The sequence below is a fragment of the Ailuropoda melanoleuca genome, chromosome 6 (genome assembly GCF_002007445.2).
Source record: "Ailuropoda melanoleuca isolate Jingjing chromosome 6, ASM200744v2, whole genome shotgun sequence".
In the NCBI taxonomy this organism is placed as follows: Eukaryota; Metazoa; Chordata; class Mammalia; order Carnivora; family Ursidae; genus Ailuropoda; species Ailuropoda melanoleuca.
Window position 1 is genome coordinate 53344869 of NC_048223.1, and position 71701 is coordinate 53416569.

Here is a 71701-nt window from a genome sequence, read left to right on the forward strand (position 1 = left end):
GCCTTATATCAACCAGACAACCTGAAATACCCCTTTGGCCCAGAGCTATAATGCTCCATGAGGAAGGGTCCCAAGCCACGTCTGGACTTTACAGATAAAGCAAGATCTGGTCACCTGTTGAATCTCTTAGATAGAATCTTTATTGTAAAAAAATGTCTGGACAATATCCCTGTCATAGTGGTTTAATCTTTTTAATTTTCGGCGTACAGCTGTCGTTGGGGTAGCAGCACGAGACATGTAGTTGAGCTAGGATTGCTTCTCTTTCATGGGGGTAGATTGTTGTATATGGGTAAATGCTTTTTAGACATCAGATGAAACAGTGGTCATTGTGTGTTCTTAATGTGGTAAAACTTCTAAAGGCTTCATATGCTGCATATAACTTTGAGAAAGAAGAGACTCAGCAATTCCTAAAACAAGCTTGACTTATGGCTCACTTTCTGTTTCAGTTATCTATTACTGTGTAACAAAAACACCCAAAACAGTGGCTGAAAATGACTATTTCTTGTAGGTGGAGTGGGTAGTTTCTCTGTGCACCTGGCACTAGCTGAAGTCTTGTTTGGCTGGCTAAATTCAGCCAGTGATGGCACTGGGGCTGGTCTAAAGAAACTTTGCTCCCATGTCTGGAATGATACAAGGCTTTCTCCTCATAGCTTGGGCTTCTTCACAGCTTGGTAATTTCAGACTAGTTAAACTTTCTGCATGATGATTAGCTTCAAGAAGGAACGTGGAAACTGCCAAACTTCCTAAAGGGTTGGCCCGGAACTTCTGCCATATTCTCTCAAATCAAAGCAAGTCACAAGGCCAGTGCAGATTGCAGAGGATGAGAAAAAAAAGAATAGCTTTTTAGAATGGAATAAGAGAAGGAATTGGTATTGTCTTCCTTTGACCATCATACCACCATACCAAAGAAGGGCTAGACTTCTAAATCAGTCCAGGAAAGTAAGAAATGATACAAGGTTTGGGAAATAGATTCAGGGATTGGTGGGCTTTCAAAAAAAGTAATGTTGAGGGACTGGCTGCCTGGCTTTCAGTTGTAAAAGTGTGATCACCGGAGTGAGGCTGTAGCTGACTTTCTGACTTTCCAGAACATGGTCATCATCATGCTGTTGCTGATTGGCCTTCAGAAATGTGGAGCTGTTGGGTTGGCTGGCCTTCATAAGCATGTGTTCTGATGAAACACCCATCATTTGATCTGGTGATCAGTTGTCTCTGATCCATCGATTCTTATGGTTACTAATTCATGGATTAAAACTGGCCAAGAGGCAGGCAGTCTCCCTCCATCCTTCTTGAGTTTGAAGACCAGGAATATTTTATTCTCATCAGAGTATTTTTTTTGTAAGATTTTATTTATTTATTTGACAGACAGGGAGAGAGGGAACACAAGCAGGGGGAGTGGGAGAGGAAGAAGCAGGCTTCCAGCGGAGGAGCCTGATGTGGGGCTCGATCCCAGACCACTGGGATCACGCCCTGAGCCGAAGGCAGACACTTAACAACTGAGCTACCTGGCACCCCATCATCAGAGTATTTTTAAAGTCTTTTCATTAGTACAGACTTTATTCTTAATGACAGGGTTAGCAGAGTTATTGGATTTTCCTCAAAAAGCAATAATTTTTATTTAATTTTTTATTGAGAAGCCAGGGGAAATGAGGAAACATTTGCTTTCACAGCAGGTTGAAATAAAGAACTACTCTAAAGGCATAGCTATGATCAAGATGGCATGCTCATGTCAGTGTTGGGTAGATATTGGTAACAATATTTATTGTATTTGAGCATTCAGAAGTTATATAGATAACAAAGAGATTACTAAATGTCACAGTAGGTGCTCATTAGTGGTAAACAGCAGACGAATCAAGGCATGTTTAAGAAGTTGAGCATCACGAAAGTCATCGTTTGGAAGGGACGGAAAGGTGGCAGGATTTAGATCAGAACAGCATTTGACAATCATGAAGTTTAGGGAATAAAATAATTTTACTAGTACTGTAGTAATACTACTAATGTAGATTACTAGTAAGGTAGCTGGTGGAGTTGGGTATTGTAAGGTTTTTGTTGTTATTAGGTTATGCTAGTTAAGTATGACAAAGATGGTCATGAGATAGTGAGAAAATTATAAAATGATATAGGGAAAATTGGCCATTGACTTGGAAGAAAATAAGGGAATATTTTTAAAGTAGGGACCAGTTAACAATTTGATTTAATTTAGACAATGTTTATTTCATACATGTACTGCTACATTCCATCAGAAAATGTTTTGATTTTATTACAGTTCAACAAATAAGACACATTTGAAAAAATTCTAATGCTTAGGGTTTTAACATATAAATACAATGTACAAAATAAATACACGGCACAAAAACCACCCACCCACAAATTGCTGTATGCATCATTTCTGAAACACAGAACATATATAAAAGTACATCATATACACTGATTGTAGTGTTTTCAGCTCTAAGTAACAGAAAAACTTAACTTTGTAAAGTGCCAGATAGTAACTGTCATAGGCTGTCTGAGCCACATGGTCTGTCAGAACTACTCAACTCTGTTCTTGTAGTGCTGAAGGCAGCCTCAGGCAAAACAGAGACAAATGGTTTTTATTAGTGTTCTAATAAAACTTTATTTATGGACACTGAAACCTGAATATAATTTTCACATATCACAAAATATTTTTTTCCCCACTCATTTAGAAATGCAAAACTATTCTTGGCTTGTAGGCTACAAAAACAGGCTTTGGGTCACATCTGAATATCTGAATCTTATTTGTGGAAAACTGCACAACCAAGCCAAACCAAGGCACTACAGCAATAAAGTGAGTGGTGAATGTTGGTAGCCAACTTTTTTTTTCCCAGCATAATTCAAGAAATACAAATTATAATAGTATCTAACTTATGCTTTTCTTGTGTCTGAGACACTATTCTAAGTGCTCTAAAAATAACTCATTTGTACCTCAGAGCAGTCCTATCATTATCACTTCTCTTATAGAAAAGGAAACAGAGGCACAGAGAGGTTAAGTGGCATGCCACGTGCTGGAATTTGAGCCGTGGCAGTAAGAGTCCAGAGTCCACACTCAACCACTACCCATGTTGCTTCTACTATGAAGAAAAAGGTAGTGAAGAACATTCTTAAAACACTCATACAAAATTCTAATGCAGATAAGCTCTGCACCCTGCTAAAACATCTAGATAGATACTACTTCCTTACATAGCATTATTTATTTTTATTATAGAGTGTTTTCAGCTGTTTTTAAAAATAATTTCAGTCTTGTTTTATGAATAAATGTGTCCCTAATGTAAAATTCGCTGACCTTTCTGAAGGATTGGTTCAGTAATATCTATATTCATTTAAAAATGCTGGGAAATAGGAGAAAAAGATGCACTACAATTTTAAAAGAATATTACACTTAAAATACACATTAGAGTAACAGGAGTCGATGCTGAGATGCAATGTGAAATATCTTCACATACGTGAAAACTGCTGAACGAAGGCTACATATATCCCTAAGTACAGTTATGGACGGGATCCACGTGCCCATAAACATCCACAACCTGTCCTGTGGCGTGCTGACACACACTAGTTTTACGTACTAAAGGATTCCTTGTGTGTAAGGATGTCACCTGTTTATTTTTTTAAATGTATTTGTGCTTTTTAAAAAGCTTCAAATATCTAGACATTGGTAGGTTTCTTTAAAAACAACAACAAAACCAAAAAACAAAGAAAACCGCTCAGAATCCAACTGCTGCAACATGACTTCTGGTGTAACTGTTACCCTCACTCAGTACAGATTCTCTCTGAATGTTTGTCAAGAAACTTTCACGTATTTGAAATGTCTGCAGAGGTTCTATCCCGGCATCACGGATCTGAGGTTCACTGACACATCACTTCTCCGTAAAGGCTTCTGATCTCTGTTGCAGTCTGTGCACTTACACCTTTGAGTGCTCCAAGTCCACGTGGTGTCAGAGGTTTCTGAGTGCTCGGGAAGGATGCTGATAGGAGCTTCTCACTCATGTGAGCTTTTGGATACCTAGTGTTGGCTGCCCTGACAGAAAATTTCCTGACATTCATTTGTTTTTATAGGATTTCTCTTCCTGTGATTTCTGTGTTGTGTGGTCTAGTATGACTTCTAAAAGAATGGTCTCCCTCATGTTTTACAGTTTGTAGGTCATCTGATACTTAGTTAAGTCTGACATATGGTAAAAATGTCTCTCTTATAGATTTAAAGAATTTCTGTGTATTCCCTTTTCTGTCAAGAAAGACTGTGACTGAAATTTTCTGAGATCGATGATACTCTCTTGTGTGAATTATCCAGTTATTCTGAAGGATAAATTCCAAAAGAACTTTCCAATTCATAGTATTTATCAGCTTTTTCCCTCTATGTGCGTCTTCTGATGTGCAGTAAGTTTTGATTTCTGAATAAAAGTTTTCCTACACTCCTGACATTCATAGGGTTTCTCCCCTGTGTGTTTTCTCTGATGTATGATAAAATGTGACTTCTGAGAGAAGGATTTCCCACATTCCTTACATTCATAAGGTTTCTCTCCTGTGTGCGTCCTCTGATGTAATCTGAGGACTGAATTCACGGAGAAAGATTTACCACATTCATGACATTCATAGGGCTTCTCCCCTGTGTGTTTTCTCTGATGTTTAGTGAGGTCTGATTTATAGTAAAAATTTTTTCCACATTTATTACATTCAAAGGGTTTCTCCCCTGTGTGAGTTCGCTGATGTACTGTGAGGGCTGACTTCTGGTAGAAGCATTTCCCACATTCCTTACATTCATAGGGTTTCTCTCCTGTGTGAGTTCTCTGATGAGTTTTGAGGTGTGAATTTCTAGAAAAGAATTTCCCACATTCCTTACATTTATAAGGTTTCTCCCCTGTATGTGTTCTCTGATGTACTGTGAGGTGTGATTTCTGGGAAAAGGATTTCCTACATTCCTTACATTCATAGGGCTTCTCCCCTGTGTGTGTTTTCTGATGTACCATGAGGTATGCCTTAACATAGAAGAACTTCCCACATTCGTTACACTCGAAGGGTTTCTCTCCTGTGTGTGTTTTCTGATGTTCTACGAGGTGTGGCTTCTGGTAGAAGGATTTCTCACACTGATTACATTCATAGGGTTTCTCCCCTGCGTGAGTCCTCAAATGTCTACTAAGAGATGACAAGTGATAGAAAGTTTTCTTACATTCTTTACATTCATAGGTTTTCTCTCTGGTGTGAGTTTTCTGTTGTACTGTGAGGTCTCCATTTCTAGAGCCAGATTCCCCACATTCCCTGGGTTTGTCCTTTGAGTGAATATGCTGGTGTATTACGAGGATAGACTTCTGGCAGAAGGACTTTCCACATTCATTGCATTTATGGATTTTCTCTCTGGGTTGAGGTTGCTGATGTTTTGTGAGTTCTCCATTCCTAGAGAGAAATTTCCAAATTCAATGTCTAAGGCACGCTAGCTGAGAACCAATTTCTAGAGATTTTCCCATATTGATTAGATTCAAAGTTTCTCCACTGTTAATGTTCTCTGATACACGCTGTGGTTTAACATTTGGTAGAAGGAACCTTCCCTTGCATTGTATGCAGAGTCTGTCAAATGCCTGAGATCTACTTTGTGTAACCATGCCTCCCTTACTGTGTAACTCAGAAGAATTAAAAGACTACTTCAAAGTCTGAATTTCCTGGTCCTAAATAAGATCTCTGGAATTCACTCAAGTGTTAGTTTTCTCACATTTAGTATTAACTAGTGCTTTCCCACTTACAGTACTCTCGTCAAGACTTTCTTATTACAAGGCTTCTAATCTTAAAATCAAAATCTTGGACTTGCCTTGAGTTTTCGGCTCGGCTTTCCTGGTATTTCGCTCCTAGGTCATGAATTTTCCAGAGGTCTTCTACAAAGGAATCCAAAATTTAATACCGTATAAATCTTAATGTATTATTATGGTTGTAGGGTTGATTCTTAGGCTTCAGGCCAAGCTCCCCCAAAAAAGGAACTCTCAAATGCAAATTTCATCTATCCCATTGGCTTAGAAAAAGCATAAACATTAAAAACTGCTGTAGCAGACCAGGGAAGAAACGTAGGTATAAACCCAAGTACTTCTGACACTTTAAAATATGGCCTTAGGGGCGCCTGGGCGGCACAGCGGTTAAGCATCTGCCTTCGGCTCAGGGCGTGATCCCGGCGTTGTGGGATCGAACCCCACATCAGGCTCCTCTGCTATGAGCCGCTTCTTCCCCTCCCACTCCCCCTGCTTGTATTCCCTCTCTCGCTGGCTGTCTCTGTCTCTGTCAAATAAATAAATAAAATCTTTAAAAAAGTAAAATAAAATAAAATAAAATATGGCCTTAAAACACTTAGAGGGAAAAGTTAAGGGAGAAAAAAAAAAAAGAACAGGGAGCAGAGAACAAAAGATACACAGAGTGCTGTAAGCCCACAACAGACAAGGAACAGTAAGTAGGGTGACCAGAAAAATTAGTATACAGCTGTGTTCACTGGAAATATCAGGGGAAAGATGAAATTGGACGAAGAGCTAACAGGTCTTCGTCAGCTCAAATCTAATTTGCTGTGTTATCTTAGCAGACTGTAAACTTCTGCTTGATTTCCTCTGTGTACACACATGACAGTCTGGATGCCAACACTGAAGTGACTTTCCAAGAACTTCCGTTTCCCCGTGTGTGGAGGAATAGTGCTGCACTTTGGGCTCTCACTCTCCATCTAGCTGGCTTAATTTTCCCTGGGACAGAAGACCCAGGAACACATACATTCAGAATGAAAGAGTGCAAGCCATCATAAAACAGGATGAACTCCCATTTGTAGCAGCAGAGATGTTCAAGCCTGACCGCCAAAGACTATGTCCCCAAAGCATTGTCAGCCATGACTCAGCCCCAGGCTTATTCTGCTTTCATAGTTGAGTTCCCACCTCTCTGCTTCAGTTTACCACATCATCTTTAAAGATTAATTACTCAGCATCATTCTGGAACCTTTACTGACCTTCATATTTATTCATCTTTAAATGCTTGACAGAAAGTGAAAGATTATGAGCAGAGGCTTGGGTTTGGAACTTCATAGCACTTGTGGGGAAGACATAGGACATTACCTGCTGGGGGCCTGGGCCAGGTTAACTGGGACACACAGAAACAAGATCTTGTGTGTCTTTGGTCTTAGGAAAGGAGGAGCCCTTGAAGCAGTTAACTATGAAAGTCACAGAGGAGAAGACAGTTCTTTTGTTAATTCACATTCAACCTTTCAACAAATATCTAGTGAAGCACCACTAAATACCAGGCGTTATTCCTGGTCCTGGCAACACATAAGTGCACAAGTCAGGAATGTAAGAAAAGCATTTCCAGAAGCAGAGGGAGATGATCTTTGGTTTTTTGGTTTTTAGTTTTTTAAATCTTAGAGTTACAACACTCCAAGTAAGGTGCGGTAGATTTTAGAAGGCAGCATAATTAGTACTTTGTGTGAAAGACAGACCACATCTAAAAGGAAGTATCAACTCTGAAATAATACAATTGATGAAAGGCATAAAGATCTGTAATCTGATTTCAGAGTTTAAAGAGAGAAAAGGAAGTTAATAAAAACCAGTGCTAAAAATAACTGAGGCATCTCATTGTTAATAAAAGGAGGGAAATGGCATTTGGAGAAAAATTTACCATCAGATTTAAGATTTAACACTTTAAGATTACAGTCTTTAAGAAGACAAAAATCTATGACAAGGTTAGGCAGCGATTAGATTTTGTATATAGGAAGAAAAATAAATCTGTATTAAAAGTCTGGCAAAGGAGGAATTTATGTGGAAAAATGGAAACCAGAGGTGTGATTTATGTTGCCTGCATATGCAGATCAAATGTCCTTGGTTTTTTCCAAAAGTATAGGACATTTAAAAAAAGAGATTCCTAAAAATATTTCAGAAGGCAAAAGGCACCAACCACCTGACTAGCAACAGGGGCCACAGGTCCTCACTCACCCGGGTAATTCCGATGTGGAAATTCTACTTCCAATATCCATGGTTCTTTTCCTTGTTTCAGCTTGAAGACTGCATTCGGCTTATTCACACGGTAACCTATTAATGGAAAAGTATATAATAGAGATTATTTGGGATTTAGGGACTCTGAAGGATGACAAGTGCAGTTTTAGGAGAACAATGAAGGTCCCAGTTAGGCTTGGCAGATTTAGATTCTTTCAATGGGGAGGGTAGGGACACAAATATTTTTTCTGGTACCCAAAATGATTTGTCACCTTTGATCCCTGAAACAAAGCTAATATTATGCAGTCCAGCAACTGGGAAAGGAAATGCAAACTACTGGGAGTTACATATGGGGAAGTTTTTCTCACCCACTGAGATTAGGAGACCACAGTTCTCTTGCATCACTTCCCTGTATAGGGTCCTCTGAGCAGCGTTCAGTAGCTGCCACTCTTCCCGGCTGAATTCCACAATAACATCCTTGAATGTTACTGGTCCCTGGAACAATATATTTCAGTTCAAATTGAAGTAATCAGAGTAGAGTACCACAAAAAGACACGTGTAAAGGAGCTGTTAACCTGCCAACTATAAAGTTTACTCTAGAAAGTTATGATACTTTGCTGCTTTGTACATAGATGAAATGTTCAATCTGTATTTACTGAGATACCACCCATGCCTGGAACTGCTGGAGATACAAAGAGGAATGAAAGCAACGATTCCTGTTGTCAAGGAGCTTACACTCTGACAAGGAGAAAGAGATGTAAATACTTGAATGCAATATGCATAGCAGGTGTTCTGACAAACATGTACAGGATCTAAGGTGGTCACAAATGGGGATAGATATTTGCATTGTGTGTTACCAAGTCAGATTTTACTAGGTAGTCAAGCCAACATAAACTTGGGGAATAAAGAAAACAGAATTGCCAAAGGCCTTGATGCATGAAAAATGGCAAGTTCAGGAAAATTACAAATAAGGCAGCATGATATGAGAACAGGAAAGATTAGTTAGAAGGTGACACAGTTCAGTCAGGTGTCAGAACATGGAAGAATTCTGAGTGTGTCTCTGGGCCATTAAAATATATTTTGCATACCCACTTAATTGGTGCCTGCTTATAAATATATATTTATACTAGTCTCTATTAAAAATTGACAAGTTTGGGGGCCCCTGGGTGGCACAGTGGTTAAGCGTCTGTCTTCAGCTCAGGGCATGATCCCGGCGTTATGGGATCGAGCCCCACATCAGGCTCCTCCGCTATAAGCCTGCTTCTTCCTCTCCCACTCCCCCTGCTTGTGTTCCCTCTCTCGCTGGCTGTCTCTGTCTCATAAATAAATAAAATATTTAAAAAAAATTGACAAGTTTTGTTTTTGTATTTGTAAGAAAGAAAAATGTGTTTAGATATTCAGCTATTTCACACTATTTTTACACTTTGTAGGCTGTCCTACACATCTCTGGGATGTTCACCCATTCACTATCAGGTAACGGAGCCACCGAACAGATGGGAAGTGCTAGAGTTACAGGAGTAGCCTGGTAGTTTCGAAGAAAACACAAAGTAGAAGAGGCAAACAGCACACCAGAAATATGGAGTGTCAGAAGAGTAACAGGCATATGTGAACGATAAACATTTAAAATAGCAGCAGTGGGGGGAAGAAACATAACTTCGTTGGAAATGAGTAACTACTGAGAGAAGGGAAGGATAACTCCCACAGTATCTATATAGTCTGATGGTAGCTAGACCCATAATAATTATTTTCATTCTCTCATTTTTATTGGTAGGACACTGAAGTCTATAGAATTTCCTCCAGTCATTACTTCGCTTATATTCCACAGGATCTGAAATGTAATGTGAAAACTTGAAGAACTTCTTCACTGAATATAAATTCTTACTTCATACTTTTTTTTCTTAGAAACGCTGTTCTGCTTTTGTTTTACATATATATGTTGCTAAAAAGAACTATGTCATTTTATTTTCTTTCCTTGGCAAGTGATGTAGACTTTTTCCTTGTGTCCTACAGGACTCTTTTCTCTACTTTTAAGTAAGTCTAGTAGTTTTACTAGAATCTCTCTTGGGGTTTACCACTGTGGGTCACTTATCTCTGGCACATACAGCCTTTTCAATATGTAATTCAGTTTTTCTTTTCTTAATGGAAGGTTTCCTTGGATTAAATGTTAGCTCTCTTCCACTATTTAGGTTTTGTTATTCAGGGATTCTACTTTATCTCCTATTTCTGTTACTCTCTCTTCCTCTTCCTTGTCAATTCTTATCAGCAGCCCCGCCCCCCACTCCATGGTCTCTTCCAATTCCTCTGCCTCATGTCAGTTATCAGACTTGAATTTCTCTTCTCCCCAAGCTGCACTGTCATTTAATCTTCTAACCTGACAGGATTTTCTGTTCTACTATTTTTTTCCTGAGTTAATTTGCTTTTATATTATATCTACTTGTTTTTCAGTTTCTGAGTCTTTAATCTCCGGGTTTTAAAGTTATTTCCTATCTGAAACTCCTTAATATCGGAAAGCTGTACTCTCCTCTACTTTGCGTTTGTTTGGGGGAGGAGTATTGACATCAACGGACAAAGCGTTAATTCACACATTCTACTTTTTCTTATTTTACTCTTGTCTGCATGTTGAGTAACATTTTTTGTTCATGATCAAATGAAGATAAAGCCTCATTTTTTGGTGGGGAGGGATGAAAGTGTTACCCTAGTCCTTAGTTCAAAAGACTCTCTGTGGCCAGAGTATATTCACATTCTTAAAGGAAGCAGCAGTACTGGGGGTGGTGTCTTTAGATTCTGTGATAATGTACACTCTTTTCTTTAGGACACCTGATTTCAGCGGCTTGTTTTCTGATTTGCCTTCACTACAAAGCACACAAGGGATTCCACTTCTATTCCTCTGTGTTGCTGAAAGCTTGAAGCTGCCATCCGTGTTCCTGCACACATTCTAAGTCCCTTTTATTTAATTTACCCCCAGTGCCAGGCCTTGGGTCCCACTGTCTCAGACCACTCCTGCATCTCCCCAGTCAGGGTGAGCACCTCTGCTTGTGGCAGCACCCACTTGATCTTATGTTGCTCTACAACTATGACCTCACCATCTTTCCTCTTCCATCAGTGCCCTTCTGACTTCCTGCTCTGGGGGGAGCTCCAAGCTGCTTTTGCTCATGACAATGATCTCCCAACTTGTACACATCAACAGTCCTGTCTCCTAGCTATACAGTAGGAGCGGGTTGTGGCGTGTGGAAACATTTGTATCTTGCCAACTAACATTATTCTATGGCAACTAGGAAATTCATAAAAGAAAACTGGAAAACAAAAAGAATCCGTTGTGCAGGAGGAGACAATGAGCTTGAATTTTGTTCATGCTGAAGTGACTGTGGAACATATAGCTGGAACTGTTCATTCTAGTGGATATACATGTAAGTAAATTTCCACAAATAATATTGTCATATATTTAAAAAATGGGGTTCCAGAAGAGTCAAAAAAGAAATCTGAAAGCAACAACATTCAAGATAATAGGAGAAACTAGGCCAGGGGTGCCTGGGTGGCGCAGTCGTTAGGCGTCTGCCTTCGGCTCAGGGCGTGATCCCGGCGTTATGGGATCGAGCCCCACATCAGGCTCTTCTGCTATGAGCCTGCTTCTTCCTCTCCCACTCCCCCTGCTTGTGTTCCCTCTCTCGCTGGCTGTCTCTCTCTGTCAAATAAATAGATAAATCTTTAAAAAAAGAAAAAAGAAACTAGGCCAAGACCAAAGCCTGACAGAACTCTAAACATACGGGCAGGTGAGGAGGAGAGTGGTTAGGAAGCCAAAGAAAGAGAGACTCACAACTAATGGTCACTTCTAGTTTAAAACCCAAATGTGAAAGTCTAAGGTAAAGTAACTTGGGAAGTGCAATCCAAAAGAAGATATATGGGTAACAAATAAGCACATCAAAACATTTTGAACATCTTAGTCATTAGGATAAATGCAAATTAAAACCATACTGAGATATCACTACACACCTATCAGCATGATTTGAAAAAAAAACAACTGCCAATACCAAATGCTGACAAGAATGCAAAACAAATAGAACTCTGTCCATTGTTGTAGGAACACAAAATAAATAATATGGCTACTCTGCTAACGGTTTGGCAGTTTCTTGTAAAGTTAATCACAACACTTAACATGACCCGGGCAAGCACATGCCTAGGTAGTTACCCAAGATAAATGAAAATCTGGGTACACACAGAAATCTAAACGCAATTGTTTGTAATAGCTCCTTTTGTAATTGCCACAAAACAGAAACCCAAATGCTTTTCAGCTGGTGAATGGGTTAATAAATTGGGTACATATATACAGCTCAATACTATTTAGCAATAAAAAAGAATGAACTGTGGGTACAGTCAACATGATTAAATCTCAAGTGCATTATGCTGAATGAAAATTAGTAGTCTCAGAAAACTACATACTATTTTTTTAATGTTTTTTTATTATATTATGTTAGTCACCATACAGTACATCCAGAAAACTACATACTTTTTGATTTAATTTATATGATACTCCGGAAAAGGCAAAATTATAGGGATAAAGAATAAATTGGTGATTGCCAGGAATTAGTGGTGGGGGGAACCAAAAGAATTTTGAGGCAATGAAACTGTTCTATATCTTAACTGTGGTGATGATTGTATGCCTTTATGGATGTGTCAAAACTCAGTGAAATCTATATCCAAACAGTGAATTCTGCTCTAAGTTAGAGAATAAAGAAGATAAGACATAACACAAAACAAAAATGACTTCACTCAACATAACAACAACAACATACAAACCCAGGAAGATATCAAGTATTGGCAAGGATACAGAGAAACTGGAACCCCTGTGCATTGCTGGTGGGAATGTAAACTGGTGCAGCCCCTATAGTACGTTGGTTCCTCAACAACTTAAAGAATTACCGTGTGATTCAGTAATTCCACTCCTAGTTACATATCCAAAAGAACTCAAAGCAGGGACTCAAACAGATATCTGTACATCCATGTTCATTGCAGCACTATTCACAATAGCTACAAGGTGCAAAAAACCCAAGCGTCCAACAAGAGATGGATGCATAAAGGAGAGTTTGGGAAGATGGTGGAGTAGGAGGACCCTCAGCTCCCCCCCTCCCATGGATACAACTAGATAACACATCAGCATAAATCATTCAAGAGAACAGCCCCACGACTGGCTGAACAAACACCACAACTAAAAGTAGAGAAGAGGCTGTATCAAAGAAGGTAGATGTGAATATTAAGAGAAGTTAACTGGGTGCAAAAGGAATGAGGGAAATCATTAAAAAGTATAAAATCTTGATTTTTAATAAAACATGTCAAATACCAAAAGAAAAAAGATGAATGCATAAACAAAATGTGGTTTATAGAAACAATGGAATATCATTTAACCTTTAACAGGAAGGAAATCCTGTCAAATGCTACATTGATGAATCTTAAGGACATTATATTGAGTGAAATATGCCAGGTAAAAGTGGCAAATACTGTGTGATTCTACTTATATGAGAGACCTAGAATAGTCAGGTTATAGATAGTAGATTGGTGGTTCCCACGGGAAGGGGGAATAGGGAGTTACTGTTTAATGGTTAGAATTTTAGTTGTACAAGATGAAAAAAGTTCCAGAGATGGAAGGTGATAATGATTGTACCACGATGTGAATGTACTTAAATGCCACTGAACTGTATAGTTAAAAATTGTTAAAATGGTAAATTTTATATATATTTTTCACAATTAAAAAAATAAAATAACCAAACCCTGGAGAACACTAAAAATGGCTGTACGAAAGCATCAAATATTACCATACACACCAGATTTGTGGAGGGATCAAGATCCTAGAAAAAAAGAAACTGATTGGGATGAGTCCTGTACCTTGAATTTGAATTTTCAGGGCATTTTCAAATTTCATAGCCAGAGCAGAAAGTCACTTAGAGCTAGCATCTTGACCATAAGGATAAAAAGCTAGTTCTGAATAGAATGTAGAAAGGCAAAAGAGAAGTGGATCTCACCCTAACAATAAGAACAAGCCACTAATCTAGAAAATTACAAGTTTCCCATAACCTATCAGAAAATGGAGACTCCAAAGATGAACAAAGGAAAAAATTCACAAGAGATGAATACTCCAGAAGAGAAAAGAAAACCATGATGACTAAAAAGGGGCAAGTAGGAGAGAGAGGGAACCAGTCCAACTCAACAAAATTGTAATGTCTGCTTATGGATTTCTGTGATGTATTAGATCCCGAAGAACTCCAGTCACAAAGCAAATGAACCCCAATCTGCCATTTGATACTAGCTGGTGACTGGAGGTTTCACATTCAAAAGGTCCCTAAATGGAAGCCTAGTATCTCTAGGACTTTTTTTTTTTTTTTACTTCCCTTTAAATGTCTCAAAGTGATCATTTCATTATAAGTTGGGGAAGAGTTTCTGGAACCAAACAGGAAGCTTCATAACCAATATGAATGGTCTGAAATACAAACAGCCACCAGTTTTCCCCACAGGCCTCTACCGAGTACATGGCAACAAGCCTCCCCAGGCTGGGAGCAGAGCACCAGGGCAGGAAGAGCTGACTCAGATGGTGAAAGCTCTGCGGCGTAGGAACTCCGTGGTCACCCAAATGAAGGCTGGTGGCCAGACTGTAAAGCACATCCGTGGAGCCTTGGTGGTGCTCAGATCCCAAGCTCTGCTGAAGGGAAAGCCTTGATCTTGCCCTTAAAGCATTTGAAATCCGTGGTGAACTGAATCTAACTAAAGCCCAGGGTCAGCTCAACTACGTATCAGGCTGACTCAGGAACCAGGCAGAAGAAGGGATATGCCATTTTCTGGAGCTATTACTTACTTCGATCTCTACTGTACTTTTATAAAATGTCTAGCACATAATAAAGAATTATGAGATGCAAAAAAAGTAGAAAATGTTCATACATACCAAAGAAAGAAGACTTTTGAAGCAGATAACCTAGATGTTGGGATTAGCAGATAAGGACTTTAAGTACAATGAAAGTGTTAAATGACTGAATGAAAAAACAGACAATACAAATGAAAGAATGATAGCAGAAAAAGAACAAAACAAAACCCAGGAATTTTTAGAATTAAAAGATACAGTATCAAGTGGATTTTGTGGGCTTATGAATAAAGAGAATTGACAAAAAAGGAGGAGGAAACCAGGAACTTGAAAAATTGGTTCAACAGAAATATTCAGACAAAAAGCCCTCCAAACTAAATAGAATTTGGGGCAATATGTATTTGGTGTAATGATAATCTTAGAAAGGAAAAAAGGGAAAGGGGCAAAGAAAATATTTGAAGAGTAAGTGGCTAAGAATTTTCTGAAATGATAAAAGGCAACAACCTATAAATCTTTATTGTCCACAAGGGATAAATTCAAAACAAACCGTAACTATGCACATCACAGTCTAAGTGTTGAAAACTAAGGATAAAATCTTAAGCACAACTCTTTTTCAGACACATTGTGTTCAGCTGAATAAGGATAAGATGAAGACTGACATCTCATCAGAAAGAACAGAAGACAAAGGCATCCTATAAATGCAGAAACAAAGGAAACCTGCAGCATAGAGTTCTATATTCAACAAAAATTATTCTTCCCAAACCAAGGTGAAATAAAGACATTTCCAGAAAGACAAGCAAAGTGAATTTGTCACCGTAACTCCTGTGCTGTGTGAAATGATAAAATAAGTTGCTTAGGCTGAAGGAAAAGGACATCAGAGAGAATCCCAGGTCTGTAGGAAGGAATACAGAGCACCCAAAGCACAGATATTTGTATAAAAATAACACTATTTTATGCACGCGTGTGCACACACACACACTTAAGTTCCTTCAAAAGATTAATACTGATTAAAGAAAAAAAGTATTGGGGATTAAAAATATATGTAGTAGTGAGATATAAAACAAGGACCACATTGGTGGGAGGGTTGAAATAGAATTATGCTGCTGAAAATTATGTTGTTCATGAATAAATATTTGCAGACAGGTGTAAATTAATGTGCAAAATGTAATCTTCAGACTAAGCAATAAACAATAACAAAAAGTAGAGCTTGAAAGTCAGTAAAGGAGATACAGTGTAAATACTCAAAATACTCAACCCAAAGGAAGTACAACAAATCTCATTAGGGTAAAGAAAAATCCACACATACACACAGTAGAGTTAGGGTATCTTAAAAGTAGCCAGCCCAGAATACAAATTTACTTTAGAGGTCTGACAAAAGGTGAATTTTGAGTAGTATCAGTAGAAGACAATGAATGCTTTTCCATGTTTTAAGATAAAACAACTGTCAACTGAGAGTTCTTTACACAGTGAAAAACTTATATTTCAGATAAACCAAACTCAGAGTTTTCCACCAGCAGACCTTCACTAAAACAAGCAAGTGAGCAGGATAAAAACAACATAAAGGATGATTTCAAACAAGAAATTTATGCCAATACAACTTGAGAGATGCAAGAAGAAATAAAAAAAGATCATCTGATTTGGCCAAAATGTCTATGAATAAACAAAAAATTACAATATCTACATAAAATAAACTTTTCCAAAGTTAGTAGTAATGACTGCACTCAAAATTACTTCAAAAAACAAAAAGGCTCACTAGTCATTTCTGCTGTCCAAACTGCACCAGTCAGAAATTAGTTACGGAACACAACATGGGGGAAACATTGTGGAACCCCTGAATGAATTCTGGATAAGGAGAATGTCAGGTAAAAGACACATCTTCAAGACTAAAGCAGAAGTGTTGAATAGGCTAAGTTTTTTTGAGCTTCCTCCTACATTATTTCTCACTCTTTCTAGAGTCTCTCCCCTCCATCATGCCCAAAGACTATGATTTTTAGTTAATAACATAATGTCCACACTGAAAATTTATGATATGGTAGTAAACCATTTCAAAAGCTGGACTGTAAGAATGACGTAAGACTGTTGTCAAGTGCTTATCAAAGGGCTGGGAAATTAATGGCCAAATACACTGTTTTGTTTTAAACATTGAATTATAAAAGCAAAGAAATGGTTAACTCAGAAGTCAGGATTCCTTTTTCTCTGGATAATGAATGGTGAGATGAGATTAAGGAGGGGCATACAGGGGCTTCAAAGATAACTAGTAATTTTCATCTCTTAAGCCAAATAGGGCGTACACCTGTGTTTCATCAATATTCCCTAAATTTTACATACACATTACATACATTTGTTTGATTGCATAAGTATGATTTTTAAAATAAAATTGAAATTCAATGTTTTCTTCAGCCTACAAGGTCCTACATACTCCAGCCCCTTCTACCTCTTTGATCTGCCCTCTTAGCTCATTCCCCCCAGGTTGCTCTGTAGCTTCAATGTTCTGAATACTGTTTCTGGAACATGCCTCGGGGTTTGTATTTGCTGTTCTTCCTATCTAGAATGCTCTTCCCCCAGAATTCTACTTGGTTCCCTCTCTCATTTAACCAGGTTTTTCCTCAAATATTACCTTTTAGAGTGGCATTCCCTAACCACCTTATTCTGTTCCTCACTTCTGTGTGTCACCCTGTCCTAATCTGCCTGTGAGCACATACATCAGAAATATTACTCAAGGGGCGCCTGGGTGGCACAGCGGTTAAGCGTCTGCCTTCGGCTCAGGGCGTGATCCCGGCGTTATGGGCGAGCCCCACATCAGGCTCCTCTGCTATGAGCCTGCCTCTTCCTCTCCCACTCCCCCTGCTTGTGTTCCCTCTCTCACTGGCTGTCTCTATCTCTGTCAAATAAATAAATTAAAAAAAAATCTTTAAAAAAAAAAAAAAAGAAATATTACTCAAGGGTCGCCTGGGTGGCTCAGTCTGTTATGCGTCTGCCTTCAGCTCCAGTCATGATCCCCGAGGTCCTAGGATGGAGCCCTGCTTCTGGTACTGTGTTCAGTGGGGAACCTGCTTCTCCCTCTCTCTCTCTCTGCCTGCCACTCCTGCTTGTGCGTGCACTCTCTCGCTCAAATAAATTAAAAAATCTTAAAAAAAAAAGAAATATTACTCAAAGGCAGACACATGTAAAAATATATTACATTTGTTAGTATCCTCACCAGTCTCCTCAGAAAAGTGCATTAGAAGGTGTCAGCTTCACAGTGGAGGATAGAAGTTTTCCAAAATTCTGTTTTACTTGGAAGCTCAACTTTTAACATTGGCAACAAGTACTGAGAGTTATTTTTCTTGAAGTGACAGGCTCACTGCAGCCACTTTTGAGAAAGTATTTGGTAAAGACCTGTCCAAATAACCACAGCTTGTCTGCCAGGTGCTCTTTCAAGTAAAAATAGTATTCCATGAAGAGGTGGCTAGGTGAACTCACGAATCAATCGCACAAGTGCTCTTCCTGTAGACAACCAACCATCATTCCTCAGTATATAGCAAAAGTATTGTGTGAACTTCGCGTTTCGTCATTGAACGTTGAACATTAAAAAGATGTGAATTGAAGGGTCAAGATTTAATAAAATCCTTAATTTCTACCATTTCATCAAAGATACCTTAAGTAAAGGTGGCAGGTTTTTTTATTGTGAATACACTGCAGAGAAATAGTCATTGGTATCATTTGTCTTGATTCATGCCAAACAGGCAGCAACCTAGTCACCACTGCTCTTCACCATCAGTGTGCAAGGCAATTTGCATCTTAGTTTTATGTTCTGACTTCACAGGCCCCTTGTAAAATTCTTGGGGATCTCAGGAGTCTGCACACTACACTTTGGAACTGCTGTGCTATTCTTTTTTTTTTTTTTTTTTGAGATTTCATTTATTTGGCAGAGAAAGGAAGGAGAAAACAAAAGCAGGGGAGCAGCAGGCAGAGGGAGAGGGAGAAGCAAGCTTCCCACTGAGCAGGGAGCCTGATGCCAGACTCCAGCTGAAGGCAGACACTTAACTGACTGAGCCACCCAGGCATCTCTGCTGTGCTATTCAAACAACATTTTCCCTTAAGGTGATTTTTAACTATTTCCACTTTTCGAGTTTAATGTATGGGCTTTCATAAAACTCACTGAAAATACACACACACACACAGGCTAAAGAAATGACTCACCTGATACTTGCTCATTTTCTGCTGCTCTTGGGAAAGGACAGAAACTATGAAGCCAGAACTGGGAAAGTTGGAAGACAGAAGTCTTGGAAGACCTTATCTTGCAGCTCAGGAATCACCTGTGAGAAATTTCCATACATTTTAGTAAAACCTAAACCCCTAGGAAAATAGCCCTTTGAGCCATGAAGAGGAATAGGAGGACTATGATAAAGGAGTAACCACCTGTCCACTGGTGATTCTGATATAATCATGACGAATCTGGGAAAATTTTGAGTGAATCTAAACATTTCTTTCCTACTGGCTGTTTTGAAAATTATGTGTCCATTTACTAAATGGACTAAATGTCCCTTACTAAAAAGCACAAAAGGATCAAAAACTTAAATATCCAAAAAATATCAAGTTAGGCAAGGTGTATAATATATATCCAAAGTATGGACCCTGATGCTGGCATTACAAATGATGTTGAAGAGAAATACTGACGTGGAAGTGTTTAAGTTACATAACAATTTTTCCTATTTCTATTATAAACCGCAGAAAGTTAGAAAGTCTTCATAGCCCTCAAAAATTAACATGTTTCTTCTCCCTAAATTGCAGTTTCTCCAAAATCACTTCTCCAAGAAACTTGTTTTGACTTAAACATGGTATTGTGGACAACCTGGAGACTTTTGTTCTGTGCTAGTCTCTGCTATTAACAAACTTAGGCACTTAGTTTCAATGCTATTATTTAACATGAGGAGGAATTAGATAATTTTGAAACTTTCCTGTACCATTTTGATTCTGTAAGTCTTCACTCATTGCCACAAATCCAGATGGTATCCTGGAGTTCACTGTCCCCTCCAACCCTGGGCTGGGCCTTAGGGTAAAAGTTAATTAGGCCTCGAAGAATTTTGACACGGCCATCTGCTGATCTTCTGACAGCCACACAAATCTAAATCTAAAATAACAGGGGCGCCTGGGTGGCACAGCGGTTAAGCGTCTGCCTTAGGCTCAGGGCGTGATCCCGGCGTTATGGGATCGAGCCCCACATCAGGCTCTTCCGCTATGAGCCTGCTTCTTCCTCTCCCACTCCCCCTGCTTGTGTCCCCTCTCTCGCTGGCTGTCTCTATCTCTGTCAAATAAATAAATAAAATCTTTAAAAAAAAAAAATCTAAAATAACAATTTGACACCATAAATCCCAGAACACTTTATGTAGGTAGCAAAAGGTAACTAGATGCCATAATTGCAGGGATAGCAGAAATCTCTTCCAGCTAGCATGATGCTTACAGAACGCCTGAGACAAAACTTTTTTTTTACAGAAAGCCCAGACACAACTGCCCAACAGAGAGACATTGTATCACTTTCTTAACGTGGAGCCCGGATGAAATTCCAGTTTTCGTCTTTTAACAAAGTCTGTCCCATTTCCCCTCTCTAGAAACTAGCCTCTGGCCTGGAGAGGATTCCCAGCTTCTCCAATAAAACTTAAAATTCAGGGCTCAACTTACCGGTTTCAGTTTACGTGTCAACAGCCCTCTAAGAATAGAAACAGGCTGGAGAATGAAGGAAGGGCCTTAACTAATCTTTTGACACAAGGGTTCTGAGCAAGCCTCAAGAATTTTTGGAAGTAGAACTCTACCTGGTAAGGTTAGGTCCACTACACTCCACAGTTTTGCTCAGGGAAAATTACTGTACTAAATACAACCGAAGACTGGATTTTACCGTGGGAAACAGCATGAAGCGGAGTAAAATGAGAATTTACTCACCCTCCTCCGCTAGTGCTGAGGACACCAATTTATCTCTCAACCTTTAGTACTCGCATTTAAAAGCATGGAGCTGATTAATACCGATTCGAAGGATGGTTAAGATGATAATGATTAAATGAGCCAATAATGAAAAAAACAGCATTACCTTGTAATAATAAAAGCAGCTCACCTTTATTGAGTCCTTATCATACTTATATGTACAGCCCTATTTACTACAGCAAACAACCCCAGTGGTTACTGGGATTATTTTACAGATGAGTGTCCGGGTCGTACCGAGGTTATACTGCTAGGTTACCGGCGGGAGCCAGACGGGCGCAGGTCCCCCGGGTTTGACAGCGCGGCAGCCACGCCAGTGCGGACGTGGCGGGCCTAGGGTCCACGTCACAAAAGCCGTCCCCCGGCGTCCCTCCCCATTTCTCCCGCGCCCCAGGCCAGCTCCGGGCGCTGGGCTACGCAGGTCGAGAGCCAGGAAGGTGGACAATGGGCAACCCCCGCAAAGCCCCCTGCCTGACCCCCTCCCCAGTCCTCGGAGGCCCTTCGGGCGCTCAGAGGGGGGCGGCGGCGGCTTCCAGGTTCTCCGGCTCCGCGCAGCAGCGCAGACCCGGCTTCCCCCCGCCCCTCCTCCCCGGCCTCGCACTGGCAAAGCGGCCTCCGACACACCTGCAGGGGCTCGGCCACAGCTCCCGGCCCGCGCAGGTTCCAGGCCCCGCCCTCTGCCGCGCCGCGCAGACCTGGAGGCTCTAGAGTCCTCTCCCGCCCTGGGGCGTGAGACAAAATGGCGAGTATCAAAAGGAGGTGGTCTTGCGCATGCGCAAAAGGCCCCCGCGCCTCACTCTGGAACTACGTTTCCCAGGAGCCTCCGCAGCATATCTATTTTGGATGACGTCTGATATTCGGCCTCTTCCAGCGGTCTGAGTACTGCTGGGAGTTTCTGAAGGCTTCTCCGGTGATTACTCCCAGTGATAGCTAATTTGACCTGGCAGCCCGTTACCTGGGGGCTTGAAAACAGAACTACCACTTGATAAAGAAAGTGCTTGTAACTAACTGAGGGCTTCAGAGGGGACGGGGGTGGGGGAATGGGACAGGCTGGTGATGGGTAGTAAGGAGGGCACGTATTGCATGGTGCACTGGGTGTTATAGGCAACTAATGAATCATCGAACTTTACATCAAAAACTAGGGATGTACTGTATGGTGACTAACATAATATAATAAAAAAATTTAAAAAAATAAAGTACTTGTAAATAAGTACAATAGTACAAAGAATAATATCCTGTAACATCTGAATTGAAGCTTTCAAAATTACACAAATGATACATGAAACTTGTAATAAAGAGAAAATATGTATAGGTTAAAACAGAAGACTAGTGCCACACATACCACTGCCCAAAAGAAAAGGAGTTTAATGTGAGTGCACAGTCTGAGATTTTTATTCACTTTTTGCTTATGGTATAAAATATTTTAACTCCTCTCACTAGGGAATAAATATATACTGAATATGTAGTGATTTTCTGGTCAGTAACGTTATGACATTAATTTACTCTTTCTGCGCCAACAGAAATGAGTTTCCATTCAAAGTAATGACAAAAATATTAATTTGGTAATAAGATTAATTTTAAAACGCAAAATCCATATCGAGAAATATATGTGTTTGCTGGCGTTCAGGGGTGCAGGAGCACCTGGTTGTGGGAGTCCCAAACATACCAGGTCTGGCCACTTACCGCTGACAAAATCCAAAGGCAGAGAGGAGCCATGGTGAAATAGGAAAGGAATTTATTTCAGTGAGGCCAACACAAGGAAGGCAGTGGACTAGTATGTCAAAGACTGTCTCCAACGTGCTAAAAAATATTTCCAGGTTTATATAAGAAAAATGTGGGGCAAAAGACAGTGGGTACTACAGGTAGGTAGTGAAAGTCCAATGGATCATTTCCTTGGAGTCAAACATGGGTGGGCACAGGGTAGTCCTTATTCCTTAAGGAAGGTAGTATCTGTTAGGGGTGGAAATTTTTGCTCTTTTGGTCTTCCACCTGAGCCAAGAGACGAGCTGGAAAGAAGAAACCAACCAGAAAGTTTGAGGTCAAACTGGAGGCAGTGGAAATCCTCTTTCATAAACACATACCAGTTTTCTGGATGGGCGGTGTTGGAGAAATAATTAAAAATAAAGGATCATCTTAGAATTCTGCTCGAACAAATGATTTGAGATTTTGGCCTGGGGAACCATGGATGTAGTTACTATTTACTGATGAAGGATAATCCACACAAAGATATATAAGTATTTTTACATAAGTATCATTTTTATTTACTGTTAACCTTTGTTTAATACTTGCCTTATTCTCAAGAGAATTTGTGGTGGTTACTCCCGCACTTGATGGACACACACAAATATACAGGTCATACAGAAATAACTTCTTTCATAAAAATGCATACACACAGACTCACTGACACAATAAATACGTTTACATAACCTGACTGGAAATAATGTCAATTTGAGCACTTACCTTGTGACAGACAGTGTCATATCTCCATGAATACATACATACATACATTTATAGATAGCTCTGTTTTGTTACCGGCATATTTTTTAAAATTTCAGAATATATTTTGAATATCCATTGTATGATTTAATATATTTCTATCACATTTTAAGGCTGTGGCTTGTGCTTTGTGCTGCTTGCTTTGTAAGACATCCACTTTGTGGATAAGCATATTTTACCCATAGATTCTTGAATATTTGTATTGACTCAACTAATACTGTGAAGAGCATTCTTTATATAAATCTTTGAATTATAGTAGCATATAACCCAAGAAGTGGAATTACTTGGGCGAAGTACTTGCTTATTTAAAATCTTTTAAGTATGCATATATTTTCTGATTTAGTTAAAAAAATACTATTGCTTCCTGGGGCACCTGGGTGGCGCAGTCGTTAAGCGTCTGCCTTCAGCTCAGGGCGTTATCCCGGCGTTCTGGGATCGAGCACCACATCAGGCTCCTCCGCTATGAGCCTGCTTCTTCCTCTCCCACTCCCCCTGCTTGTGTTCCCTCTCTCGCTGGCTGTCTCTCTATCTCTGTTAAATAAATAAATAAAATCTTTAAAGAAAATTATTGCTTCCTTAGTTTCGAAAAATTCCTTTTTTTTCAATTTCGAGACAAACTGGGTAGAGATGTTATTTTCTTACTGTATTACTGGATTCCATTTTTTAACATTTTAATTAAATTCCCTATTCACAAGAACTGATAACTGACACATATCTTCCTTTTTATTATTTTGTGTCTAAAAGATACACCCAGTTTTTACCCTTTCCTTCTTTTATTTAAGTTTCTATTTCCAATCTTAGACTAATAAAGAAAAATGAGCACCCATGTACCGTTTTCTCTACTGGACAAATTTCACCTTTTGCCACATTTGTCTTGTGTTTGCGAAAACATTTTAAAATAACATAGATATATTTCACTCTTAATACTTCAGTATGTATCTCCAAAACTAAGTACATTCTTTAATAGCGCATCTACAATGAAACTCCCATAATGTCCGCAAAAGTCTTTCAAAGAGTTGTTTGCTGGTAGTTTTTTTTGCCAAACCAGGATGCACTAAAGGACCACAAATCGCATTTAGTAGTTCTTCTACGTAGGGCCTAACCTCCAGGGGTGGAATAGGGGTCGGCCTCTGAAAACGCCGGAGCTATAGACCTTCCACAGCAACCACCTCCCTACACTTTGAATAAGACAGGTTTATTTACATAAAGAAGTGGACGCGAAGGATTATGGTAGACGTAGTCTTGAGTCTAGTTTGCTTACCCAGCAGAACTTGCGCGTTGGCTGCAGACAGTGCTGCGCACGCGCAGCTTCGCCATCTTCTTGGTGCCCCCTCCTGCGCCAACAGGTTTAGTGAAGCCCGAAATTCCGTTTCCAGATTTCCCAGTAACTCTCAAGGTCCTGCCTGCCCACCTTCCCAAGAGCAGAGGTTAGAGCATGGGCCGTGTGGGAGACGGCGGTGACCCTCGGTGGGGAGGAGGCCCGGGACCCTGCAACGGGACCTCCCACGGCGGGCGGGGGCTTTAGGGTCCGAACCAGCGGCTTGAGTTCCAGTGGGTCCCCGGCTCTGAGCGAGTGGTCCTGTCCGTGAGCACAGGGATGGGGCGCGTGCGCATGCGTGAGGGTGAGCTCTGGCTGCGTGGTGTGCCCCGTGACTTGGAGGCTGGCTTGGCCATCAGCTGGGTAACAAGTACCCTGAACGCGGTCTCCTTTGTCTTTGTTCTCAATTGCTCTAGTTTTTAGGGGAAAGTAAATTTCGAGAGGTGCAGATTTGGGGTGCTGGGTGAATGTTCCAAATATGAATTTGCCTTCTAATCTGTTTTTTAAGATTTTATTTATTAGAGCAGAAGCCGGGGGAGGGGCAGAAGGAGAGGCGGACTTCCCACGGGGTGGGGAGCCTGAGATCATGACCTGAGCTGAAGTCAGACGCTTAACCAGCTAAGCCACCCAGGCGCCCTTATCTTCTTATGTCCTGATTTCCAGGGAACCGATGGGCTCCAGTGACGTTAAAGAGCTGCAACTCCAGAAACAGATATCTCATCCTGAAGAGAGCCCTAGGAACATTTGATCTCTCTCCAGAGTTTGAGGGTGGAGACAGTCCCAGAAAGGGATAGATCCTAGAACTGCAGGGCATAGCATGGCAATTCTTTATTTTCCTATTGAGGTGCCGTCACGGAACTAACCTGAGTTAGCTCCTTGGTGAGTCACAGATACAAGATCCCGTTGTCATGCAGAGGAAAATTTGCCGCAAATAAGGAGATGATGAGGAATAACTTACAAAGCTGTGACTCTGTGAGATGGTCGATGGGTTCCTTTCATTTAGGGAGGGGATGAATATTTAGAAAGGGGATCGTTGTCATTGTATGTAGAGAAGGCATAAGGTTGTTTCTTAAGGAAAAATGCCAGTATATAACATACATTCTGTGTTACGTTAGGCGCTTGTGCTCTTTAAGCGGATATGTTAGTATTGTAGTGAGGTAAAAGTGGTTGTCACTTCTAGAGGTCACTCCATGGCCCTACCTGTGCAGGTGAGAGTCAGGGGTTCAGCTTATACTGGTCTGGGTGGTCTGGTCCTTGTCCTGGCAGCCGCTGTTGTTTGCGGGGTGATTTCGGTTTCCATTTGCCTGAGTTAAGAGAGACGCTGGAAAGAAGAGGTTAAGGAAAAATGTGGGACAGAGGTCAGTGAGTACAAGCAGGCGGGCAGTAAATGTCAGGTCTTGGGATCTGGCAGGTGGCAAATCCCTCCTCTAGTTTTATTCTGCTGCTCATTCTTGCGGGGCACAGGGCAAAGGTCCATCTTCTGCAGTTACTTCCTGCCCGATATTGGTGTAGTTACTTAGATTGTTAGTGCAGCAGAATTTTCCCTCAGCCAGTTTTAGATAACGTCTGTGGGTCACCAGGTTTAACCCCAAGCTGCTCCTATCTTTGTGTTACCACCATCTGTAATTTTTGGCCTCTGCGCATTTGTATAGAATTGTATCAGTCAGTTAATGATGCAAAGTCTAAACAGCAGGCTAAGAGCAGTAGGATTATCAGTGGCTTCAAGAAGGGGAGAAACCATGTACTATTGGGTAACACTATTTTAATAGCCGGCAGACCTTAGCAGGGGATCTTCCTTTTTGGTTGAAAGTGTGTAGCCAGGCTGCCTGGTTGAAGATTTTTTTTTTTTTTAAGATTTTATTTATTTGACAGAGAGCACAGGCAGGGCGAGCAGCAGAGGGAGAGGGAGAAGCAGGCTCCCCCCTGAGACCATGACCCCAGCCTAAGGCAGACGCTCCACCGACCGAGCTCCTCAGGCGCCCCCAATTTTTTAAAATAGCTATTTCCATGTCACTTGAAGCATTGATCCGGGTACAGCATGAGCTGTTTACTGCACGTGCTCCTTCTTCTGCTAATTAGTAGTCTAGGGCTAATCATCGTCTAACCTTACGTTGGCTAAAGAGTTTAGGGAAATTTCTAAGTGTTTGAGGGCATTTCCTGTGTTCTCAGCTAAGGTTTCTGTCAGATCAATTTCCTTGCATTGACTTTATAACTTATAAAACCTCCCCAAGAGGCAGCTGCTACTCCGACAGCCCGTCCAACACCAGCTGGAATTAGTCCTGAGGCTCTTTTCACCCAACGTGAACAGTGAATATGGGTTTTTGGTGGAGCTAGCTCCATATTACCATTTTTCTCTCTTGAGGGAGCCTTCACTGCCCTCTTGAAATAATAACCCCCAGGGCACGTGGGTGGCTCAGTCACCTAAGAGGTGCACTCCTGATTGCTGCTCAGGTCATGATCTCGGGGTCAGGGGAGCAAGCCTCATGTGGGATTCGTGCTCAGCGAGGAGTTTGCTTGAGAGTCTCTCCCTTTCCCTCTGCCCCTCCTGCTCATGCGTGTGTTCTCTCTCTCTCTAAAATTAAATAGATAAAATCTTTGGGGAAAAAAAAAACACCCAAGTACTTTTCAGTTTTCTTAGAAATTGGGCCTTTTCCTTGAGACTTTATATACCCTGTCTGCCAGGAAATTTAACATGGCTAAAGCATTTTGGTCAGAAACCTCCTGGATGGGAGTAGCTATCAAAGTATCATCTATATATTGTAATACAGTGCTATTTTTCTAAATTTAATTCTCTTAAATCTCTTCCCAGAATTTTTCCAAAGATGATGGGGGAGTTTTTGAAACCCTCAGGTAAAACAGTCCAGCAGTACTGTTGTGTTTGGTGGGAGACAGGATGTTCCCACTCAAAAGCAGATAGTACTTGGAATTCAGAAGCTAGTGGGATGCAGAAAAAGGTACCCTTTCGATCTTACACCGTGTAATATTTGCTGTCACTCGGTAAGTTGGTCAGTAGAGTATAGGGATTGGGTATTAACAGGTTGTATGTCTCAAGCAGCTGCTTTAACAGCGCTGTGGGCTTGAACAAATCTGTATTCCTTTTTAATAGGTAAAATTGGGATGTTACATGGGGATCAACTTGAACCTGATCAACCCGTTTTACAAGCCTGTTAATTACTGGGTGGATCCTTTGTATAGCATCTAGAGCTAGCAATCTGTCTGTTTGAATTTTACTGTTACAAATGTGTTGTTAATGGTATGCGCCCACTTGCCCTCACACCCAGGCTTTTGGGGAGGGGGGATTTCCTCTTTTAAATACTAGAATATGTTGTAGTAATGACATGAATTCAGTTCCTTGGTATCTAGGGACTTGAATTTCTAATTTGTCCTGTTCTGAACTTACTGTGGCCACCAATTTGTCTAAAATATCTCATCCTAAAAGAATATGGGACATTCTGGCACATATCAAAAAGAGAGTTTTAACAGCTTTGATCCTATTCCACAAGTCAAAGGATCCAGAAACCTTTTGGTGTCTCCTTTTCCCGAGACTCCTTTCGTATTACAATTTTTGTTAGAAATGCTACCCTTCTGGGTGTTGAGTACAGAGAAAGTAAGTCCAGTATCAAGTAAAAATTCAACTGGCTTTCTTCCTACTGCTGAGGTTACTCAGGGCTCCTCGTGGAAGATGAGGATCTAATGGTCCAAGACCAACTGGGGAGCCTTGTGTCCCTATCATATCTCATTTTCAGTGAGGGACAGCCAAAATGATTCCCCTTTGTCCTTCTTCCTTCTGTTCCAGGAGTGGTTTGGGCAGTCCTGTTTCTAGTGCCCTTCCTGCTTACGATGTGCACATTGATTAGACCCCAACTTTGTTGGTGGTCTCTTGGTCCCTTAGACGGGTCTTGGGGCGCTCACATGGGTATCATCTTTTCCTCTTCCAGGTTACTTCATGTAGGTTGGAGAGCTACCACCAGAAGAGCATCTTGCCTTCTCATCTTCTGGTCTTTTCTTAACTTCCTCCATCACACCTGGTTATGGAACACCTTAAGAGCTAGTTCTGGAAGCTGAGCAGCGTTAGTATCGGGACTTATAGCCAATTTTGGAGTTTCCTTTGGATGTCTGGAGTGGTTTGAGATATGAAATAGGTTATTAAGGACCATTCAGCTACCCCGAACCTCAGGGTCCCAGTTTGTAGTTCGTCTTCGGCAGTTTTGTAGCCTTTCCAGAAAGGCGGACGGATTCTCGTCTGTCCTTTGTCAAATCTCCCTTAATTTGGACCAGATTTACTTACCTCCTTCTTAGCTTTTAAAAGAAGCCTGCAATGATGCCCTGGACTTTCTCTCTCATCATGGGAGTTGGGATCCTCCTCAGTGTCAGCTCTTAGCACTGCCTCCTTGTTTGGTCTTGGAGAACTTGATCCTGGCTGATAGTCTTTATCAGCTTCCTGTCTTGCTTCTGCTAACATGGCAAACTTTTCTTCTGTTAAGACAGTGGTTGGCAAAGCTTGCATATCTGCCCAGATGGGTTGTGGGTAGAAAAGATACTGTGCATTAAATGTGTAAATCGATCAGGTCAGCCCATAGCCCTTTAGTGTGTGTCCAGTTATACAGGTCCGAGGTCAAAAATGGGACATGCACATTAACGAGACATCCATCTCCATCAGGTGCCCATCTCAATGGCAACATTCCCATCCCTGGCTTAAAATAGGTCCCCAATCTGATAGTGCTTTCTGACAAGGGAGGCTAAAGGGATACAGGAGACATGGGGGGAAGACTTTGGGGGAGTTGGTAAAGGATTAGAGGCTGGTGCTCCTGAAGCTAGGGGAGTGAGGCTGGAGTACCAGAGGAATCAGGTGGAGACTTAGTACAATCTAAGGACTTGGAGGTAGAGACAGAGATAGGGACAAAGATTCCCTTACTCATCAGAGAGTACAGGATGCATTTTTAGGGTTTTCAATTCTACCTTCATTTTACAAATCTTACACTTCCTTTGCAACCCCTCAATTTGATATAATGCCATAAAGCACTGACTATATGGAATCTTTTCCCATTTTCTTTCTCTTTTAACAAAATAAGCTCAATTGTAGTGTCGTATTAAAATTTAAGGTCCCATTTTCTGGCCACTTCTCTTCATCTTCTAGAGTCTATTATTGTGGCCAGGCTGTGTTATAGAAGAAAGTTGTCTGTTTTGGGGTCAAAGGAAGGTAGTTGAATGCTTTCTGTTTCTGGAGACTATAGTCCAAGGGAGGCTCTCCTTCCGGGTGGAAATGTCCTTTCCATAATCTGGGATTCTTTCTGAGGGTCTCCTCTTACCCTCCCTTAAGGTAACTTACAGTGTTTAGTGGTGACACAAATGCCACACAACCTTACCCACAGTATGTGTGAGACTCGGTTGGCTTAAAACCAAGCCCACAAGGAGAGTGGGTTAATGCTAAGGTGTAATGTCTAGACTCCTCTGTAATGAGCACTTAATCCCACAGAGTGTTGACAGGAGAGGCCCTGTTCTTAACTGACTGTCGACCCGCCAGGCTTCGTGAGACAGCTCAAAGAAAATACTTAGGAGGAGGGAGGTTAAGATGGCGGAGGAGTAGGGGACACCTTTTTCAGCCGGTCCCCTGAGTTGAGCTGGATAGGTACCAGACCAGCAGGAATATCCACGGAATCAGCCTGAGACGCAGGAAGATACATCTGGATCTCTACAAATGAACATCTCCAGCGCTGAGTATCGAGGTACGAAGCGGGGAGCCGTGAAACCGCGCACAGATATCGGAAGCTAAACAGAAGGGGGAGGGAGCCGCCGTGTCAGGGCGCCGGGAAGCGGTAGCCACCTACAAGGGGGAGCGGACAGACCGCGGACCCGCACGCTTGAGACAGCAGGCTGAGAAGGGAGCTCCGGGAGCGCACGCGGGACGGCTGGCGGTTGGCGGGCCACCTGCACGGGGGAGCAGGCGGACTCGCGGACAGCACCCGTGAGACACCAGACTGAGACGGGGAGCTCCGGGAGCCCGCGCGGGGCGGCTGGCGGCGGGCGGGGTTGGAAACACAAAGGACAGAGACGTGCCGGCCCTGGAAGTGAGGGCTGGGACGCCGGGTGTGGGGCGCACAGCCCGGGATGCTGCAGGGTTGAGCAGCACCAACAGAAACAGAGTTAAAGTGGCCAGAACATCAGTGGAGAACGATCCGCGATCCCTCTGTTCTGAGACAGAGGCTGAATTTCAGCCGCTGCTGCTCTCTCAGAAGAGGCATAGCAAACCGCCAGGGAAAGCCGCCAGAGAACAAAAGCCCGGAAATACCGGCTCACAGGGTGCCCATCCCCATCCCCCCTCGCAAGGGACACAGAGACTCTACCCAAACAGGGTTTTCTGAGTACCTGCAGGCAGGCCCCTCCCCCAGAAGGCAGGCTGAAAAATCAAGAAGCCCACAACCCGGAGCGCCTGAGTGGCGCAGTCACCAAGCACCTGTCTTCGGATTAGGGTGTGATCACAACGCTCCGTAAGGAGTCCTTCATCGGGCTTCTCCACCGGGAACCTGCTTCTTCCTCTCCCACTCCTCTGCTTGGGTTCCCTTTCTTGCTGACTGTCTCTCTCTCTCTCAAATAAATAAATAAACTCTTTAAGGAAGAAGCCCACATCCCTAAGATCTCTATAAAACAAGGGCGCACGGCCTGGGTCCCAGTCAACACTTGGGCTCTGGACAACCCTGCAATCTCTCTTCATCAGAATGACGAGAAGGAGAAGTCCCCCCCAGCAAAGAAAAGATAATGAGTCTGTGGCCTCTGCCACAGAATTGGCCTCGGCCACAGAATTAATACATATGGATGTATCCCAATTATCAGAAATGGAATTCAGAGCAACAATGGTCAAGATGATGAGTAAACTTGAAAAAAGCATCAGAGAAAGCGTTGCTGAGAATATAGAATCCCTAAGGGCAGAAATGAGAGCGAATCTGACAGAAATTAAAAATTCTATGAGCCAAATGCAGTCAAAACTAGAGGCTCTGACGGCCAGGGTCACCGAGGCAGAGGAACGCGTTAGCGAATTGGAGGATGGGTTAGTAGAAGAAAAAACGAAAATAGAAGCTGGTCTTAAAAAAATCCACGCCCACGAATGTAGATTACGGGAGATTACTGACTCTATGAAACGATCCAATGTCAGAATCATCGGCATCCCTGAAGGGGTGGAGAAAAACAGAGGTCTAGAAGAGATATTTGAACAAATTGTAGCTGAAAACTTCCCTAATCTAGCAAGGGAAACAAGCATTCGTGTCCAAGAGGCAGAGAGGACCCCATCCAAGCTCAACCAGGACAAACCTACGCCACGGCATGTCATAGTGCAATTCGCAAATATTAGATCCAAGGATACAGTATTGAAAGCGGCCAGGGCAAAGAAATTTCTCACGTACCAAGGCAAAGGTATCAGGATTACGTCAGACCTGTCTACAGAGACCTGGAATGAGAGAAAGGCTTGGGGGGGCATTTTTAAAGCTCTTTCAGAGAAAAACATGCAGCCAAGGATCCTTTATCCAGCAAAGCTGTCATTCAGAATTGATGGAGAAATAAAGACGTTCCAAAATCGCCAATCATTAACCAATTTCGTAACCACGAAACCAGCCCTACAGGAGATATTAAGGGGGGCTCTATAAAGGTAAAAAGGCCCCAAGAGTGATACAGAGCAGCAAGTCACAACCGATACAAAGACTTTAAAGAGAAATGGCATCATTAAAATCATATCTGTCAATAATCTCTATCAATCTAAATGGCTTAAACTCTCCCATAAAACGCCACAGGGTTGCAGATTGGATAAAAAGACATGACCCATCCATTTGCTGTCTACAAGAGACTCATTTTGAACCCAAAGATGCATTCAGACTTAGAGTAAGGGGATGGAGTACCATCTTCCACGCAAATGGACCTCAAAAGAAAGCTGGAGTAGCAATTCTCATATCAGATAGACTGGATTTTAAACTAGAGGCCATAGAGAGAGATACAGAAGGGCACTATATTATTCTTAAAGGAAGTATTCAACAAGTGGATATGACAATTATTAATATATATGCCCCCAACAGGGGAGCAGCAAGATACACAAGCCAACTCTTAACCAAAATAAAGAGACATATAGATAAGAACACAGTAATAGTAGGGGACCTCAACACCCCACTATCAGAAATAGACAGAACACCCTGGCAAAAACTAAGCAAAGAATCAAAGGCTTTGAATGCCATACTCGACGAGTTGGACCTCATAGATATATATAGAACACTACACCCCAGAACCAAAGAATACTCATTCTATTCAAATGCCCATGGAACATTCTCAAGAATAGATCATGCTCTGGGACACAAAACAGGTCTCAGCCAATACCAAAAGATTGAAATTATCCCCTGCATATTCTCAGACCACAACGCTCTGAAATTGGAACTCAACCACAAGGAAAAACCTGGAAGAAACTCAAACACTTGGAGGCTAAGAACCATCCTGCTCAAGAATGACTCGATAAACCAGGAAATCAAAAAACAAATTAAACAATTTATGGAGACCAACGAGAATGAATACACAACGGTCCAAAACCTATGGGATACTGCAAAGGCAGTCCTAAGGGGGAAATACATAGCCATCCAAGCCTCACTCAAAAGAATAGAAAAATCTAAAATGCAGTTTCTATATTCTCACCTCAAGAAACTGGAACAGCAACAGAGGGACAGGCCTAACCCACTGACAAGGAAGGAGTTGACCAAGATTAGAGCAGAAATCAATGAATTAGAAACCAGGAGCACAGTACAGCAGATCAACAGGACTAGAAGCTGGTTCTTTGAGAGAATCCATAAAATTGACAGACCACTGGCAAAACTTGTCCAAAAACAAAGAGAAAGGACTGAGATTATTAAAATTATGACTGAAAAGGGAGAGGTCACGACCAGCACCATTGAAATTGCAAGGATTATTAGAAACTTTTATCAACAGCTATATGCCAAAAAACTAAACAATCTGGAAGAGATGGAGGCCTTCCTGGAAACCTATAAACTACCAAGACTGAAACAGGAAGAAATAGATTTCTTAAATAGGCCAATTAACTATGAAGAAATTGAGTCAGTGATAAACAACCTTCCAAATAATAAAACTCCAGGCCCAGACGGTTTTCCTGGGGAATTCTACCAAACATTCAAAGAAGAAATAATACCTATTCTCCTAAAGCTATTTCAAAAAATAGAAACAGAAGGAAAGCTACCAAACTCATTCTATGAGGCTAATATTACCTTGATCCCCAAACCAGGCAAAGACCCCCTCAAAAAGGAGAATTACAGACCGATTTCTCTAATGAATATGGATGCCAAAATCCTCAACAAGATCCTTGCTAATAGAATCCAACAGTACATTAAAAGGATTATCCATCATGACCAAGTGGGATTCATACCTGGGATGCAAGCATGGTTCAACACTCGCAAATCAATCAATGTGATACATCATATCAACAAGAAAAGACTCAAGAACCATATGATCCTCTCAATTGATGCAGAAAAAGCATTTGACAAAATACAGCATCCTTTCCTGATTAAAACCCTTCAGAGTGTAGGAATAGAGGGTACATTTCTCAATCTCATAAAAGCCATCTATGAAAAGCCTACTGCAAGCATTATTCTCAATGGGGAAAAGCTGGAAGCCTTTCCCTTAAGATCAGGAACACGACAAGGATGCCCACTCTCGCCACTATTATTCAACATAGTACTAGAAGTCCTTGCAACAGCAATCAGAAGACAAAAAGGGATCAAAGGTATCCAAATCGGCAAAGAAGAAGTCAAACTGTCTCTCTTTGCAGATGACATGATACTCTATATGGAAAACCCAAAGGAATCCACTCCCAAACTATTAGAAGTTATAGAACAATTCAGTAAGGTGGCAGGATACAAAATCAATGCCCAGAAATCAGTTGCATTTCTATACACGAATAACGAGACTGAAGAAAGAGAAATTAGGGAATCCATCCCATTTACAATAACACCAAAAACCATACGTTACCTTGGAATTAACTTAACCAGAGACGTAAAGGACCTATATCCTAGAAACTATAGATCACTTTTGAAAGATATTGAGGAAGACATAAAAAGATGGAAAAATATTCCATGCTCATGGATTGGAAGAATTAACATAGTTAAAATGTCCATACTACCCAGAGCAATCTACACTTTCAATGCTATCCCGATCAAAATACCGAGGACATTTTTCAAAGAACTGGAACAAATAGTCCTTAAATTTGTATGGAACCAGAAAAGGCCCCGAATCTCCAAGGAACTGTTGAAAAGGAAAAACAAAGCTGGGGGCATCACAATGCCGGATTTCGAGCTGTACTACAAAGCTGTGATCACAAAGACAGCATGGTACTGGCACAAAAACAGACACATCGACCAATGGAACAGAATAGAGAACCCAGAAATGGACCCTCGGCTCTTTGGGCAACTAATCTTTGATAAAGCAGGAAAAAACATCCGGTGGAAAAAAGACAGTCTCTTCAATAAATGGTGCTGGGAAAATTGGACAGCTACATGCAAAAGAATGAAACTTGACCACTCTCTCACACCATACACAAAAATAAACTCCAAATGGATGAAAGACCTCAATGTGAGACAGGAATCCATCAAAATTCTAGAGGAGAACATAGGCAACAACTTCTATGACATCGGCCAGAGCAACCTTTTTCACGACACATCGCCAAAGGCAAGAGAAATAAAAGATAAAATGAACTTATGGGACTTTATCAGGATAAAGAGCTTCTGCACAGCCAAGGAAACAGTCAAAAAAACTAAGAGACAGCCCACGGAATGGGAGAATATATTTGCAAAGGACACCACAGATAAAGGACTGGTATCCAAGATCTACAAAGAACTTCTCAAACTCAATACACGAGAAACAAATAAACAAATCATAAAATGGGCAGAAGATATGAACAGACACTTTTCCAATGAAGACATACAAATGGCTAACAGACACATGAAAAAATGTTCAAAATCATTAGCCATCAGGGAAATTCAAATCAAAACCACACTGAGATACCACCTTACGCCAGTTAGAATGGCAAAGATAGACAAGGCAAGAAACAACAATTGTTGGAGAGGATGTGGAGAAAGGGGATCCCTCCTACATTGTTGGTGGGAATGCAAGTTGGTACAGCCACTCTGGAAAACAGTGTGGAGGTCCCTTAAAAAGTTAAAAATTGAACTACCCTATGACCCAGCCATTGCACTACTGGGTGTTTACCCCAAAGATACAGACGTAGTAAAGAGAAGGGCCATATGCACCCCAATGTTCATAGCTGCATTGTCCACAATAGCCAAATCATGGAAGGAGCCGAGATGCCCTTCAACAGATGACTGGATTAAGAAGCTGTGGTCCATATATACAATGGAATATTACTCAGCTATCAGAAAGAACGAATTCTCAACATTTGCTGCAACATGGACGGCACTGGAGGAGATAATGCTAAGTGAAATAAGTCAAGCAGAGAAAGACAATTATCATATGATTTCTCTCATCTATGGAACATAAGAACTAGGATGATCGGTAGGGGAAGAAAGGGATAAAGAAAAGGGGGGTAATCAGAAGGGGGAATGAAACATGAGAGACTATGGACTATGAGAAACAAACTGAAGACTTCAGAGGGGAGGGGGTGGGGGAATGGGATAGACTGGTGATGGGTAGTAAGGAGGGCACGTATTGCATGGTGCACTGGGTGTTATACGCAACTAATGAAGCATCAAACTTTACATCGGAATCTGGGGATGTACTGTATGGTGATTAACACAATATAATAAAATAAAATTAAAAAAAAAATACTTAGGAGTTGTGCCATAGGATTGGCACCACTTCATGGAGAGTTTCTCAGCAAGAGGCTTGGAGTGGCCACAGTGTCTTCAGGAGGGCAGCAAGACCAGTCCAGCAGCACAGACAGCAAGAAAGGAGAGCCCTCTCAAGGGATTCCACCCCCTAGTCCCGGTTAATTAAATGGGTTAGCCCAGAAGGGCTGAGCAGCTCTGTCCTTCGTAAACCATGTAACCAGAGGGCAGAACCTTGGAGGGAGTCCCATCTGTGTTGTCAGATTGGTGACCAAACTAACATGAGATTGCTCCTTGGTGTGTCCTTATAACTACATCAGGTGGGGTTGTTGCACAAAGTAAAATGTATTTGAAGCAAGTAAGGAGATCACGGGGAACAACTTCCAAAGCCCTGACTCTCCTGGAGCAAGGGTGGATTGGTTCCTTTGTTTCGGGTTAGGATGAATATTTAGGTATTTAGGTAGGGAATCCTTGTCATTGTATGTAGACGTGGGCATAAGGTCAGGCATATGTCTTAAGGCAACATGGTTATTCATACAGTGTAAGTTAGTAAATGAGACTTGTGCTCCCTCCTTCTTGGGCGGAAGATCTTAGTGTTACAATGAGGTAGTTGTCAGGTGGAGGTCAAGCTGTGACTGGTCTGGGTGGTCTGGGCTGGCAGGAGGTTTTGTCAGGGCAGTTGCCTGAGGAGTGGTTTCCATTTCGCTTTGTCTGAGTTAAGAGATAAGCTGGAAGGAAGAGCTAAAGAACAAATGTGGGACAGAGGTGGGTACAAGCCTATAGGCTGTGAAGGTCAGATTTTAGGGTCTAACTGGAGACACCCCCACATCAGAGGCCTTACTGCTGTGTTTAACGCTTTCACATTTAATGTTATGATTGACTTGGTTAGATTTATGCCTACCAGCGGTATTTCCTTCTATATCTCATGTCTTTGTTCTTTCGTTTCTCCTTTACTGCCTTCTTGTATTAAGTGGATATTCTTTACATTTTCCTTTGATGAATTTTTAAGTAAATTATTTTAGAACAGTTTCTAGATTTATAGAATTATGGTCAGTAAATTGAAGAGATTCTGTTAAAGGCAGTTAGCTGGATTCTAACAGGGGGCCTGGAGGCCATCAGCAAAGAAGTCACAGGCAGCTGTGGGGAAAGTCAGAGGCCTGAGCTGGCATCACTCCAAAACAGAGCCACAAGAAAGCTGGATCCAACCAGATAGGCCCACGACGGTGTGTGCCATGACAGGAAACTCCTGACCAAATAAGGAAGGAAAAAAACCCTTGCTTCCAAGAAATCCCTCCCCACAGAATAAATATTCCACCCCCTAGTTAACCACTGTCCATAAAAGAGAAACCCAGCATCCCAACAGCCACAGTTGTTGAGCACCTTCTCTTTCTCATTCTCAAATCTTGAGCGTGTAGTTTCACTTTAATAACAAACTTTCCCACTGTGTTGTGTCTGCCCTTCAATTCTTCCTTGTGATGAGACCAGGAACCTTTGCGGACATCTTTGGGAGGGGCCACGTTGAGGCCCCAAGGCCCAGGGTCTCCCCAGTTCCCTCAGGGACAGCTTTGTAGACCCTACACTAATTTCCTCTGTTTTTAACATCTTACATTAGTATGGTACGTTTGTCCCAAGTAACGAACCAATGAAGTGCATATGTTTTCATATTTTCTGGTTTTTCTCTAACGTTCTTTTTTTTTGTTCTGGGTTCCTTTCTAGGATACTGCACGGTACATTTAGTAGCTGTCTGCTTAAGCTCCTCATGGCAATGATCATATTCAAAACTCATGACTTCCTAAGTAATTTCCTTCTTTTTACTCATTTCTGTGTTCTTGAGACTATCAGTATGGTAAAAATCCTATATGCTGATACACTATTGCACGTTTCTTCCCAGCTCTGTTAGTGACATCATGTTGGTCATCTGAAATTGGCCTTGGCAGGAGTATTTATGCATCTGAAATTGGCAACTAAAAGTCAGGGGTTTTTGTTTGGGTTTTGGGGGTTTTGTTTGTGTTTTTTTTGTTTTGTTTTTTGTTTTGTTTTTTTGAGAGGCTGTTGGCACTACCTCTATGTGGCCATTCCCTCTTTTTTTAGGAACCAGCAGGACATTATCCCATAGGAAAGCATTTTACCCAGTGTTATGCAGGCTATTTGTAGATAGCTAAATCCAGGAGCTGGAGGGGAGGCAAGATCATTTATGACTCATCTCTTTTCTATTATTTCTCAGTTGTATCTTCACGCGTCTCCATGCTTTTTTAAGAACATCAGAAAATGAACAAATCCCAGGTGAGTTTTTTTTTAAATTCCTACTTTGTTTTACATTAGATATTATGAATAAGGTATAACCTTTAAAATGTAAATGTAGAAATAGACAAATGTCAACTTTTGAGAAATATGGAGTAGCAGATTAGTAGCAGGGCTAAGGGGCTGTGGTGATGACCTTCAAGTATTTAAAGTTGAAGTTGACCTTCACGTACTTAACATTGAAGTTGTCATTGCTGAGCTATACGTTTATTTGTCTCTGATAGCAATAGCAAAGATATTATAGGAAGTGCAATGAAAATGAGAATAACCCATAATGATTCTTAATGGGACATAAAGACTTTCCTGAAATTGTGGGGTGGCATGTTCTACAAAGGTCACTTAGGTTTAGTTCAGTGATGGTGTTGTTTTAGGGCTTCTATATTCTTTCCAGTTATCTTCTTAGTTCTATTAATTACTGAGAGAAATATTGAAGTGTCCAACTGTATTAATTTTTGTCTATTTTTCCTTTCAGTCCTATCAGTTTTACCCCTTATATTTTGAAGCTCCTTTGTTAGGTACACGTACATTTAGTTTTGTCTTGGAAAATTGACCATTTATCATTAATGTAATATGCCTATTTATCTTCGATAATATCTCCTATTATATAGTCTGTTTTGTCTGATATTAACATAGCTACTCCAGCTTGCTTTGGATTATTGTTTATGTTGTATTTCTTTATCCTTTTACTTTTAACTTATGTATTTTTATAATTTGAGTTTCTTGTAGGCAGTATATGATTGTCCTGTTTTTTTGATGCAATCTGATAATCTTTCTATATGAGTGGATTAGAACATTCATATTTAAAAATTGGTTGTCGATATGGTAGATTAAAATCTTCCATTTTGCTAGCTGTTTTTCTATTCTATTCTTTATTTCTTTTTATCTTTTTCTTCTCTTGAATTTGTTATTTTCTATTCCATTTTATCATCGCCATTGTGTGTTTTTTTTTAAGGTTTTATGTATTTATTTGACAGAGAGAGAGAGCACACGCACAAACGGGGGAGCGGCAAGCAGAGGGAGAGGGAGAAGCAGGCTCCCTGATGAGCAGAGAGCCCAACATGGGGCTTGATCGTATCATGACCTAAGCATGAGCCAAAGTCAGACACTTAACCAACTGAGCCACCCAGGCACCCCTTGACTTATTATTTATACCTCTTTTCTTTACTTTTAAAATAGTTAGTCAAAGACTTATAATACCCATTTTTAATTAACCAGAGCTTCCCTTCAAATATTAAACCACATAATGTATAACGACCTTACAGCAGTATATTCCTATTCTTCTTTCTTGTCCTTTGTGCTATTGTACCATACGTTTTACTTTAACATATGCTGTGTACACATGATACAATACTACTATTTTTGCTTTAGACAGTCAGTTATCCTTTAGAATAAGGATTGGCAACCTGCAGCCCATGGGTGAGATTCAGCTCCCTATCTGCTGTCACAAATTAAGTTTCCTGGGAACACAGCCTCATGCTTTCTTCTATGTATTGTCTGGGGCTACATTCACAATACAGTGTTTACTGTAATCTACTTCATTACAGAAAAACATTTCCAACCTTTGCTTTGGAGCACTTAGAAATTGGGGAGGGAGGAATTAACTTAAATTTTCCTTTTTTATTTCATTCTGTCACTCTTCATTTTTATGTGTAGACTCAAGTTTCACTGGTACCATATTCCTTTAATATTTCTTGCAAAATAGTTCTGCTGCTAAAGAATTTCTTAAATTTTTGTTTTTCTTGGGAAGCAGTTATTTCTTCTTTTTTTTTTTTTAAGATTTTATTTATGTATTTGACAGAGAGAGTGAGAGCACAAGCAGGGGGAAGGGCAGAGGGAGAGGGAGAAGCAGGCTCCCCGCTGAGCAGGGAGCCAGACATGGAGCTTGATCCCAGGACTCCCAACATCATGACCTTAGCCAAAGGCAGATGCTTAACCAACTGAGCCACCAAGGCACCCCTATTTCTTCATTTTTGAAGATGTTTTCAATAAATAATTCTTGGTTGAAGTTATTTTGTGTGTGTGGGTTTTTTTGTTTTTTCTTGTTTTTGTTTTTTAGTTTTGAAATTTTTTGAACTTTTAATTAAAGTATTATTGACATAATATTAAATTAGTTTTAGATGTAAAACAGTGCCTTACCTATTATATAACATGAAATGCTCATCACTATAAGTAAATTACAGTATTTTTGACTATATTTCTTATGCTGTCTTTTCATCCTTAGGACTTATTTATGTTATAATAGGGAAGTTTGTACTTCTTAATCTCCTTCACTAATCACTCCCACTCCCTCTTCCCTGTATCCTTTGCAACCACCAGTTTGTTCTCTGTGTTTATGGGTCTGTTTCTCTTTTTTGTTTTTATGAGTCTGTTTCTCTTTTGCTGTTGTTTGCTCACTTGCTTTATTTTTTAGATTTTAAATGTAAGTGAAATATAAATGAAATGATGTGGTATTTGTCTTTGTCTGGTTTCACTTAACATAATACCCTCTAGGTTCATCCGTGTCACAAATAGCAAGCTTTAATTCTTTTTCATGGCTGAATAATATTCCATTGTATATGTATACTACATCTTTTTTTTTTTAAGATTTCAATTATTTTATTACTCAGCTCATTTTTACTTTTGATTTCCATTTCTATAGTGAGCATTAAACACAATATGTTTTGACTTAATGATAGTGAGAATGTAATTAATTACTACAGAAGGTAATTGCAGGTCTGTATGAAAGATGTTCCAAACTTGCAAACAGAGGGAATTTCAGTGAGCCTATAATGGACCAAAATAATTAAGTTCTTTTTTTTTTTTAATGTTTTTTTTTATTATATTTTGTTAGTCACCATACAGTACATCCCTGGATTCCGATGCAGAGTTCGATGCTTCAATGTATACTACATCTTTATCCATTAATCTATCAGTGGAGACTGCTGCTTCCATATCTGGGCTTTGTAAATAAATACGGGGGTGCATATATCTTTTTAAATTAGTATTTTTGTTTTCTTTGGGTCAATACCCAGTAGTAGAATTACTGGGTCATATAGTAGTTCTATTTTTAATTTTTTGAGGAACCTCCATGCTGTTTTTCATAGTAGGGGCAACACTTACCCGCTATTCTGCTCACTTTTCAATTGGGTTATTTGGGGGGTTTCTTGATGTTTGTGTGAATGCTTTATATATTTTGGGTATTAACCCCTTCTCAGACTTGTCATTTGCAGATACTTTCGCCCATTCATTAGTTTTCTTTTCATCTTGTTGATGGTTTCCTTCATTGTGCAAAAACTTTTCATTTTGATGTATTCCTGTTTATTTTTGCTTTTGTTTCCCTTGCATGAGGAGACTGATTCAGAAAAATATTGCAAAGGTTGATATCTAAGAGATTACTACCTGTATTTTCTTCTCAGAGTTTATGGTTTCAAGTTTTACATTTAGGTTTTTAATCTATTTTGAGATTGTTTTTGTGTATAGTTCAAGAAAATGGCCCTGTTTCATTCTTATGCATGTAGCTATCCAGTTTTCCCAGCACCAGTTATTGAAGAGAGTGTCTTTTCTCCATTGTATGTTCTGGCCTCCACTGTCATAGATTAATTGGTGTTCTCTCTCTCTCTCTCTCTCTCTGTGCATATATCTTTTTTTCTGACTCACAATTCTGTTTCATTGACCTTTATATGTATTTTTGCAACAGTACCATACTGTTTTGATATTGTAACTTTGTAGTATTTCTGGAAATTTAGGATTGTGATACCTCATCAAGCTTTGTTCTTTCTCAGTATTGCTTTGGCTATTTGAGGTCTTCCATGTTTCCATACCAATTTTAGGATTTTTTTGTTCTAGTTCTGTGAAAAACACTGCGTATTTTGATAGGGATTGCAGATCTGTAGACTGCAGTCTATAGATTGCTTTGTGTAGTATGGACATTTTAATTTTAACAACATTGTTTCGTCCAATCTATGAGGATGGTATATCTTTCAATTTATTTGTGTTGTCTTCAGTTTCTTTCTTTAATGTCTTAAATTTTTATAATACAGGTCTTTATCCTCTTAAGTTAAATTTATTCTTTGGCATTTTATTCTCTATGATATAGTTATCAACGGTATTTTAAAAATTTCTTTTTCTGATATTTTGTTATTAGTGTATAGAAACAGAACAGATTCCTGTATATCGATTTTGTATCCTACAACTTTACTGAATTCATTTATTAGACCTAATAGTATTTTGGTGGGGTCTTTAGGTTTTTCTACATATAGTATGCTGTCATTTGCAAATACAGTTTTACTTGTACCTTATCAATTCAGATGCCTTTTATTTCTTTTTCTTGACTGATTGCCATGGCTAAGAATGACAGTACTATGTTGAATAAAAGTGGTTAAGAGTGGACATCCTTGTCATGTTCCTGATCTTAAGGGGACAGGTTTCAGCTTTTCATCATTGAATATGACATTGATTTGTGTATATTGAACCATCCTTCCATTCCCGAAATAAATCCCACTTGATCTCAGTGAGTGATTTTTTTAATGTATCGTTGGATCTGGTTTGCTAATATTTTGTTGAGGATTTTTGCATCTGTCTCCCTGAGCGATATTGCTGTATAATTTTCTTTCTTTTGTGGTATCTTTGGTTTTCCTATCAGAGTAATGCTGGCTTCGTAGAATAAATTAGGAAGCATTCTTTCCTCTTCTGTATTCTGGAATAGTTTGAGAATGATAGGTACTAACTCTTCTTTAAATCTTTGGTAGAATTCACCTGCAAAGTCATCTGGTCCTGGACTTTTGTTTGTTGGGAGTTTTTTGATTACCAGTTCAAATTTATTTCTAGTAATTGTGGGTTTTTTCCACATTTTTCTATTTCTTCATGATTCAGTCTCAGAAGAGACTGTATGTTCGAGGAGTTTATCCATTTTTTCTAGATTGTCTACTTTTTTCTACGTTTTCCAATGTAATTTTTTATAGTAATCTCTTAAAGTCCTTTGTACTTCTATGGTGTCAATTTTAACTAATCCTCTCATTTCTGATTTTGTATGTTTGAGTCCTCTCACTTTTTTTCTTGATTAGTCTGGCTAAAGTTTTCTCAATTTTGTTTATCTTTTCATAGGGCTGGCTTTTAGCCTCGTTGATACTTTCTTTTTTCTTGTCATCTCTATTTCATTTATTTCTGTTCTGGTCTCTGTTATTTTCTTCTCTTTTTTTAAAAGATTTATTTATTTTAGAGAGGCAGAGACAGTGCAGGGGGAGGGAGGTACAGAGGGACACGCAGAGAGAGAATCTTAAGTAGACTCCTTGCTGAGTGCAGAGCCCAACACAGGGCTCGCTACCCTGAGATCATGACTTGAGCTGTAATCAAGACTCAGATACTTAACCGACTGAGCCACCGAGGCAGCCCTCTATTCTTTCTTTCTTTGTGCTAACTTTGGGTTTTGTTTTTCTTTTCCTAGTTCCTTTTGGTGTAACGTTAGATCATTTATTTGAGTTATTTCTTGTTTTTGATGTAGGTCTTGATCACTATAAATTTCCTTTAGTACTGCTTTTGTTGCATCGCCAAGATTTAAGACTGTGGTGTTTTCATTTTCATTTCTCTCCAGGTATTTCTTGTTTTTCTCTTTGATTTCCTCATTGAACCCATTTGTTGTTGAGTAACATGTTATTTAGGTTTAGATTTAGATTCTACATGTTTGTATTTCTTCTAGTTTTTTTCTTGAAATCAATTTCTAGTTTTGTCCTGTTGTAGTTGGAAGAGATGTTTGATATGATTTCACTCACCTTTAATTCATTGAGACTTTCTTTGTGTTGCAGCATTTGATCTGTCCTGGAGAATGTTCCATATGCACTTGAATCTGTGTTCTGCAGTTTGTGGATAGAATGTTCTATAGATATCTGTTATGTCCATCTGATCTAATGGGTCATTCAAAGCCACTGTTTCTGTATTGATTTTATGTTTGTATGATTTGTTTCTTGATGTAAGCAAGTTTTTAATGTTTCCTACCATTATTGTATTAGTGTCAGTTTCTCTTTTCATAGGGTAATACTTGCCTTATGAATTTGTATTCTGTTTATGTTGGGTGAGTATATATTGTCAATTGTTATATCCTCTTCTTGGATTGATCCTGACCTGTTTTGGTTTTTGTTACCATCTTCGTTTTAAAGTCTATTTTGTTTGATTTTGATATCCCCTGTTTTCGTTGTTTTTTTTTTTTAATGATTATTCCATTTGCTTAGAATATTTTTTTCCATTCCTTTACTTTTAGTCTGTATGTGTCTTTAGGTCTGAAGTGAATCTCTTGTAGACAGCGTATAGATGGATATTGTTTTTTTATCCATTAAATCACCCTGTGTTTTTTGATTGGAACATTTAGTCCATTTACATTTAAAGTAATTTTCGATAGCTGTGTACTTATTGCTGTTTTGTTAATTGTTTTCTTGTTGTTTTCTGTTCCATTCTTCTCCTCCTGCTCTCTTCCCTTGTGGTTTGATGGTTTTCTTTAGTCTTATGTTTGGATTCCTTTCTCTTTATTTTTCTGTGCACATGTTACAGGTTTTCAGTTTGTGGTTACCATGGGATTCATGTACAATATCCTATGTGTACAGTAATCTATATTATGTTGAAGGTTGCTTAAGTTTGAACACATTATTAAAGCATTACATTTTTATTCCCTCTTCCACATTTTATGTATATGATGTCACATTTTATATCTCTTTATTTTGTGTATCCCTTGGGTAATTTTTGTAGATATAATTGATTTTACTCCTTCTGCATTTTAACTTCCATACTGGCCTTATAAGTGTCTAATCTACTACCTTTACTATATGTTTGCTATTACGGGTGAAATTTTTTTCTTCCTGAATTTTATTCTAGTTGTGGCCTTTTCTTTCCACTTAAAGGAGTCCCTTTAATATTTTTTTAAAGCTTGTTTGATAAACTTCTTTAACTTCCATTTGTTTGGGACACTCTCTCTTCTTCGGTTCTGAATGATAGCCTTTCTGGGTAGAATATTCTTTATCGTAGGTTTTTTTTCCTTATAGCACCTTAACTATATCATACCACTCTCTTCTGGCCTGTAAAGTTTCTGCTGAAAAATGAGCTGATAACCTTATGGGGTTTCCCTTGTGTGTAACTGCTTTTCTCTTGCTGCTTTTAAGATTCTCTCTTTATCTTTAATCTTGTTTTAATTATTGTTTTGGTTTTGACCTCCTTGAATTCATCTTGTTTGGGGCCCTCTGTGCATTGTGGACCTAGATGTCTGTTTCCTTCTTCAGGTTGGGGAGATATTCAGTTGTTATTTCTTCAAATAATTTTTCTGCTTCTTTGTGTCTCTTTTCTTTTGGTACCTCTATAAGCCAAATGATACTTGGCTTGATGTCACAGAGGTCTTTTAATCTATCCTCATTTTTTAATGTATCTTTTTCTTCTTGCTATTTAGCTTGGTTGCTTTCCATTACTCTATGTTCAAGATTGCTGATCCATTCTTCTGCATCCTCCAATCTGTTGAAGAAGTATTCTAGTATATTTTTCATTTTATTCTATCTTAGCTCCAACTGGTCTTCTCTATATTTTATATCTCTTTGTTGGAGTTCTCAGTCACTTCATCCAGTCTTTTCTCAAGTTTAGGAAGTATCTTTATGGCCATTACTTTCTGTCTGGCATATTGCTTATATGTTTATTTTGATTAGCTCTTTTTCTGTGGTTTTGTCTTGTTTTTTCATTTGGAACATGTTCCTCTGTTTCCTCATTTTGTCTACCTCTCTGTTTGTTTCTGTGTATTAGGTAGGTCAGCTGTGTATACTGGTCTTGAAAGTACTCACCTTGTGTAGAAGGGACCCTGTTCCCTGTAGTGCAGTCCCGCGGTCACCAGAACCAGATACTTCAGGGGTGTTGCATTGTTGCCAAGCCACAATTGCTATGGGCATGCTAGGAGGTGTAGCTTACCCTCAGCTTATCTACCTGTAATGACCTGCTTTGCCTGCTGCATGCACACTGGTTGCAGGTCTTGCTGTCAGCCTGGTTGTCTGCACTTAGCCACTGGGACGGCTTGGGTGTACTGATGGGCAGCTCTTGCTTCCTGCACAGCCAACTGAGAGTCTCAGCTGCATGAGCTCTAAGTGCGTTGGAATGTGGGATTAGCTCCCCTCCTCCTCAGGCCTTGAGTCACTTTGGAGAGGCACCTGCCTTGCTGGGGCTGCCCGCTAGGTATGGTGGGGTGGGAGCCACTTTGGAGGAGCCCCTTCCGGGGTGCGTTGGGTGGGGCAGCACTGGGGTCAGGCACATTGTGCTAGAAAGATAGATGGAGAGTGTTTGTACTGGCTCTATAAGCATCTGGCTAGGCTTTGGGAGCGCAAGGAAAATAGTGCCCTCCAGCTCCTTTGTTTCTGGAGAAAGCTTTTGTAGATCCCAGCACTTCCTGCACATATCCTAAAATTAGTCAGTAAATCTTGAAATATACTCAGGTGCTTTTCAAACTGCTCCTTTTGTGCTGTGATTATGACTGATATTTCTTTTAACACTTTAGGTATGCCATTTTATTGTGTTCTGGTTTGTATGGTTCCTGGTGAAAAGTCTGCTTTAATTGTATCTTTATTCCTTTTTTGTAATATTTTCTTGTTCACTGGCTGCTTTCAGGATTCTCATTCTTTCTCTCTCTCTCTCTAGCCATTTTATTTTTTATTTATTTATTTTTTTAAGATTTCATTTATTTATTTGACAGAGATGGAGACAGCCAGCGAGAGAGGGAGCACAAGCAGGGGGAGTGGGAGAGAAAGAAGCAGGCTTCCAGCGGACGAGCCTGATGTGGGGCTCGATCCCAGAACACAAAGATCATGCCCTGAGCCGAAGGCAGACACTTAATGACTGAGCCACCCAGGCGTCCCTCTCTAGCCATTTTAATATGTTGTGTGTCTTTATGCTTTTGGGAGGCATTTATGCAGCTTGGTCTTGTTGAGCTCCTTGGATTTTTGGTTTGTTTTCTGTCATTAATTGCAAGATTTTTTTTTTTTTTTTAAGATTTATCTATTTATCTTTGGGAGGTCGCCAAGGGAGAAGAGAGAATATCTCAAACAGACTCTGTTGAATGGGGAGCCCGATGTGGGGCTCAATCCCACAACCCTGAGATCACAATCTGAGCTGAAATTAAGAGTTGGATTCTTAACTGACTTAGCCACCCAGGCACCCCAATTGCAAGTAATTTTAAGACACTATTTCGTAAAGTGTTTCTTCTGTCCCGTTCTTCCCCTCAACACCCCGCCCAGATCCCAGTTATGCATATGTCAGAACATTTGATTGTATTTCACAGCTTTCACAGCTTTTTTTTTTTTTTAAGATTTTGTTCATTTATTAGAGAGAGTACATGTGCAAGAGAGAGCACGAGAGGGGTGAAGGGCAGAGGGAGAAGCAGGCTCTCCACTGGCAAGAAGCCCAAAACAGGGCTCAATCCCGGGGCTCCAGGATCATGACCTGAGCTGAAGGCAGACGCTTAACTGGCTGAGCCACACACAGGAACCCCTATTTCATAGCTTTTTAATGTTCTGTTCTATTTTTTACTTTTTTTCTCTTTGAGTTTCAGGTTGGGTAATTTTTATTGACCCATCTTCAAGTTCATTGATTCTTTCCTTAACTGTGTTCACTGCTGATCAGCCTGTTGAAGATGTTTTTCATCTCTTACTGTGTTCTTATTTCTAGATTTCCATTTGGTTCTGTCTGCTGAAGTTATCCATTTCATTTTGCATGTTGTATACCTTTTGAGTCTTTACATACCTTACAGTCTTTAATAATTAGTTATAATTACTTAAAAATCTGTTTCAACAACTATGTAATATGTGATTCTGATGGTTACTTTGTATCTTGGTAGTATTTTGTTAGTTTCTTTCCTTTTCATATGCTTTGGAACTTTCTGTTGAAATGTGTACATTTTGTGTCAGACTCTAAACTGGGGTAACTAGATTTTACTGCTGGAGATGGGTAGTTCCTGCTAGGCCTTTAGTCCAGGGGTTCAAGTTTAACTAGTTAGGAGTTGGGCAGGATTTGAGAGTTACTCTTCTGTTACTACTCTCAATGCAGCATAGCCTTCAACTTTCTGTAGAGGGTTGTGTTTTCAGATACAGGTTCATTTATCAGAGTTATGTCTGTTCATTTCTGAGTTTTAAGGGTTCTCTTTGCTCTGTGTTTCAGAGAGGGTCTCTTTACATGCTTTTATCTATCTCCTGTCTTTCTGTCAGCAGTATTCTATTGGTACTTGTTATTCCAAGCTTGTTAGCTTGGGCAGAATGTGTTCTTTTACTCCAATACAGCTTTGCTGTTAGGTCTGCCCTGGGTCCTTGAGTCGTGGCGATGTGACCTTGTTGGTTTTCTTGTCTCCCCCCGCCCCGCCCACCCAGCTGTAGTGCATAATCCTGCCCTTCCCACAGGAGTAAAGTAAGTGCCTAGTGGGGTTCACAGAGAAAAAGCCTGTAAAGGAGTGCCTAGGTGGCATGGTCAGTTGAGCATCCTACTCTTGGTTTGGCTGAGGTCATAATCTCAGGGTCATGAGATTAAGCCCTGCATGGAGCTCTTTGCTCAGTGTGGAATCTGCTTGAGGTTCACTCTCCCCCTGCCCCTCCTCTCCTCTCTGAAATAAATAAGTAAGTCTTCACCAAAAAAAATGAAAAAAGAAAAAAAAAGAAAAAAATGCCTATAAGAAGGTGCAAATATCCTCCATCTCTGTGGTTTAAAGGGGTTTCACACTGTTGTGTTGGCTCACACTCTGTTTTCATTAATTAACATTCCCCCTATTCTGGTTGAGTTCTTCTTACCAGTGGTCCAACCCAGGTAGGCAAAAATACATATATTCTCTCTTCCTGCAGGTATTGTCTCCTCCTAGATTTGGGGCACTTGGGTGCTTTGTGATTTTGCCTCTCCTATAAATTAGGGGGGGAAAAGTTGTGAATTTGAAGATGGTCTGGCTCATTTTCATTGTAGGAGTAAGAGTGATTTTCTTCCTTGCTTTATACATCCTGGGGCAGAAACTAAGTCAACCCATGTGTTTCTAATGCCTTCAGTATTTTGTTCATGTTGTGTTGCCTCATAATCATAAAGAACATTTATGCATCATATTTCAGGCCCTACAGTTTTAACTCCTCAATTAAGCACAAGTTGTGATACAAAATAGTTAATTTTTCTTTTCTTTTCTGACTCCAGTATACATTTTACATTTTCTTTTCTTTACTTTTTACATATTCTAATATCTTCTGGTAATATCTTATTCTCAGTTTTGCAGCATGTCGTGTTTGTGTATTTAACTTTCAAGAGAACAAGAACAGTGTTTTATCCCCCTTAGTATTCACAACACCCAGGACATTTCAAGGCGTAGAGCATTAATAAATTAAAAAAGCAGAATGTTCTTTTACTTTTCTTTCTTCTACAAAACCTAATACAAAATAACGTACACACTGGGCATATTGTAACATAAATTCTCAACAGTGAACTTGGGAAGAATTTGTCTCCATATTTCTTTCCTGTGCAACCGCAATTCTTACCACTTCAGACTGAGCAGAAATGTGCCGTTCCAGGGGTCACTGTCGTTTGGTGATGTGGCTGTGGACTTTTCCCAGGAGGAGTGGCAGCACCTGGACCCTGCCCAGAGGACCCTGTACAGGGATGTGATGCTGGAGAACTACCACAACTTTGTTTCAGTGGGTAAGCTATTTTCACATCAAGTTTTGTGTAGCATGCATTTTATTTCTTAGATACCAACATGTTCCATCTTTTATAGTTAATATTGTTGAGACTTTGCTTCAGGACTCTGAGGTTGTTAATCTCTTTTGAGCACAAGGAAGAGTTTTTGTATTCTCACATCCCATGAAGGTTTAATTGAGCCTATCAAGGTGCAGCTCCAGAAATTCTGTCTCCTCGCTCCTTTAGAATTGCTGTAGCTCATGTCCAAATTCTATGTCATTTTTCCTTTTACAGGGTATCTCATTAAAAAGCCAGCACTGATCTTCAAGTTGGAAGAAGGAAAGGAGCCATGGATATTAGAGGAAGAATTTCTATACCAGAACTACCCGGGTGAGTTAGTGAGTACCAGAAAGGTTAGTGAGGAAGCCAGGGGAAATTATAATCTAGGTGGTCAGTTTAGGAGTTGGGCGTTATTTAAAACGTTTTTTAAGAATCTCTTCCTAGTGGCACCTACTTTAGAAGTAGAGAAAGGGTACATATGTATGTATGTGTGTGTATATATATATATATATATATATATGAATGATAAAATTGGCAGAGAAAAGGGTAATGCCTGAGAAGGAACGTAAACTGGTTTTCTGATTGTTCAAAGCTAGGGGTCCAAGGATATCATTTATGCAGACAAGTAATACTGGCTTTTTTGTGTTTAATGGTACAAAGATAAAAGTAAGAAAGATAATAAAATCTTCTAAAATTTGGCTCTTCAGAAGGGAGGAAACAATGTTTTCAGTGTTACATGTTGTATAGTAGTACTTGATACTATTTAAACAAATTACCTATAAATTAATAGGATTACAAGTTTATATTTATCAGATTAATGTACCAAAAGTACAGCCTTGTTAATTTTACAATTGTACTTCTGTTGGTACCTTTAAAAAAAAGATGGGAAAAAGACCTATTTTACTGCCTAAAAAACATTTGCGAACAATTGGAAGTATATGATGCTAAAAGAAAACCCTCAGTAAATCCTACGAAATAGGAAATAAGACATTCCCTAGTTATAGTCTGATAAAACCAGAAATTGGTAACAAAATTATCAAGCACACATGACAAACTACTTTTTATTTTTCTTTTGTATTCGTATTTCTTCTTTGTAAACTTCTAATATTTTTCGTGTTCTTGCCTTATGTCAATATCAGTAAGAACTATATTCCCTCATACTTAATTTTTTCCCATTCCTAATTGTAGTTGGTTAGAGTTTTTTTTGTTGTTGATGGTGGTGTTTTTGTGTTTTTGTTTACCTAGAACATCTCTTTTTTCAGTAGCTCAACAAGATAAATCTATGTTCCCCTATTATTTATTTCATGAAATTTAACTAACTTACTTTTTAGTGACTGCTGCATCCTGGCCTTATTTGGCTGCTCCAATTTTATTTTTATGTTGCTTACACTCACAGTAAACATCATATGTTCCACTAGCAGTAAGTGTCACTTAGACATACTGTATGCTTTCCCATGTCACACCTTTCTTCATTGTGTGCTTTCCCTGACTAGATAATCAATGAGTTAATAAGTGAAAATTACTCAAAAGATTGTTTAGTATATAAGTAAAACATTATTTTTACTGTTATTACTTTGAATGTATAGTACAAGTTAAGTGTATCTGCTTCCAAGAAAGAGACTTTGAATGTTTGAGCCAATGTAATCTTTTCTTTCTCTCAGTACTCGGCATATAGTGGGTCCTTCAGAAGATGCAAAAGTAAATGATTTGTTATGTGATAGTATCTACCTTTTTTCACACCTGTGGTATGATCTAACAAAGAAAATGGTGATTGTGTTATTCTTTCTTACTTTGGTATATAACCTGAAATAGACATTTGATAAACACATGTTGATTGGAATCAAGGAGAGGAAAAATTTCATATTCTGAAAACATTGTGAAGGATCTCTGTCTCATTACTTATATGAGCTTACAATTCCTGATTCATCAGGTATAAAATGACATAGTGTTTAAACATTTGTGTTTGAAAAAGTGCTCCAGGTAATACTGATACACAGAGCTTGTTGAAGTCTGTTGATTTAGAATTACTCAGATTTAAAGCAAATCAGACTTAAAAACACCTGTTATGAGCAGTGGTTATAAAGTATGGTCTGCAGACTTACCACATGTTTTGTAAATAAAACATTTTGGCAGCACAACCATACTCCTTCATTTACATATGGGCTTTGGCCAATTTCATGCTCTGATGTCAGGGTTCGACACTGTGACAGATAGGTATGGGCTGCAAAGCCTAGAATGTGGACTATTTTGCCTTTTAGGGAAAAGTTTGCCATCTTCTGGATTGAAGAATGAGAATAAAATTGCATGAAACACTTTAAATTCAGCATTTAATTAAGAGAAAATTGTCATTCTCTCAAATCTAAGAAGCCATAGATTCTAACTAGACCATTATGTGATGAACCACTAAGGAAAAAATATTCTGCTCATTATATTGTGACCTGCTGATCACAGATCTGTGACCAATTATAAGATGCATTCTGATTTTAGGACCTTAAATATGTGTATATTATATTAGATGAAGTGCGGTATATTACAAAGCAGTGCTATTTATGGTTGTGTTAAAACAGCTTGTCTACATAGGAACTACTTTTAGACTTAAACGAATATAAGTTCGAAATTTTTGAAAGGAAGATTTCAACAGGCATTCTCGAAGGTTTGGAATAATGGTGTTATTATGTAATTTTTCTAGGTACTAAATAGCCTACATCCTATTCTTGGCTCTGAGTGAGAGAACACACTTTGACCTTGTAGTCAAGAATGAGCAATTTAATGAGACAAAGAACTGACTAAACTGGTGCATAGGATATTGACCGGGGAGTTGTAGAATGGCAGCTTGAAAATCTAATGTGCATCTAGTTGGTGTAAATTTTGTTTGCTAGAATGATGACTTGTAACAGTTTTTCATGTGGTACTTGGGTCAGGCCAGTGATTTTTTAGCTTGGGATAGACTTTGTTGCACTGGGTAACAAATGTAGACAATACTTTTTAAATGGTAAACCAACATAAATGTTACTCATTTCCTGGGATTTGGTTGGAAAAATATGATCTTTAAATTTTGGTAATAAACAGAAGCCTGAAATGCGGAAATGTGAGGTGCGAAAGATAAAGCAACATTAAGTATTAGTATTTTGGCACGGGTAATACTATTTTAAGGAACAGTAAGTGAACATAAATGTGGTTATCATGGTAGGTTCACCTGTTGAGTGGCTACGGTGGAGCAATATGAAAGTATCAAAGCCAAAATAGGGTGATACATCACCTATGTTGGCACAAGATTACTTTTTTGTCATTATTTTATACTTTATTTTGGGACGTTGGGAGAGGAATTAGAGTACAGCCTGATGACTCTTTCCTTAAACATAAGCACATTGGCGCATTCAGAAATTATCTTGCTATTGTGTAGGAGGGAAATTCGACTGGAAGCATGAAAACTTATTTGGGTATTACTGAAACAATATAGGTTTGAAGGTATTGTACCTAGTCTGTGTCCCTAATTTCTCATTTTTCTCCATGAACACCTTTGTCTACTCATTTTTCTTGTGATTCCAATTACTTTTCATTAACTCAGTTGGACCCATCTTATTTTCTGTGATTTTTCTCCTACCTGCATCTGTCACTCCTGTAGAATCTTCCATCCTCTCTTCACTGCTTCTTGAATTTATATTGTTATTTCTGTCCATTTTGAATGTTTTATTTATAAAGTGCTGAATAATTATATGTCTGTTTGTTAATAGCTTTTCTTTCTTTTTCCACATATGTTTTCTCAAACTGGGTGGGAAAAAGGCACTTTGATCCTGAAACCAAAAGTCAGATATATAATAGACATTTGTATATTAATCCAGTTCCATTAGAACTGTAAAATTCTTATGGTTTGTTCAATATTTTCATTTCTAGAAGACAGCAAAGCTTATTACCTAACAGAGAGAATGCAGAGAAACCAAGACAAATATGTGCCACAAGTTTTATTCAACAACAAAACAGTGACCTCAAAGAAAGTTTATGCTTTAAGAAAATCATCTAATATGAGTACAAATTGTATTCCTTCAAGAAAAATGCCCTGTAAACATGACTTACATGGAATGAATTTGAAAAATATTTTAATATCAGTTGGTAGTAATAGAAATTCTTCTAGAAAAAAACCTCACATGTTAAATGTATATGAGAAATTACTTGATATTAAGCAGGAAAAACCTCATACTCAAGAGATGTCTGATGAGAATAATCAATATGAGAAAGCCCTTGGTCATAAAAATGGTATTATTCAGCATGTAAGTACGCAATCTTCAGAGAAGATTTTAAAATATGATGGTGGAAAATCCTTAGGAAAAAAGACCACAGTAATTCCACACAGGCGAATTGACAGAGTCCGAGAGAAACTCTGTGAATATAACAGACATGGAGAAACTTGTGAGAAGTCATCTCTCTTGAAATGTCATGGGGTCTCCTTCGAAATAAAACAATGTAAAGGCAATCAAATTGAAAATAATTTCAGCAGTATGTCACATTTCACTCAAGTTCAGAAAAAACAGAGACGTGAGTGTCTATTCAAATGTAGTGAATGTGGGAAAACATTCAGCTACAAGTCAAACTTCACAGTGCATCAGAGAATACACACAGGAGAGAAACCCTGTGAATTTAATTCACATGGGAAAACAAGTCACAAATCACCCCTCACAAACAATCAGATAACATATACAGGGGAGAAACGTTATAAATGTAGTGAATGTGGTAAGTCCTTTTGCAAGAAGTCGTCTCTCACTCGGCATGAGGGAACATACACAGGGGGGAAACCTCATGAATGTAATGAATGTGGAAAAACTTTCTGCAAGAAGTCAGCCTTCACTCAACATCAGAGAACTCACACAGGAGAGAAACACTTCCAATATAATGAACACAGTAAGACTTTCCATTGCCAGTCAGACATTAAGATACATCAGAGAATTCATAAAAGAGAGAAACGCTTCCAATGTAATGAATGTGGCAAAACTTTCCATTGGCAGTCAGACATTAAGCTACATCAGAGAATTCACACAGGGGAGAAACCCTTTCAGTGTAGTAAATGTGGTAAAACTTTCTATCGGCAAGCAGATGTTAATGCACATCAGAGAATTCACACAGGAGAGAAACGCTTCCAATGTAATGAATGTGGTAAAACTTTCTATTGGCAGTCAGATGTTCATGCACATCAAAGAACTCACACAGGAGAGAAACCCTTTCAATGTAGCGAATGTGGTAAATCATTTCATCGGCAGTCAGATGTTAATGTTCATCAGAGAACTCACACAGGAGAGAAACGCTTTCAGTGTAAGGAATGTGGTAAAACTTTCTATCGTCAGTCAGATGTTAATGCGCATCAGAGAATTCACACAGGACAGAAACCCTTTCAGTGTAATGAATGTGGTAAAACCTTCTATCGGCAGGCAGACGTTAATGTGCATCAGAGAACTCACACAGGAGAGAAACGTTTTCAGTGTAATGAATGTGGTAAAACTTTCTATCGGCAGTCAGAAGTTAATGTGCATCAGAGAACTCACACAGGAGAGAAGCCCTTTCAGTGTAATGAGTGTGGTAAAACTTTCTATCGGCAGTCAGACGTTAACGCACATCAGAGAATTCACACAGGAGAGAAACCTTATAAATGTAACGAATGTGGGAAATCCTTTTATGAGAAGTCATCCCTCACTCGACATGAAAGAACTCACACAGGGGAAAAACCCTATCAATGTAAGGAATGTAGGAGAACCTTCTGCCAGAAGTCAGCCCTCACTCAACATCAGAGAACTCACACAGGAGATAGACCCTTTCAGTGTAATGTATGTGGTAAAACTTACCGTCATTTGTCAGCCATTAATGTACATCAGAGAACTCACACAGGAGAGAAACCCTTTCAGTGTCATGAATGTGAGAAATCTTTTCTTACGAAGTCAACTCTTATTAATCATCAGAGAACTCACACAGGGGAAAAACCCTTTGAATGTAACGAATGTGGGAAGAGTTTTCGTCATAAATCTACCCTTACTACCCATCTGAGAATTCACTCAGGAGAGAAACCTTATAAATGTTGTGAATGTGGAAAAACTTTCGGCCGGAAGTCAGCACTTACTAATCATCAAGGAATTCACATAGGGTAGAAACTCCGTAGCAGAAACTTGCTGTGTTTTTCCCAATACCCATTTCTCTTTGTGGTTACACAAATAGTAAAGATTTTCTAGCTTTCCTTGCATTCACATGAGGGCGTATTACCTCTGGCACAAATTCCAAGCCTGTAAAGGACCTCGTTTGGAATTTTCCCTACTTGCACTTTTATTTCCTTATCAAAGGGTAATGAAGATCATCCTCAGGGTAACTTGGGAACTAGTTATTAGAGATTACAGATTCACAGGTTGGAAGAAACCAGGGTCCTGAGGAGAGTTCTGGCTTCTCTAACATCACTTGTAAGTCTTGTCACGAACCAGAAATAAATTTTGGATTTGTTCAGCCATTAGGGGCTGTTTAGGACTTTTTGTTGTCATGGTATATCCTAGCCATCCCTCATCTCGTATACCCTGTGAATCTAATGAAGGTATGAGAAACAGTATGTGTCAGGTAATTCATTTGAGGGGAACTGCTCTCAGTATTCTGCATTTTAATAAATTTTCATCAACAAGTCAAGCGTTTTGTAAATCTGAAATTTACGAATTAAAACACCCCAAAATGAAATGAATACAGGAAAATTTTCACAAAGAATCTGCATCTGATTGACCATCAGATACTTGAGAGTAGAATACAAGTTAATAACTTGAAAAACGTTTCAAGATTTTTCAGGAAATACATAATAAAAGAAAATTGTCAGTTTAGGAAGTGAGGAAAACATTATCGTCTAGAAATAATCTTATGTTTTGGATGCAATACTAAATATCATATTAATAATCTAACAAAGGATATTTATTTGACCGTCATGGTCAACAAGAATATGTAGCTAGCTTTGAGAAGGCACAAGTGAAGTGAGTCATCAAAGTAACAGCACTAAGTGTATATGTGAATAATATATGTAAACATCAAAGTAACAGCACTAAATGTCTGTGTAAATAAAGTAACAGCACTTTGTAAATATCAAAGTAACAGCACTAAGTGTCTATATGAATAAAGTAACAGCACTGTGTGTTTACGTGAATAAGCCTCTGAGCTTTGTTAGGCTTATACATATGAGTGTGCTCTTTAAAGGCTTCTTTCTGTATGCTTAATTTTTGTAACATACACTACGATTTCTGACACTAAATGCTCTTGTTGTCCCATTATATACTTACGCCACGATATATATTTTTTAAAAGAAACGTTGAATGCATGATACCACCTGTCCTGTGTTTTCTACTATTTCGTGGCACGTGTAAGTCAGTATAGGCATTGTTAACAAACTGTTCTTTTAGTAAATGACCCAAATAACGACTGATAAAGATTTACTTGAAGTATGCGATGATTCAGTACACAGTTATTTATAATACACGTCTGAGTCAATTTTCAAAATTGGCCTTGAACGTTAGTACTTATTATAATGCGCAGATTGAAAGCAGGGCCTGTTGAAGAAATTTTCCTCATTTTATATTTGTGTCATATCCAAAGGATATGCTTATATAAGTTTTATGTGTGAAATGCAGATTTAAGTGAGGAAAGGACTGTCTGCATTTGTGTTTAGTGTGGTAGAATGCCACATTTTTCCTCCTACAATTATACATGGTTTTTTCAGACAAGCTGTTCTGTCACTTCTTATTTGAGTGACCTATGTAGTGATTTAATCTCTGCCTCAGTTTCCTCATCTGCAAAATGGAGATAATATTGTCTGCCTCACAGATACTGAACAGTTTGGGTCAGAGTTTTCTGGTGTTCAAGCTGAAGACATTTATATTTAGAACTCGGACATTAGAAGTAAAATGGTCTGTCATTCCATAGTACAATTCTGCTTCTTGAGTTGATACAAGAAAATTCTTATTAAAACTTTGTATTTTGTCAGGTTTGTCTTTAAAACATATGAAACAGATGTGTTTAAAGTAAATGGAATAATCTCCTGACCACTTTCTGTTGTTGATTAAATATGGTGTAAACTAAAAATCTAACTTTGTTTTTTTCCAAATGAAGAGCCAGTTGATCTTTCACCTTTTGATTCATTCACCCCGTTTCACTGATTTGAAACCACATTTTTATTGTATACAGATTTATCCTTTGGTGTGGCTGCTACATTTCTAGGCCCTGTGTTCCTGTCCCCATTATCCTACTGGTGGTGCCCATTCCAGATGGGCCAACCATAGGACACCACCCTGCTGTCCCACACCGATGATGTCACTGCTCTGTACTCTCTGCTTTTTGCCACTGGGTATAAACATTGTGAATTTCAGTGGTTCTAGTGACGTTTTGTGATACCACGCTTTGTGCCTTATCCTGTATTAAAACCAGCATAATGGTTTTGCGTTACGTCCATGTTTATATATGTAGCTTTTGTTATTTTTTAGCATCTTATATTCTGTTCTATTAAAACAACTTAATTCTGTTGAAAGGCATCTTGTTTCTAATTTTTCATTATGAACAATACTATTTTGTGCATTGTGTATTTAATACAGAGTAGAGCTGAATCCTCAACCCTCAGTGAGAAAAACGTTTCAGTGACTATAAATATAAACATTTGTTGATTCGATCGGTATTTATTAGTCACCAAGTAGAAGGCGTTGTAGAACAGTGAATAAAACATAAGTTCTACCTTTCCTGAGATTAAATTCCAGTAAGACATATCAGGGTTGTCAGAAGACAGAACCCATAGTAGTGATTTGAAAAGAAACAATATGATACAAAGAACTGTTGGGCACCTGGGTGGTTCAGTTGGTTAAGTGGCTGCCTTCGGCTCAGGTCATGATCCCAGGGTGCTGGGATTGAGTCCCACATCAGGCTCCCCGCTCAGTGGGGAGTCTGCTTCTCCCTCCCTCTCTGCCCCACCCCTCCCCATTCAGGCTCTGTCTTTCGCTTTAACTCTCTCTCAAATAAATAAATAAATAAAATCTTTAAAAAACCAAAGGATTGTTAACTTGGTGTACAGTTGTTAACTAGGGATCTGAAATGGTAAAAAGGGAACACTGGGATATTGTGAAGATAGCAGGAATCTGAAAGGGAAAAATAAAAGTCAAATGCATCACTAAGATAGCAACTGCAGGCAGCAGCTAGCTACCAGCTCTCGGCTGGTCAGACAAAGGGAACGTGCAGCCCTCCAGCAGGAACCTATTCTATCAATGTGAGTATTCAAGCCCAGAGGAGGGGCCTCACGGGATTGCGGCCGTACTGGCTGAGGAGGGAGTGCTGGCTGCCTGGCGCTGGTTTCTCGGATGGGATGTGATGACGCTGGTGTACAAGTGTTAGGAAAACGGTAAACTGAATTTAGCTGCTGCTTTCAGAAGACCCCATGCCTGACTGGGGTGTGGAGCGAGTGTGCTAAGGTGCTGACAGCACAGGATGCTGATGGGAAGCCCACAGGAAACAAATGGGAAGAAGCATGTGCCTTTGCCATCCATCCTTGGAATCCTCAAAGCATATACTGTTGGCCAAGCATGACAGCTGGTAAAACCTAAGTGTGGTTGCAGTGGAAAAAGTCGGCCAACCCAACCCAGTCAAGCGATTGAAGTTAACATAAGTAATACTGGCATTTGGTATCATTCAGTAGTATTGAATTTGTGTGCCATGTAATCGGATGCAATGAGAATTCCGCCAAAAGTGCATAACCTGAGTCTAAGCAGGAGGGACCATCAAACAAACTCACATTGAGGTGCACTCTTTAAAATACATGGCTTGTAATCTTCAAGCATGTCAAGTTCATGCAAGTCAGGAAAACTGAGAAAGTGTTCCAGGTTGAAGGAGACTGAAAAAAGATGCAATTACAATGCATGATCCTGGATTAAATCATTTGGCTGTAAAGGAAGTGATTCAGAGAATGGGTGAAAAGTGAATGGGGTCTGAGGATTTGGTGGTAGGTATTAGTGTTAGTTTCCTGATTTTGATGTTTGAAATGTGATTATATATTCTTGTTACTAAAGTATTTGGACGTGATAGAGCATGTCAACAGCGTGCTCTCAATAATTTAGAGAATGAAAGGTTATTTGCAATATTGTCGCAAACTTTTTCTAAGTTTATTATTTCCAAAGAATAATGTAGCTTGTCCTTGATTAATAAATCACCTAACCTTTGTTTCTTTAACTTAGGTAATAATGTTAAGCTATAAATTAAAATAGAGGCTTGGTTAAAAATTAAGCTGGTTTGAAGAATCTTCTCTAGATGGAGCCCATGTGTCCCGAGCAGAAGAGCCAGGACTTCGAGCTGATTACTGTGTACTTACAACTCATGTCTCTCCTGTGTTCTTCCTCGCACATGAGTCTTTGGATCACTTTTTTTGAAAAGTAAAGGAAATTGGAGGGCCTTGGCAGCTGAGATTGGTGCCCAGTTTTACTCCTGAGATGACTGTCTCTGGGCTCAGGCATTTTGTTCCTGGGCTATTGGGTGGAAGAGGAGTTGTGAATGTCTGGTGAGGAGGAGGAGGGAGTGGCTGGGTTACCTTAGGTAAATTTCCCTCTCTGTGCCCTCTGTGTATTGACTAAGCATACGTTATGGAACACTTACAACATGTCAGGCCTGTGCTAGAAATTGTAAATTTTAATTCTTATTAAGCCAGGGGAGTGTGAATGAATGGCTATAGCAGTGAAATAACTGTCAGTATCCTGTGGAGCTAAGGGTAGGACCCTCCTAGCAACCTTAAGGTGAATAGAAACTGTAGACCCATGTTGTCTAATTGAACATCTTAGTTCATTCAGGCTGCTTTGAGGAAGTCCATAGACAGGTGGTTTATAAGCAACAGATACTTCTTTCTCACTTCCGGATGCTGGGAAGTCTAAGATCATGGCACTGGCAGAGTTTGTGTCTGCTGAGGGCCTGCTTCCTGGTTCATAGAAGCCTGTTTTGTCCTTGTGTCCTCACAAGGCAGACATGGTGAGGGATCTCTCTGGGGTTTCTTCTGTAAAGGCACTAACCCCATTCATGAGGGCTCCACTCTTGTGACCTAATCATCCCCCAAAAGGCCCTGCCTCCAAATATTATTACATTGAGAGTAGTTTGCCACATGATATTTTTGGAGGGAACAGGTGATACCAGACATAAACAGTCAATCTATAGCATGATTTCTTCATTTTTGTTTTTATTTTACAAATAATACTGAGATATATTATTTTTTAAAATGACATCTATTCCTTTCTTTTCCCTTCCCTTCCCAGCACAGAGACAGCAGTCCCATTGCAGGTCAGTGAGGTGAAGAGAGGAGCTCCACACAGAGGAGCAGAGTAGTACTGCTGTTCCTATCACAGAGACATGGGACACTGGGGAGTTGGCGGCTAAGGAGATTGCAGATAGAGGAAATTGATGGCATGGTTGGAGATTGATTACACTGAGAGGAAGATGAATGTATTGAAAATGAAGTATGAGTTTCTCTGTGTCGAAAGTGTTTATAAATATAGAAAGACAGAAGACTGAACAGAACCCTGAGGTGTTGAATCAGAATTGGAGGTATTGGTAGGAATTGATCATTTTTAAAATAAATATACATTGATAGGCATAGATACATTAATAGATGTGTGTGTACATGTTTGTAGACGCATGCGTATATGCTGCAAATATGTGTGTATACGAACCTGTGTGTGTGTGTGTGTATGAATGTCCTCCATACACGTATTTCCTAGCTCTTTGTGCTGGGAAGCAACTCCATCCCAGTAGCAATGAGAACTAGCTTCCAGAGTTTGGTTTCTAGATACTGTCTTCCACTTAAAGGAAGCAGAACTCCATGGTAAATGCCTGATTCCAGACCTGGGCATGGGAAGGCAGATGAGCCTAAAACATCTTCCTATGAGAGAAGGCAAGGAATGGCTCAAGGAATAATGAAGGCATAGCAAAAGTACATAAATGAGCCATCTTGAAGATGCTCCTATTGGCTAAATCTGGAACAATTTGAGCATAAAAATGAATAGTAACAATGGAATATAACCTATGTTATAAAACAGAAAGCCATGAAGCCATATTGATATAGAAATAAATAAGTGGGGAGAAGGGAATTCTCTTCCTTACTAGTAAATGTATGAGGAATAATGAAAATAGAAAACCAGTGTTTGGTAACCCATCATAGTAGTGATTGACTCAGATGAGATTATTAATAGACACTAAGATTGGTGAGTGGGTGAGGAACAGATTATTGGCATTAGCTCAGAATATATCTCCACAAATATGAATTTCAAAGGGGATACTGGTGATATTATGGCCAGGAAACCCGGCAGACACCAAAATGACAAGACGATCCGGGCTAATACCACCATGATCTGCATTGTGTGGACCCTGACATGGTACACTGATCCATCTTTTCTGTGGTTACTACCAAGAAAGCATGACCTAAGTCTGGTAATGAAGAAACACAGGAGAGACCCAGACTAATGGGATCCAGGACCAGAAAGGAAAGACTTTGTTGGGACAGTTGTTGAGTTTGGAGTGGGGTTTGTGGATCTGTCAGATTAGTGTTCTGTCAAGGTTGATTTTCTGACTTGCTTGTTTGGTCGGTGGTTCTGTAAGAAAGTGTCCTTGTTTTAGGAGAATGCCTAGTGGCATACTTAGGAATTGTGGTGTATGACGTCTGCAGCTCTATCTCTTATACTCAGGAAAAGAATAATGATAATAGGAGGATAGTTGATCAAAAAGAGACGAAGCAAAATGCAGCGAAATGTGAACAGTTGGGGAATCTAGGTATGGGAGATGGAATTTTTTTACTGTTCTTGCAACTTTCCTGAAGTTTGAAATTATTTCAAAATAAATCATTAATTAGTTTCTTTGGACTCACCACTTATACATCGGTAGTCTTCCTTGCTGTAACCATTGCTGTTAGTTCAGTGTGTTTAAAACCCACATATATGTACATAAAAAATATGTAATAAGAGTACCATCTTACTTTAAAATTGGTTTTGGTATTCAAATTTTTAAATAACATCATATATACATTCATGAAGTCTGATATTTATTATTGTGATTGAAATAATACAATTTCTGAATTGTCTAGAACCACAAAATGTTAAAACTGACTTCCCAAATGAAGTACAGATTGTACCTCTGGTTGCCATGTGGTAATGATACTTTAACTAGTAAGCCTAAATGAATTTTGGTATCCTGTGAATGAGCCCCTCTCTTAAGTAAGTGCATGGGAAGTTTCTTGGGTGATTTGGTGATTTGTTGTTCTTTAAATTTACAAATTGAAATTGAAAATAATTCTTAAAATCTTTAAAAGTCATCTAAATGAAGGAACTAAGAAAACCATCATTAGGCAAACCACACATCAATGTTTACTGCTGACACTATCCATTAACAGATGCTAATATTAAGATATTAATTAATTACAATGGGAAAAATAGTAACATTACAGCAGAGGACCCTGGCAGACATAACTTTAACAGAGTGGTGAACATGTCTCGTAATAAGACATAGCAACATGATGAACTTCCTGATACGATGCCCTGAGACCTACACATCTCTTAAGTCGTATTCTTGTCCCACACATACATCATCCCAATCACGAGAAAACATCAGACAAACACATATTGGGGGACCTTCTACAAAATAACCAACCAGTATCTGTCAAAGTGTCAAGGTTGTGAAAGATGAGGAAAGACTGAGGAGCTGTCCCTCCAGTCAAGTGACACTTCCTACACAGACTGCTGGTGTCACCTCATGCAGCTCCAGCTCATCCTCCCTTCTGAACCTGGGATCATAGTCTTTGATGGCTTCTGAGAATGACGACATCCTGCAGGTTTTGCCCACTTCTTGGGAGATGAATAACAAATTCTGATTACAGAGATGTAAGATGAGCTCTTTTGGGGGTTCTGTCTCCGTGATTTAGCTCCAGAAAGAGAGAGCTCAGGTAAGAGAGTTTTATCTTCCAGGTGGGATTCCTGTTCATTGTGCTGGGACCTGAGTCCGTGAGAAAAACTCACTTGGCATGGAAACTCTATCCAGGGTGCCTTCAACGTCCATTCATACTGCAAGTGGACAAGATTTCTTTCTTTCTCATGGCTGAGTAATACTCTGGTATGTGTGTGTGTGTGTGTGTGTGTACGTGTGCACATATATATCACACCTGCTTTATCCATTCATCTGTTGATGGACACAGGTTGTTTCCATATCTTGGGTATTGTGAATAATAATGCAATAAACATGGGAGTGCATATATCTCTTCAGTGTCCTGTTTTCATTTTCTTTGGGTGTATATCCTCTAGAGCAATTGTTAGATCATATGAGAATTTTATTTCTATTTTTATGAAGACCCTCCATACTGTTATCTATAGTAGGTGTACTGATACACATTCCTACCACCAGTGTGCCAGAGTTTCCTTTTCTCCACATCCTTGCCAGCACATGTTATTTCTCGTGCTTTTGATAATAGCCATCCTAATAGGTACGAGGTGATCTCTCATTGTGGATTTGGTTTGCATATCACTGATGATGAGTGATGTTGAGCATCTTTTCATGTACTTGGCCATGTAGATACCTACTTTGGAAAAATGCCTATTCCTCTGCCCATTTTTATTTTTTAAAACATCTATGTATTTATTTTGGAGAGAGAGAGAGAACGAGCAGAGTGGAGGGGCAAAGGGAGAGGGAGAGAGAGAATCTCAAGCAGACTCCTTGCTGAGCATAGAGTGGGACTCGGGGCTTGATCTCATGACCTTGAGATCATGACCCTGAAATCATGAGCTGAACCGAAATCAAGAGTCGGATGCTTAACTGACTGAACCACCCAGGCACCTCTCCTCTGGCCATTTTTAAATCATATTTGTTATTTTTGAGTTACAGGAGTTCTTAATGTATTTATCTGATAGATGGTTTGCGAATATTTTCTCCTGTACGTTCCCTTTCCTTTTTTTTTTTTTTTTGTTTTGTTTGCTGTGTAGCAGCTTTTTAGTTTAATGTAGTCCCACTTACTGATTTTTTTTTTCCTTTGTGGCTGTGCTTTGGTGTCCTGTCCAAACAGTCATTACCAAGACCACAATTGAGGATCTGCCTCCCTATGTTTTCTTCTAGGAATTTTATGGTATCAGGTCTTAATGTTTAAGTCTTCAACTTATTTTGAGTTAATTTTGTGAGTGGTGTAAGATAGAGCTCCAAGTTCATGTTTCTGTTTGTGGTTATCTCATTTTCCTACTATCATTTATTGAAAAAACTGTCTTTTCTGCACTGAGCATTTTTGGATCCCTTGTCAAATATTAGTTCTTTGTATATGCATGAGTCTATTTCTGGACTCTTAATTCTGCTCCATTGGTCTACCTGGCTGTTTTTATGCCAATACCATATTTAATTACTACAACTTTGTGGTATAGTGTGAAATCAGGAAGTGTGATGCTTCCAGCTTGGTTCTTTCTCATGATTGGTTTGACTATTGATGGTCTTTATGGTTTCATACAAATTTCCATATGGTTTTTTTCTATTTTGTGAAAAATGCCATTGAAATTTTGATAGGATTGCATTGAATATATAATTGGCTTTGGATAGTTTTCAAAATTAAGGTATAATTGGAATACAACATTGGTAAGTATTAGGTTGACAACATAATGATTTGGCATATATATATATATGTAAATATATATATATATATATATAAATGATTACCATAATAAGTATAGTTGACATCCATTATCACAGACTTTTACAGGTTTTTTTCTTGTGATGAGAAATTTAAGATCTGCTCTCTTCACACCTTTCAAAATACAATGCAGTATTGTTAACTATACTTACCATGCCAAACATTATATCCCCCAGCTTTGTTTATCCTGTAACTGGCAATTTGTACCTTTTCACTCCCTTTGCCCATTACACCCACTCCCCACACCCTGCCTCTGGCAACCTCCAATCTGTGCTATGATTTTGGTTGTTTTTGTTTTGTTTTTAAAGATTCCACATATAAGCGAGATCATACAACATTTGTCTGTCACTGTGTGACTTACCTCATTTGGCATAACGCCCTCAAGGTGTATCCATATTGCAGATGGCAAGCTTTCCCTTTTCATGGCTGAATAATATTCCCGTGTGTGTGTGTGTGTGTGTGTGTGTGTGTGTGTGTGTGTGTGTGCATGTGTGTGGTTTGCTGGCTCTACTGGTCCTGCGGTTCTTACTAAGGTCTGGCTGCCTGTTAATAGGTACACAGGTAGAGGAGGCTTACCCTGGGTTCCTTGGCATATAGTGTTGGGTTCCACAACTTCTACCAACGCATTTTTGTTCATGGATGGATGTTGAAATAGTTGTTTAAAAAGGAAGAGAAAAAGGAGGAACCAATGTCTTATGCTGCCATCATGCTGATGTCACTCTGGTACATTTTTTTCCACTTTTGTTTTAAGTAATCTTTACTCCCAGTGTGGGGCTCAGACTCATGACCCCGATATCAAGAGTCATACGCTCTACTGACCGAGCCAGCCAGGCACCCCTTTCTAGTATATTTTTCTAAAATGTGATCTTGTCTTACATATTCTTATAAACCAAATTCTTAATTTTGAAGTATTTTGTAATCAACCCCCTATGGGAGTTAGTATACCTCTGCGTTACCTTTTTTTTTTTTTTTAAGTAGGCTCCATGCCCAGCATGAAGCCTAACATGGGTCTTGAACTCATAACCGTGAAATCAAAACTTGAGCTGAAATCAAATCAAGTGTGAGATGCTTAACTGACTGACACATCCAGGTGCCCTCTACATTACTACTTTTAATGGTTACATAGTGTTCCACTATACCCTTAATTTATTTTACTCACACAAACTTCAAGAATATTTCGTTTCTAGTATTTGCTTTTATAAATTAAATTTTAAGGCATTCTGTTAGTTTTTAGCTTTTGCCTCTTTGCACTGAACCTAGCGTTCTCTACCGTGCATTGGGGATATTGGTGCTTGGGACTGTGTAAACCACATTGCACACGTCTTCCCTGCTGCCTGTTAGGCTTTGCCCTAGGAGACCCTCCAGGAAGTTTGGAGGACAGGGTTACAGGAGGAGCAACTTCCTTCTTCCTGTGTGCAGGATGCTTTCGTTAACCTCACCCCAGCAATGGCCCTTCACCTTGGCCACTAGTGCTACGCTACAGCTTCTTTTTTTGAAGTATTTAAAAATTGAGATATAATTCACATATCATTACATTCACTCCCTTAAGAGCAGAAAATTCAGTGGTTTCCACTATATTCACAAAGTTGTGCAACCATCACCAGTGTCTAATCCCAGCAGGTTCCCTCACTCTCCGGCTTCTTTTCGCTCTCCTACTGTAGCCATATTGATCCCTCTCTGACAGGCAGCACCAGGTGAGTGGGACAGCCTTCAGAGGCGTTATCCCCACCATGCCCTTCTGACAGGCCTGCAGCAACTGAACAGCACCCTTCTGAAGGTCTGAATTCCAGTTCTGCGAGGCTCTTCTCTCAGTACCTATGGTATCAGCATGACCCAGGCATCTCCTCTGCTTCAGGTGTGGAATCCTAGTTCCTCAAGTGTGGGATCCTCTCTTGAGTGGCTAAGTTTGAATTCTTTGACTTCTTCTATCATGTTACCCTGGGGTGGTAGCTGCTGTCTGCAGTTGTTATTCCTGTTACCTCAGTGTTCACTTTTGCCTTTAAAACACCTGCTTTAACCTGTTGTATTAAATTCCCTCCCTTATCTATCTGGTTTCTCTTCCCATCTGGACTCTGGTGTAAACATTCTTGTATGTACATCAATGAAGATTAATTTTATTATTATAAAGTCATGTGTAGTTGTGTAAGTGGAATTGCCAGATTGAAATTCCTTTCTAATTTGATAAAAATGAACCTCCAGAGAGTTTACATGAATTAAACTCTCAATAAAAGTGACTAGGAGTCAGTATTTTCTCAATTAGCTATTACTCTTTTAAAAATATTTTTGAGTCTTATACTTCAAAATGGTATTTTACTTATTCATAATTTCCCCAAATTGGAAATTAAAATCATTTGGGAAGAGATAAGTGAAGTGTGGTAAATTCATACCGTGAAGTAGGACTTGGGAAATAAAAGCCAACAAGTGTATTGATACACAAAACAACACTGATGAATCTTAAATGTCTTGTACTAAGTAAAAGATAACAGATTCATAAGATTACATACGGTAAGATTCAATATATGTGACTTTCCAGAAAAGGCAAACTGTAAGCATGAAAAAGAGATAGTAGCTGCCAAAGGATAAGAGTGGGGAGAATGTATGACTTCAAAAGGGTAGCATGAAGGAACTTGGGGGGGCTGTGATGAAACAAATCTGTATTTTGACTGTGGTGGTTACACAGATCTGTGCATTGGTCAAATTCATAAAACTACAGCAGAGTGAACCTTTGTGTATAGAAATTTTAAAAAGTTAAATCTCAATGATATCTTACTTTTTTTACTTAAACATTTGCATTTTTTCAATTCTAATAATGGACTTTTATATACATTTGTCATTCATTTTCATTTTATATACATTTGTCATTCATTATCATATCAGCATTTAGTTCTGTAGCCTGTTTTAAATTTTTCTTTCTATTGATTTAAAGATCTCTTTTTAAATTAATGTATCTTTTCTTTCAAAGAGTAAAAATATAATTTCCTGGTTTATTTGCTTTTAACTTAAAAATTAGAACTGAGTTATTTTTTATAATGTATCAGATACTAAATTTATGGTTTCTGTTTTTGGTGTCACAACTTGTCACTTGTATTTATTTTTATTAACTAGTGTTTTATTTTAAATCTTGAATCCATGTGAATTATACCATGTGTGATCTATGTACATAACTTTACTCCAAATTATTGGGAAGGGATTACTGTTTGGAATATTCCATTCTTTCCTCAGTGCTTTGAAATGCTACATTTATTATACTACATTCAAAAAATACACTTATCATGGCTTTATTTTCATGAAGCAGATGCCAAACTATTTTTAGTCGAGCGGTATTATGCATATTGATACTTTTTAGTAATTTTTCTTTTTGAAATGTTTTCTGTTAATTGAGATTTTTATTTATTCCAGATGAAGTTGAGAATGCTTTTGTAAAGTACACATTAAGGTATACAAAAATCAAAGAGAAAAATATATATACAAAAGTTTATGAGATTCTTAGTGGAATGTTTTCAAAGAATATTCTATGAAAGGATAGGTCCTCATTTATTCAAGTAATCTTAATGTCACAGAGGAAAGAATATGTGTATGTAAATGAATATATATATTTGGACTGTGTTTTATGATTTATCTACAATTTTCGTTTATTGCTTTCATGATTTTTGATGAACTAGCTTTCTTGACCCCGCCCTCTCCCCCGGCTTTTCATTTTCTGAGAGAATCGCTGATGCTGTCAGATACTATTTTTTTTTTTAACCTTCTTTTATTGTTTTGTGGGATCTATTTCCTAGTATTTGAAAAATTGAACTCGACATGCAGGTTCCCTTCCCTTGATAGCTAGCTGTGTCTAAATTGCACCCTTGCTACACATGGAACTCATCTGTAATCCGTAACTTGCGGGGAGTCCCTGACGGGCTGTGACTGCTTGGGGAGCTATCTCAAGCGCCCCAAACTTTCACGTGCTCGGTAAAGACTGCACTCTCAGCCAATCTCGCACGGCTCGTAGCCCACAGGGAAGGGGAGTTCAGCCTTGCAGCACCGATTGCCCAGACTGCCTGGTTCTGCGCATGCCTGGTTCCGCCTTCTGCCTCCGTGCACTTCCGTCTTTTTTCCCCCCGTTTTCTTCAAGTCTCGCCTGGGAGGCGATTCCCGGGCCGCCGAGTCTCTGACCTTCTCTGGGGCCAGTGCCTCACAACAAGGGAGCGATAGGTGAGCCCGGGACGGTGGGACGAGGGCTGAGGGGTGCGCCGCGCTGCCCGGGGGGCGCAGGTCAGAGGTAGGCGGTCGGTGCCCGATAGTGTGGGCGTCCGTGGACCCCCGACGGCAGGATGGGGACGTCTCCATCAAGACTAGGGGTCGGAGAGCCCACGTGATCGGCCCCTGCGCGGAGCGAGCCGCGCTGTCCGTGGGCCCCCGTCCTGGAGGCCGCCGGAGGAGGGTGTATGCGCATGCGCGGTGGGTGGCCGGATCAGGTCGGAAGGGGACGGCGCTCCGGGGAGGACGTTTGCGCGCGCGCGGCGGGTGGTTGCGTGCGGTGGTCGGGGGAGGGGGGCGGGCCTGCGGGGCTGTGCGGTTACCCCCTTCCCCCCGCCCCGCCTCGGGGAGACTGGTTCCCTCGGTTCTCCCTTTATTCTTCCTGGAGTCTGCGCTGCTCACCTGCTGTGCCCATCACTGCATCCTGATGTGCGCTGTTACTCAATCCTGACTTGTCCTGGCATTCAGGAAGGATCTTCAAGAATTCTGTTTTGTCGTATTTAGTAGAAAAAAATTTTCCCCTCTTGGAGGTTAGTGACTTATTCAGAATCACAGTTAGTGGCGAAGACTAAAAGTCATATCTCCTGACTCACAAGTGAGAACTGCCTGCTTTTCCACGCAAGGAAAAGCAAATTACTATTAAAAAGATCATTTTGAGAAATGGCAACAAAAATACAGAAATTGAAACGTAGACCTTTCCTTAAAGCACTGCTTTTTATAGCTTTCTGTATACTGTATACAATATATAGCTTTCTGTATACTAACCAGAGGTTTAGTAACAGGAAAATTCATAAGCAGATTAGTCAGGAGTATTTTTTCTACAGTTTTGGTGAAGGGTTAATGTTACTTCACTGGTTGTATTGTTTTGTTTAAACCAGATTTTTAATTTAAACATTTTTCGTGAGTGTCAAGGGAAGTTTAAGCTGTTAAATCCTCAGGGAGCAAATATTTACATTTACCCAGGAAAAATGTTATGCCCAGGAGCTACTACATGATTATATCAGAGTCCTGTTAGATGGGTGGTGTTTGAACATCTGCCATCCCTTCTGAAAGTCGGAGGTCCTGACATTCTTCCTGACTGTTGGGCGTGTGTAGTTTTGTAGGGCAGGAGGATTCGGGAGCCGCCAAGCATGCCAGATCTTCCATGACCCCATTCCTCTTCTTGTAACACAGCACATCTTCAGAGTTGTCGACATTCTTCCAAGACACTAGAAAATGAACAAATCCCAGGTGAGTTATTTGTTCATTCCCCACTTCATTTTACAGTGGTTTTTTTAAACACAAAGACTTCTTGGAAGGTATCTTTTTTGGTCTTAACATAGGGACACATAGTGGATAACCTTCCGGTGACAGCCCTGAAATGAGTGCCTAAAACCATTCTTCACTGAGAGTAATAGGGTCCAAGAGATAGTTCAAGTA

General features: G+C 39.6%; 3 protein-coding genes and 1 pseudogene across 19 annotated transcripts in view; 2 read left to right on the forward strand and 2 right to left on the reverse strand.

Annotated features, from left to right (window-relative positions):
* Nucleotides 1-2185: 2185 nt before the first annotated feature.
* On the reverse strand, nt 2186-24608 carry ZNF25 (zinc finger protein 25). 3 transcript variants are annotated; one of them, XM_034662429.1, is made up of 6 exons: nt 24506-24608; nt 18976-19091; nt 8318-8444; nt 7950-8045; nt 5810-5873; nt 2186-5400 (listed from the first exon to the last, which is right to left on the reverse strand). In XM_034662429.1, exons 2-6 carry the CDS (start codon nt 18988-18990, stop codon nt 4350-4352), a joined length of 1353 nt encoding a protein of 450 aa, XP_034518320.1. In that variant the 5' UTR covers nt 18991-19091; nt 24506-24608; the 3' UTR covers nt 2186-4349. The 3 variants fall into 3 exon arrangements, with proteins under 3 accessions (XP_034518320.1, XP_011216938.1, XP_019649847.1); XM_011218636.3 differs by lacking the exon at nt 24506-24608 and adding an exon at nt 21373-21507; XM_019794288.2 differs by lacking the exon at nt 24506-24608 and adding an exon at nt 20882-21356.
* On the forward strand, nt 24540-58897 carry LOC100476789 (oocyte zinc finger protein XlCOF6-like). 15 transcript variants are annotated; one of them, XM_034662422.1, is made up of 9 exons: nt 24540-24671; nt 25226-25441; nt 27372-27559; nt 28501-28632; nt 30039-30288; nt 38606-38664; nt 50205-50331; nt 50605-50700; nt 54265-58897. In XM_034662422.1, exons 6-9 carry the CDS (start codon nt 38650-38652, stop codon nt 56499-56501), a joined length of 2475 nt encoding a protein of 824 aa, XP_034518313.1. In that variant the 5' UTR covers nt 24540-24671; nt 25226-25441; nt 27372-27559; nt 28501-28632; nt 30039-30288; nt 38606-38649; the 3' UTR covers nt 56502-58897. The 15 variants fall into 15 exon arrangements, with proteins under 15 accessions (XP_034518313.1, XP_034518317.1, XP_034518315.1 ...); XM_034662426.1 differs by having other exon boundaries at nt 28501-30288; nt 50247-50331; XM_034662424.1 differs by lacking the exons at nt 28501-28632; nt 30039-30288 and adding an exon at nt 38098-38177.
* A 12396-nt stretch (nt 58898-71293) lies between these two features.
* Nucleotides 71294-71701, reverse strand: part of LOC100477032 — a 7058-nt pseudogene continuing 6650 nt past the window's right edge.
* LOC100477285 (zinc finger protein 33B) overlaps nt 71377-71701 on the forward strand; it is a 96051-nt gene continuing 95726 nt past the window's right edge. The window contains exon 1 of the mRNA XM_034663565.1: nt 71377-71512. The gene's annotated coding sequence lies outside the window, so the exon portion shown is untranslated. The remainder of the gene's footprint in view (nt 71513-71701) is intronic.

Bases quoted from the DNA above. Each gene is read 5' to 3' on its own strand.
- LOC100476789 (XM_034662422.1), top strand. The intron at 50,332-50,604 runs GTAAGCTATTTT...TTCCTTTTACAG, and splicing joins CCACAACTTTGTTTCAGTGG to GGTATCTCATTAAAAAGCCA. The intron at 50,701-54,264 runs GTGAGTTAGTGA...TTTCATTTCTAG, and splicing joins TCTATACCAGAACTACCCGG to AAGACAGCAAAGCTTATTAC.
- ZNF25 (XM_034662429.1), bottom strand. The intron at 5,874-7,949 runs GTGAGTGAGGAC...ATTCCTTTGTAG, and splicing joins TCCACATCGGAATTACCCGG to AAGACCTCTGGAAAATTCAT. The intron at 5,401-5,809 runs GCAAGTCCAAGA...ATTTCTCTCTAG, and splicing joins AGCCGAGCCGAAAACTCAAG to GAATGGAGAACTCACAAAAC.